At 39.0% G+C, this 72,089-nt stretch overlaps 1 pseudogene; it reads left to right on the plus strand.

Annotated features, from left to right (window-relative positions):
* Positions 1–13,684: 13,684 nt before the first annotated feature.
* LOC148108676 (large ribosomal subunit protein eL8-like) lies at positions 13,685–51,445 on the plus strand (annotated as a pseudogene).
* The last annotated feature ends 20,644 nt before the right edge of the window (positions 51,446–72,089 follow it).

The raw sequence follows: 72,089 nt of genomic DNA on the forward strand, positions 1-72,089 counted from the left end.
AGAGAAGTGATGTAACCATGGAAAATGGAGAAAAACCAGTCTCCACTTGAGTTTCAAAAGTCTAGGATGTTCAAATGTGAAAAAAAAAAGAAAAAGAAAAAAAAAGATTTATGATATAGACAACTCTAGAGAGAAAACATCATGAGCCAGAACAAGGCTCACCCCAACCCTGAGACCAACCCAGGATCTCCTTGGCTAGAAGGCAAAGGGAAAACTAGAAATAAAGTGGTGGGGGAGAAGTGGTGAGCTCTGGGATAACGAAGAACCTGAGAAAATCATTGGACCAGAACCTAGTTTCTTTTTTTTTTTTTTAAAGATTTTATTTATTTATTCGACAGAGATAGAGACAGCCAGCGAGAGAGGGAACACAAGCGGGGGAGTGGGAGAGGAAGAAGCAGGCTCATAACGGAGGAGCCTGATGTGGGGCTCGATCCCATAATGCCGGGACCACGCCCTGAGCCGAAGGCAGATGCTTAACCGCTGTGCCACCCAGGCGCCCCCAGAACCTAGTTTCTACCTACAGGTCAGCCACTTCTGTTTGAGCAAAGTAACCGTACATCACCTAGACTCAAACAAATAGCACTTTTCTAAGGGACATTTTCCTTGATTTTCACAAAGAATTCTGGGAAACCCACTCTATGTCAGGCTAGAAAAATCTGTTGATGTCTCACCAAACCCTAGTATATGATTTTGTTTCCTAATAAACAATTATGGTTGTTCTTTTTCTTATTCCTTGTCATTGCAGCAGTTAAGGACTAGTACAATGGGAGCAAGCATGCAAGAATAGGAATAATATACTTGTTCTTTGACCCTGAGAAAAAATAGTGATTAATGGAAATAAATTTCTCTCTATTCATATAATTTACACATACTGCTGTGATTGCATCAAAACATTTATTAGTATAGATAGAAACACAAAGGATAGTAAACAACAGCAAAATTATGGATAGAAATATGGTCATTCTTACGCTTGGAGGCTTTTGTGGGCTGGAGTATGTTTTTGGTAGAATCCAACAGCAATGTTTATAAGTCTGTCTCTTCTCATCCACCCTGCTTGGGGACACCCGCTAGCAGATACTTAGACTTGCTGTTATCGTTTGCACATCATCAGCATTAAGAAGGTGAGCTTGTTGGGGCGCCTGGGTGGCTCAGTCGTTAAGTGTCTGCCTTCAGCTCAGGGCATGATCCAGCGTTCTGGGATCGAGCCCCGCATCAGGTTCCATGCTCCACTGGGAGCCTGTTTCTTCCTCTCCCACTCCCCCTGCTTGTGTTCCCTCTCTCACTGGCTGCCTCTCTCTCTCTGTCAAATAAATAAATAAAATCTTAAAAAAAAAAGAAAAAGAAGGTGAGCTTGTTGACTCTAGCAAGTGCTAGCTATTAGCATACTCACTGGGGCCTGGACTGCCTCCACATGCAACTTATTACTTCTGAGTCTTTACAAATGGGTGACTCCAGTGCGGCTCAGGTGTTCTGAGGACTTGGCCTAGACTGCTGGCAATCTTTCTAAAAATTAAGGCATCCCTTGGTGAGCTAATAGAGACCTAGAACGTAATGATCTATGATTTAAGCCTTCAGGTGCAGTGACGATGAGCCAATATTTATATTATGGAAACTTTTTTTTAATGCTAAGTAAATATAAAGGAACAGGTAGGGTTACATGATTGCGTGGGTGGTCCTACTTTATCTCTGATTGGTGAGGTAAGAGTTGTCCTCTGCTTTGAAGAGCAGATGACATAAAATAAACAAAGAAGCCTCAGCAGAATAGACTTCAAACATGGGAAAGCGAAGTAAGCTGACTCAAGGGAAAAGTAAACTCGTTTGTCTCTAAGGTGAGAGTGTCCAATCAAACTCACACCTCATGAGAAGGGTAAGTAGAGGACCAATCAATTCAATGGGAGTCTTTCACTAATTGCTAGTAAAGATATTGCCCAGTGCAGTTTAGTTACAATGTTTAGTCATTAAGATAATGTGGGAAAGCAGATTCCATTTTTATTCCTCTTTCTGCAGCTTATGTAGTTTTACAGCACTTACACTTGACCATAGGAATTAATTAAACACCTTGACCCGTGCTGCTTCCAAAAACCCACCCAGGAAAGGAGAAAATTCTTCCATTGGAATCCATTCAAAGACTGCAATATTTCCTGCTTGAACCAAATAGAACTCAATATTTGTCCTAATATATATCCTCTTAGGAAAACAATTTACCTTCAGGTCTATTACTTATTTGAAGCTTATTTGCCAAGCACAGAAAGCCTACTAAGACATAGCCTACTGTTCACGTACACTTGCAGTAAAGAAAATAGAAATGTTTAAATTTGTGGAGGAAACATAAATGAATCCTTTGTATCTCACGAGATTTTACCTTGTGATTTAAAAAGAAGTGGGAAGTGGAAACAATATTCCTAGAGCGTCATAAAGGCGTACTTGGTGTACCCCAATAGGATAATGGCTCAAAACTATCTGAACACAATCGTGAGCTTTACATGAACTTTCAAGGGATTTTCTTAGATTTTATGAATGTTTTTCTTTCCATTTGAAAATAGCATGAGTAATTAATCTTTGAGCCTTTCTAGGAGAATTTTGGTTTCCAAAATGATTGCTCACTACCTTACCTGGTGACTTATCTTTGATCTTGTAGTGAAGGTCTTTAGAGAGGATCTTTATGTGCCCCATGGGGATGTGAACAAGCCAAAGAAATTGAAAGAGGAGTACTATCTGGATATGTTGAAACAGAATAATTAATTCTAGAGGTAGAGTTAAAAGCAATTAGGAAGAACGAATCCTTCTCATTAACCTCCAGAATAATTTGTTAGATGAGGATTAAAGTAGTATCTATAGGGTCATTGCATAAATTAGGGGAGATAATATATACAAGTTGCATGGGAAATGGGGCAATTCTTCATTGCACAGAACTGTTTCATGCATTGCAAGACTTCTAACATCCTTGGCTTCTTCACCCGTGAAATGCCAGTAAAACCTCTAGAATCATTGTGACAATCAAAGTTGTCCATGCACATTTCCAAAATTACTTTGGCAGGGGTGGGGGTATCAGTCATTTAGCCCTAAAAGCACTGAACTAATTGAATTTTAAAGAGCCTTCTAGATCTGTACATGTGTGAAACCATAACTTCGCAGCTCTGGCTTTCTCTTGTTTCTAATCAATGGTATATGATTAATCTCCCAATGGGTTTGACAAGATCATTTCAAATATTTTCCATTCAGTTTTTTCATTCACTGACAGTACTGTGCACTGAGCAATACACATTGAGGGCACAAGACACTGAAAACATCAGGGGGACTAGGAATCACAATTGCAAGTAACTGTTCTTGGGGGAGTTGAGGGATACCAGAAATCTTGGGTAACTGAGTCTTAGCTATTTTTGTTTTTGTCATTAAGTTGAGGAACTATGACCCAAGTAGAAAATGCTGCATAATTGGAAAATGACATGCTGGAAACTCTGGTTCAGGAGTTAGGAAATCCCCACTGTCAGTTTCTTTGGGCTACCACACTGGGGCTGAAGTGGGCCTAGCTGAAGGAGCCAGACCCCAGAGCCTTATCAGTCTGCAAGTGTGCCCATGTATATATGACAATGGGACCATATGGCACTCATCGGTTTATGGAATAACATCAGTGAAGACTGCTTGTCATAATGTAGTTAAAAGCAATGATTGTTTCCCTGAGTTTGTTTTCTACTCAATTTTAATTCCTGACTCAAAACTACTGTGAATGAATCAGAAAAGCAGAAAAGACGGAAGGCAGCAACCAGTAGGAATCACACCATGAACAACCGGAATCCTCCAAAACGTCCATACAACTTTCAAATGGTGGTTGCAGCACCCGGGACCTGGCATTTTCCCAAGGACATCAAGTGCTTAGATTTTTAACCTATGTGCATATCCGAGAGAAATGACCTGTCTCATGTAATTCTGGTTTGACTTCTGTTTCAATGTCATATTTCAGCTTTTACAGCTGAGTCTGTGACTGCTTTTGCTCCAACAATGCTGTTTCCTGCCCATTTCCCAAGAGCTCACATTGCAGGGCACAGAGAAAGCCAGACAATTTGTTATTGACCCATCACTACCATTTCCATGCTGGGCCAGTGACCCAGAGTCCCTCTGGAAGTGGGAAGAGGAGACAAGAGGCATGAGGAGCAGCTCTAAGGGCACAGACAAGGGAGGGGGGCTTCACAGGTCTCCATTTCCGAAGTGAGAAAAATTTCTGAGTTGGGAAACAAGACTTTACTCTTATGATTTTTTTTCCCTGCCAAATATCTTAAAGGTCACATAGCTATTAGTATAAGAATGTTTTTAACCACACAAGTTTCAGTAAAATCAAAATCAAGCGCTATGAAGGAAACCAGGGTTTTTTTGTTTTTTGTTTTTTTGTTTTTTTTGAAGACCGGGTTAACAAATAAGGAAAATCGCAGCCTAGAGGGCTGGATGACTTGAGGTTCTGAATGGCATGACAGCACCAGGGAAACCGCAGACTGGGTTTTCTACCCCAAAATGTGGAAACATACTTATTTTCATCTTTTTCCTATTTCAAAGACTAGACCAGGATATTGGTGTCAAAACCCTATTTTCATACTGCTCACCAAACCAGTAACACCCCAAAATGGCAAAACACGAAGGGACTTGCTCCTGGCGGTACAGGGACTTCAGGTGTGACTGGAGGAGGAGCTGTTTCCGGATTCTGCTGACAAGGAGGGCTACGTGTTTGCTTTCTGCTCCTCATTAGAGACAGTCAGTGGGAAAGAGGTAGTCTTTGAAGAGATGACAGGAAACGGCTTCTCAGAAGTGAAATGAGAGGCCATATTTAGATTTATTAGATGGGAGTGGGAGGGGAGACAGGAAGGCAGTCTGGTAGAAGATTTGAGACTAACTGAAGGAGGGCTAGCGGTGCTTGGCTGGATGGTGGAAGGCAGGGGCAGGACAACGTGATTGGATGAAATAGGCACTCACAATTGATTTTACCATTACCATTTTTCGTTTTAGTGGAGTGTTTTATTCCCAGCCTATTGGTAGGCACAAAGTAGCTTCTTAATTTACACTTGCTGCTTGGATGATTAATTAGAGTAGTTGCAGGGGTAATAACGGTAGCAAAAATTTATTTTGTGCTTACTGTGTGTGCATATACTTACCATGTGCCAGAAGTGGTACTAAACCCTTCCCATGTAACTCTTCACGTGTAGGTCTATGAGAGGAGTGTTATTACTATTCCATTTTTCACAGATGAGGAAACTGAGGCCCAAGATCCCTCAGCTAGGAAGTGGCAGAGCCAGGGCTCAAGCGTTGGGAGCCTGGATCCAGAAATCACGCTCTCCAGTAGGACACACTGCCCACACCGCAGGAGAGAAAGGGAAGCTAGTCAGGAGGAGGATTCTGGCACCTGCTGAGGGCTTGTGTCTGGGCAGCAAATCCTGGAAATATGCTTAACAAAGATGAAGTGGGTCTCCCTTGCATTGCAGAGAAGCCCTTAGCCCAGACAGCAGCTGGGAGCAGAGGGGGTCTACAGGGCCAGAGCCAGAGAAGTAGGCCCAGTAGCTTTTTATTCTCTCTCTCTCTCTCTTTTTTTTTTAGATTCTATTTATTTATTTGTCAGAGAGAGAGAGAGAGAGCGTGCGTGAGAGCGGCAGGCAGAGGGAAAAGCAGGCTTCTTGCTCAGCAAGGAGCCTGATCAGGGACTCGATCCCAAGACCTTGGGATCATGACCTGAGCTGAAGGTGGACACTTAACCGACTGAGCCACCCAGGCGTCCCAGCAATATCCGTTTATTCTGCCATGATGTGACCTCTGCATAACCTGCCCCACCTGCTCCTGCAATCCTGGGGCCCGCAGCTCCTTGTCACAGCCTCTGAAGCGACAAGAGGAAGCAGCGTGGATAGATGTTGCAGCAGCTCCAGCAACAGGAAGGTGAGTAATGCAATCCATGTGGAAGCAATGATTGCAGGGTCTTAAGCAGGGCTTCATGGGCCTGGACAGAGAGGAAAGGTAAAGCTAGGTGGGAGAGGAAATGCCTTGGGGAGGGGTGCCTGGGTGGCTCAGTCCTTAAGCGTCTGCCTTTGGCTCAGGACGTGATCCCAGCGTTCTGGGATCGAGCCCCACGACAGGCTGCTCCGCTGGGAGCCTGCTTCTTCCTCTCCCACTCCCCCTGCTTGTGTCCCCTCTCTCACTGGCTGTCTCTTTCTGTCAAATAAGTAAATAAAATCTTAAAAAAAATGCCTTGGGGAATTTGCAATGTAGGAAACATGCATCTTGTGCCCACTCACTTCCTCTTTGTGAGTCTCCTTCCTGACACCTCAACCCGCTCTGGACCTCAAAGCCCTTTGTTTATCTAGGATTCCATAGTGCCATAGCTCACTTGGGCCTGCTCTCCTCCATCTACAAGACCTCATGCCTAGCCCGCAGTCTTCTTGTTTTTCCTATCACACCTTTTACTTGCTCTGTAAAGCTCCCACCTGCTGACCCGGTGGGAAGAAGTTTGAGAGGCACATTTTTTCCCTAAGGAGCTGGATTAAATGCAGGTCTTTGAGGGTCTTATCCTAAAGGATGTTAATGTTTTCAAAGAATATTCCTGAGTGTCAATGGCTTTCTAAAATAACCAAATCCTAAGGGAGAGCTTCAGGCCCTATAGCAGGGGGCAGGGGCATTTTTGCACATCCCATAAATTACAAAGCACCAGTGATGGAATCGGTCCGCTCATCTGCAAAGCTGCAAGCTCTCAATGTGAAGTATTTTAAATGAGATGCATGGTCTAAAATGCATTGGATTTTATGCTCTCTGTGCTATTCTGTATTTTTTTATAGTAATTTTTTATTATGTTATGTTAGTCACCATACAGTACATCCCTAGTTTTTGACGTAAGGTTCCATGATTCATTACTTGCGTAGAACACCCAGTGCACCATGCAATATTCTGTATTTTATCTCTCAAATGAATTATCAGGTTTTGGGGGACAGGAACAGTTTCTCATACATTTCTTGTACTATGTAAGGAAGATATTCAACAAACAAATGTCTGTCTGTGTATCAAGTGGGAGTAAGGTAAGCTCTGCAGGAGGATTCATTTTAGGAAAGACAAGCTTGAGAGGGCTATAGCCCAGGGCAGTTCCATCATAAAGATGTAACCCTTTGTGAACTCCAACAAGTTGAATTCAATCAAATCCAAATACTGCCACCATCACCTACAACTAGATTTAACCCTCTAAAAAACTGAACGAGGTTTTCGTCTATTCAACAAAGCTTACTGAGCACCTCCATAACCAAACACTGTTACATGCACTGGGGTTATTGATGCTTGTGAGAGGTGATTCCTGCCCTGAAGGAAATCCCAGTTTAATGGAAAGGCAGACAAGCAAATGTATAATGTAAGTTTCCTACAAAATCACAGATAGTCCAAGTGCTACAGAGTAACATTGTCCTGGGAGAGCTGTATTTTATTTTATTTGAGCTGCATGTTAATAGCAGCCTCTTTAATTCACTAATTATTGAGATCCCATTGTCTCCACGAATCTTTTTCTCTTAAGGAATCTTTTTCCTCCCCATCACTAGAAGGGGGGGTTGCTGATAAGACCCTGTGTGATTCAGTTTCTGGTAAAAGATAATAAAGACCTGCCAGAGTGACAGAGATGCCATATAGTCGTATGACAAAAATAGTTGTTCAAGTTCTCTTTTATGAACTTGCCTCTTCCTAACCAATTCTTCCTTGTAAAATAGTAATTTATCACTAACCTCATCTTCCTAATACAGTTCTGGAAAAAAAAAAGGTTTGATGTTAATCAGAGTATTATCTTTTTCAGCACATACCTCAGGACCACTTGAAAGAACTTCACTCTCGGGGCATCTCGGTGGCACAGTTGGTTAAACATCTTACTCTTGGTTTTGTCCTGGGTCATGATCTCAGGGTCATGAGCTCAAGCCCCGCATCAGGCTCAGGGTGGAGTCTGCTTGAGGTTCTCTCTCTCTCCCTCTCCCTCTGTCCCTCCAGCTCTTGTTCTCTCTCTCTCTCTCTCAAATAGATAGGTAAATAAATCTTAAAAAAAGTAAAAGAACTTTACTCTTAAATTCAATTTCTGCCACCATAATCCTGCAAGTAGATTTTGACTTCTCTGGAAATGAACTAGGTTTTTACATATTCAACAAAAATTTCTAGAGCATCTCCATAAGGAGCATTGCAGCATGCACTGGTGATACGGATACTTCTAAAAGACCATCTGTGCCCTGAAAGAACTCCTAAGCTAATGTCAAGGCAGGCAAGTAAACATAATTGCAAGATCACAGGGACATCTGTTGGAGATGCCAGGGGAAGATGGGCCACTGGAAGAGTCAATGAGGTGAGACAGAAGAGGAAGAAACTTCCAGGTACAGGACAATAGATTTTGTTTTCCTGTCTTCCTGAAATCTGGCATATCCCACATTTGGGATAATGAAAGAGCATTTTTATGGCATTCAAGATGAGGATAGAGATGGAGATTCTTGTAGTAGGATAACTTTCAAGAGAGTACACCAAAGAAGAAGTGGTTATAGACTGAATGTTTGTGTTCCTCCAAAATTCATATGTGGAAATCCTAACCTGCATGTGATGGTATTTGGAGGTAGGGCCACTGGGCAGTGACTAATTATAAGTGTGGAGCCCTCCTGACTGGATTAGAACCTTCATAAAAAAGACCCAAGAGTTCCCTAACACCTTCTGCCATGTGAGATTATAGCAAAAGGACGGCTGTCTCTGAACCAGGAAGCGGGTTCTCACCAGATACTGAATCTGCTGGTGCTTGATCTTGGTCTTCCCAGCCTCCAGAACTGTGAGAAAGAAATTTCTGTTGTTTATATGCCACTCAGTCTATGTAGTTTGCTATATCAGTTCAAACAGACCAAGACAGACACGATTTTGGCAGTATGGAAAGTCTGGTTGTACTACTGAAGCCCCTTCAAAGACTCTCCTCATTCCCCATTTGGGAAGGAACAGGAGGGAATTGAATAACAGGGAGGGCTCAGAGGGAAGAGAAGAGAGCATTCAAAAAGAGGAGGATAGACTGCAGGAGGGGCAGCCATGTAAAGTGCCTTTAAAAGTTGAGATTGAAGAAGCCCATCTTGTAAATTGTGGAGGATGCTAAGTATATTGGAAGCTAATGACTCAATAGGAAGTTTTGCTTACTTTTTTACAGCTCATGTGGTGGGTGTTTAATGAGAAAGTATTACATCTCCATTCTGCTGCTGCTGGGGTTACGCAGCCAGAGAGAGCAGCATGTACAAAGGTAAAAAGGAAAAGAGAAAAATGATGTGTTTCTGGCTTCTCAGTACATCCTTTATCCCTCAAGCTATGATCCCTGAAAGGCTCTGGGAACTGCCCCCTCCATCTTCTTTCTTACCCTGTGTACCATCCTTCCTCATCTCCTCAAAGCCTTTCTCTGTGCCCTATGGAACCTGAGGTGTATCCTCAAAAACATCCTCTATATCTTCAGCTTCTTCTATGAGTGTTTCTTGCTTTCTACCTGAAACCTGTCTTCCTGCTGATAATACCTCTTCTGTGAAACTGTCTCAAAGGTGACTGTTTTCTCTCTCACAGCCGTCTTACCTCTGAGCCTGGAGGAGGGGTTGCTAGGGATCCTCTTTGTTTCTCACTGCCTCATTTCCTTAACTTCCTCTCTTCTGATGTTCTTGTCTGTCATACTACCTCAGTCACTTACTCCCTAGTCATAACTTAGACCTTGTCCTTGAAAGCAGTTGGGACGTTTTCCTAATAAGGTCAAACATTCTGTTTTCTGACCTTTGTGTATTCTGTGTCGATGACTCTAGATTTATTTCTCTAGGCTCATGTTTCTTATGAGTCCTAGATTCAATAGTTGATAGTTTACTTAACTTCTCTACTTAGATGTCTCACAGACATTTCAGATTTGCAGTGTCCAAAACAGAATCCTTGAACTGCCCCCCCTCCCCTATCTATTACTCTTTGTATCACCCTCATTTGAGCAAGGGGCACCATTCTCTGTTCATCTAGACACAAATCTAGCCATCATTCTCAATGTGTCCTTTTTACTAAATACTATTATCCTGTCCATTAGCAAGTCTGGCTCTTTCTACGCACAAAATGCATTCTTAAATCTGTCCACTTCTCTCTGTCTTCATGACTACCCTCTAGTCTAAGTCACCATCATCTTTTCCCTGGACTTTGGCCCCAATTGCCCCTCCCTCCACACCCACTTTCTTCTCACCCAGTCTTCCCACTCCCCCGGTCTAACACTTAAATTTCCGTTGCACTTAAAGTCGAAATTCTTTATCATGGTTACATGGTCTTCAAGCCTCTGACCCTCTCTCTGCCTCTCAGCATCTGCTATTGCCCTCTTTTTTGTTCACTGGGCCCCAGACACCAGCCTCCTTTCATTTACTTCTGTACATCATGCCTTCCTACAGCATGAAATCTGTGTTTGAGTTTGATATTTCTCTGTCTGGAAATCTTGTCCTTCTCTCTGTTCCAAAGATAGCTTCTTGTTATCCTTCAGGTTTTCTTTTGTACATCAGCCTTTCTGATTTGCCCTCCTAGATCACACTCCCTAAAAACAAGCCACCCAAAGTACTCTCTTTTACTTCCATTTCTCTATTTCCTTCTTGGCATGTCTCATTTCTCTGGTTGATTATTAAACCACATTGTTATGTTGTGACTTTCTGTTCCACACGAAGTGCAGTCTCAGGATTTTATGGATCCTGTTGTCTGCCTGTGATATTTACTTAATCTAATAGATTACTTAACAGGACTCTTGGGACAATCTGCTCCGGATTCTGTTTTAAAGATAACGAAGTCTAAATCTCTGCTGAGCTTCTTCATTTCAGTATTGCTAGGATGCCACACAAATCTCTGTTTATCTCTTATATTCTGACTGATGTTGATGGAGTTATTAGCTTCAGCAATCTTCATTCTGAACTCTTGCCGGTTAAAATTATATTGTTCTCTTCTTCCTGCAGCTAAGAAGTAGATTAAGTTACTTGACAATGGGAGGGGTTCTGTTTTACACATGTGTGCTCTTTCTTTTACTGAAAATTTAGAATGTGAGCTTGTATTTTTCTGAGTTATCTGGTACCATTATCCTAATTCAGTTCCACTGGTACACATGGAAGAAAGATATTTGGGCTTTTGGTTTTGACCAACCTCTACATCTAGCATCTTGCCCTTTCAGAACAAAAGTGAATGTATTCATGACAACTGATAAAGCATTGAAAAGACACGATGAAAGACATCAGAAGATGTGAGATTTTGACAAATTTCTTACAGTAAGAAGTAAATAGAATCATAATGAGATAAAACAGTGCTAAGTAGGCACAGCCCAGAACACATGAAAGGCCACAGTGTAGGTGGTAGAAGTTCACCCCTAGCACATACAAAGAACAGGAATGGGAAGTAGATGAGAAATCAGAAAATACAATTGAAGGCTGTGAAGGGAATACAGCACGTATCAGCCTCCATCCATTACGAATGCAGTTGAAGGGTTTATCCCTTTGTTGAATCTGGGGAATACTCTTTCAAAAAATCTGTGTGAGAGGGTATGGTATGCTAGTATGAGAGATGACATGTGGGGGTGGTAGAGCATTCAGGTCAGCTCCCAACCTATGCACCGAAATTAAAGGCAGTTGTGGGACACTCCTGCCCTCATACAAAGCACATGGAATTGGCAAATTCTAGGGAAAAGATGGATGAGTAGATAATGTGTTGGCATCTATAGAGGAACACATGCCAGCTACTTAGAGTAATCAACCTGTTCCCTCAAGTGTACATTTGAAAATACACAAAGAAGTGCCAGTTATTTCAGGAAATCAGGAGTACAAATAAAGACCAAGGTAATCAAACAGAAAAACTGACTCTAGGGACCAGAAAAGAGCTTTATACAGTTTAAATGAGTGCCCTCAGAACAATTTGAGAAGGTATTATATTTATAAAATTTTCAAAGTTTACAAAATTGTATTTATAAAATTTAATACATTTAAATGCTAAAATTAAAAATAAAATCAAAGAAATGCCAGAAGAAAACTTTGAGGAAATCTCTTATAAAACAAAAAGATGAAGAAGATGGAAAAGATGAAATTCAGTTAAAAAAACTTGAAGGGCAATCTAGGAAGTCCACTATAAATTTAACAGGACTTCCGGAAAAGTGAAAAGAGAAATTAGAGAGAAAACAATCATCAGAGAGACAATATAAGAAAGTTGCCTATATCTAATCAATAATATGGCTTTGCATTAAAATAACCCACTGAGTTGCCAGCATTTTGAATTTTAGGAATTCTACATCCAGGACACACATGAAATTCCAGGAAACCTGAGGTAAAAGATAGGTTGCATCATCTTCCAGAGATTAAAAAAAAAAAAAAAAAGTCACTACAGAGGAATGAGAATCAGATTGGCATGAGACTGCTCACCAACTAGCAGACATGAAGTTCTGAAAAATAATTTTTAAGTATGGAATTATGTGCCTAGTCAAACAATGAATGAATGTGGAGACAGAGCAATGATATTCTGGAATATACTAGATTTCAGAAAGTTTACTTTCTATACATCTTTTCTGAAGAACATTATTTGAGATGGACCCTGGCAAAGCAAAACAGAAATCCAGGGAAAACTGTAGGGATGGGATCCAATAAACTGGGGATTTAATCAAGAGTGCCATGAAAAAAATAAAATTCCAGAATCACAGTTACAGAGATAAATTAGTTCATATATGAAATAGTTATAGGCTACCAGAGAACGACTTTGGGAAGTGAATTTTCTATAACAGTAAAATTAAGAAACTAGAGTAAAAATAGAGATCATTAGAAATCCCAACACAAATCAAATCGTAATATGAAAAAAAAATCATTGCCTAATGTAAAGAAAATCAAACAGAGTAATTATAGAGCTGTAAGAAATGAGAACAAATTTGTGCATGATCCATCAAGCCGCTCATTTTTAGTGACATAGGGTTACATCTCTTTTTCTTTGGGTTCGATCCCATTATTTGTTGACTAATAGTTGACTATAATAACTATAATATTTTGAACATGAATTGGAATCAACCTGTGGACAAACCTCTGAAAAACTCACTTCTTTATAACAGATTGTAAACATTATAAGCCTTGACAATGTGAAAAGTAGAGTTACAGTTAACAGGTTGGATACTGAAGTGAAGTAAGGCAAGTAAATTATCTTATTTTACAAATGGGAATCAAATGTTGGGTCAAGAAATATCTATACTGTTACAAATAAGAATATGACCGTTAAAGAAGTAAAAAGAAGCATTGCTAAGAAAAACTGGGAGGAAGAAGCAAAGGTAGGTAAACATCTTTATCTCTCATATAAAGGAGTCCAAACACCTGTTTAAAGTCGGTCAATGAGATAACTCAAAATAACGCGCATTTATTTAGAATTATAAAAAAAATTAGAACAACTAAAAAAGCAAATAATTAAAATGGTTTTCTTTGGGGAGTGAAACTAGGTAGAAACTAGGGGAACAAGGAAAGGATGACTTTAGCTTCACGCTTTGTATCGTTGGATCTTTTACTTCCATATGAACATACTACTTTAAAACACATTAAAAATTAGACTAGAAAATCATTTCCAAGAAAAGGAGTGAGTTTAACGGTAATACACTAAATTAGAAATTTTAAAACATTCCTTTAGGTCAGCACAGTGTGTTTGTTCTAGTACGGCAGATGGTTTTCTAATGCGGGTGGTGTGTGGGGCAGCAAGGTTAGTGTTTCGTGTACGTCGTGCCGGGGGTTGTGCACATCTAATCCGGTACGTGCGTGTTCTCCCCGCCGGGGGACAGCGGCGGACCGGGAAGCTTGCGCACCACCTGGCCCGGCGCCATCTTGCGAGCGCCTGTGAAGGCTCCGTGTTCGTCACCGTCCGGCAGCCGCGGCCTCCCTTCCACTCCCGCGCACAGATTTCTTCTCATTATGTTCAAAGGTAAGGCTTTTGTGTTTACCTCGGTATTTCTTTATTACACATTTTACATTGAAAAAATGGTATTGCACTTTTATTAGGATTGTTATTATTTCTCGCGGCGCTTTGGTTTCGAGGTGGCATGGTTCTAAGTGGTCTCCACCTCCATCTTTCCTCCGCAAATACGGTAGTTTTTGGAGTGTGATTTGAGGTTTCTATGATATCACTTACATTGAATTATAGTAGAAAAATCCGAATTTCTTTCTAAACGCTTTTTTATTATGAAAACTTTCACACATGTACGGAAGGAGACACACTAGTATATTGAACACTTAAGAACTCGTTATCCGAGTCAAACAATAATCAGCTCCTAGCCAATCTTGTTTCATCTATAGTCTTTTATCTTCTCTCTCACAATATTTTGATTTAATCCCAGAAACTTTATCATTTTATTTGTAAATATGTATCTCTAAAATGTAAGGAGTCTTTCTGTAACATAACCATAATTCCATTGTGATACCTAAAAAGATTAAAATAATTTCTTCAGCCAGTCAATACCTGTATTTGTAATATGTATATATATTTGACATAAATTAACATAAAATTATTACTGTCCTAGTATTAGAAAACAAACTATATTTGAATTGAAACTTTAAGTTGTGACTCCTCTTTCACGTCCAAATTGAGCTATTATTTCTATTAAGTCTAACTCAGAAGGGCATCTTCTTACTCTGAAGATTCTGGGCAAGAAAATGTTTCTTATTCTATCAAGATAGCAACTTATGCCAAGGGTAGCTCAGAGGCTGGTATAGTCAGTGATAACTGTGGCTCCAGTGGCCACACTTCCCAGAGACCTTGGGAGAGTGGAGGTGAGCCTCCAAAGGGCAGTTTGCTTCTCAGCAGTTTCACCATTCCAGACTTCTGTGATACTTCAAATTTTCCAAAAGGGATGACCGCCTTCAAGAATAGTTGGATTTCTCTGCCAGGTAAAAACATCCTTGCTCCTCTCACTTTTGTAAAAAACTTAGTTTTCAATTTTTCATTTTTTCCTCACATCACCTCACTGGTCTCATCATTTTCTCAATCCAAAAATAAATAAATTAATTAATAAAGACAAAACACCAGGCAGATGTGATGCCCCAATATTTCCTTGTTCTCCTTAGCACTTCAGTACCCTGATGTTTTGTTTGTGGGATTGATTTTACTTTGACTCTAGTTTGAAATAAGCAAATACATATAGATATATTTTCTCTCTCTCTCTCATATGCATAATATCTGACATCTATCTAACATCTGTTTATCTGTTGGCAGAGTTCTGGTTTTAAATTACAGACACATCATTTCCTAACCATGTTAAGTTTGGGAAAGTTATCTAATCTCCTTCTCATTTGTCAAATTGAATAGGGTTGCTGGGAAGATTACACGAGTTAACATGTAAAGTGTTTCATACAGTGACTAGAATATTGTATGTATTCAAGGGAAGTTCCTGATATTATTAATTATTTGCCCAATAAAAGTAGTGTACTTTAATAGCTGCTTAAAACTTTAAAAGTTGTCAGTATTGATTTTTCTTCATGTTAAACTACCAATCATGGAGTAGTTTCATGATTTACTTATTTTAGCTTCTATCAGTGGATGTTGCCTATGATAATTATTATTGTGATGTTCTAACGATGCTTTCTTAATTTCCCCTATTCTTTCTATGTTTATTAATTGTTTATTAATTAAATTTATTTCTACAGAAGAGTTGTCCCTTCTCCCCCATTTATTTACTAATTTAAATTATATATTAATATCAGTATAGATTCATGGATGCTTAGTTTATTGTTTGGGTTACAATCTAATAGTATCATCATTTATTTTGTTATTTTTCTAACTTTGGTCATTAGGAGCTGTTGTCTCCTGCTGTGCCCTTTCAATATGTTTTGTTGTTGTTTTTTTTTGTTTGTTTGTTCTGTTTTGTTTTGCCACTTTCTTACTTTCTGGCAACACAAGATGCTCCAGTATCCTTTATATTTTCCCTACCCCAGCACTGGAGACAGCCAGGAAAACACCATCTTGAAGAATGATATTTAGAAACCAAGGTCTGGGTGCTAGGTATGCTAAGTATCACTGTTTCTAGTTGCTTTCAGTGAATGGAAGTAGGAAATATAAGTAGGTACACTTACTCATGCGTGTACATACATATATATTTCTGTTTCTCTCTCTGCATACATAAAAATAATACTATGCGTTATATTCTTGCCTTGACACTTATTTCTTTTTTCTCCAACAGTGAGAAATCTTCCTTCCATTATCTGCAGTGTGTTTGTGTTTTTGTTCACCTAATATACAAATAAAGTAGTTTTAGAATTGCAAATCTATACTCTTGGAAGAAACAAATTTGTCAGTTGGAGTACAGTGTTTAAATTATTTTTGTTTTGAGTCTTACAGTATCTAGCAGTACACTGTTTTCCAAAGTTACGTCAGCAACTTTTTACTCCATTCTCCTTCATTGTGATTATGTTATTCATTTGTAATACTCACAGTCTGCATTGCATCTTTCCCACATCCTCACTGATTGGTTTTAGTTTATGGAAAGCAAAATTTACTCAGTGATGTACAGTTCAGTGGATTTTTGCCAAATTCATAGAGTTATATATCCTTCACCACATTTCCATTCTATTCCATTAGCCCTCCAATTCCCTGTTCTGTTCCTTTGTAGTCAACCCCTCACAGTGCCTGGTGTCTACTTATTTGTTTCCCATCCATGTAATTCCAGAGCATTATACAAATGGAATTATATGAAGCCTTTTCATCCTGGCTTCTTTCACTTAGTAAAATGCATGTAAGATTTATTCATGTTGTTATGAACAGTTCATTGTTTTTTTATTGCTAAATGGCATTTCATTGAATGCGTGTACCACACAGTTTATCCATTCATCAGTAAAGAACCTCTGGATTATTTCCAGTTTTGGGTGCTTATGAATAAAGCTGGTATAAATATTTACATGCAGATTTTGTGGGAACATAAGTTTTAATTTTTTCTGAATAGATACCTAAAAGTGGATTGTTGGATGAAACGATTGGTGTGTGTTTAATTTTTTTTTAAAGATTTTATTTATTTTTTTGAGGGAGAGAGTGAGCACGAGCAGGGGGAGGGGCAGAGGGAGAAGCAGACTCCTTGATGAGCAGGGAGCCCAACTTGGGGCTCATCTGAGGACCCTGGGATCATGACCTGAACTGAAGGCAGATGCTTAACTGACTGAACCACCCAGGTGCCCCAGTGTGTGTTTAAATTTATAAGAAACTGGCTGTACTTTTCATTCTCATGAGCAATGTATGAAAGTTCTACAATGTACCGTTTTGTCTTTTCTGTGAATACCCATTGGTCTTCAGGAAGAAAGAGCCTTCCAGAGGGTTCACAGTTCTTCAACTTCTGGGACTCCCAGGGGCTTCACACTGTTCCACTACCCCTCATTTGACCTTCACCAGTTTGTCAATTATTCTGCTTCAACTCTTCTTCCATTTGAGAAGAAGAATATAAAAAATGAAGACAAGAATGAGAAAGCACATGGAAAAACAAACATCAAATTAAAAGTAGTGATTATATTTGCTAGAAAGGAAGAAGTGCAAGTGGAGATGGAAATGAGAAAAGCTTCATTATATTGCTAATGTTCCATTTCTTGAGTTGGGTGATTGATATAATTATTATATTATCCTTAATACCCTCAGGCATGTTTAAAATCACATGAAATTAAATAATAAACAAATACAGCAAAATAAAACTAAATTGTAAACCCCAAGTAGAAACCAATTTAAAGTAGATTCATGGGATATTTTTTCTAGCTTATGTATGTCTATATTACTTTAATTTAAATATTCACATATTATTTTTGCACTTAGAAAACACAAATATGTTTTTTAAAAAGTACGAACCCTAGACTTACTTTTGTAACCCTTGGGCTTCCCAGGTTTCACACATTTCAGTGACTTCGTTGATAAGAGAGGTGTCATAAAAGCCTCCCTTGTTTATAAAAAGATCAGGGGAAATCAATTATCACTATGATAAAGAGTTGAAATTGGGGCAGAGTTTGGGGCTAGACTGATGTGGAAATTTTCCAGAATGTCACAAATCTTAGGTTTACTTGAATCGTCCCCTATACGAAAGCAACATGTTTTGGAATCGGAGATACCACAAAGAAAAATCTGGTCTTCCTTTCTCACTGCATGAAGTTAAATTTTCTTAACTTCCATTTCCTTAGCTTTTAAGTGGTAATAATAAAAACTCCCCTGTACAATTATTTTGAAGTTTATGGATATCTGACATGTGACCCAGTTGTGCCCCTTGCTCACAGAGTTCCAACCATAGCTGCCTTCTCTTTATTTCTCCAGCGCCCAGCTTTTTTCTGCCTTAGGACCTTTACACAAAAGTTTTCTTGGCATGCAGTGCTTTTTCTCCTGATCCTCCCATGGCTGCCTCCTTTTTACCATTCAGGTCTCAGTTTACATGACATTCCCTTAGAGAGACCTTGCCTGACTGTCCAGTCTAAAGTAGCTTCCACGTCATTCTCTGTTAAACTCTGCATAGCACTTACTACTGTGATATTTTCTCATTTATTGAGTTCTTCATCATCTGCTACGCACCCTACCCCATCTCGACCATCTTGCATTCAGAAGAACACCTAGCACAAAATAAAGAGTGAGTGAATATTTGTGGAAAGAAAGAAAGAATAAATAGTGGTCATTCTTTTGTTACCGAGTTCTTAATATTGGTTGGTTCCTACAAGATGCCTTAAGATCGAGGAATAGAAGTTATTCCTTATTCTTTCCCTCTGTTAGTCCCACATTCTTTAAAAAATTGTTTTGATCAAAGTTTTTTTCTAAAGAATATAGAACATTGAGTTTTTTGAGGAGAAGAAACACTGAATGATGTAGTTTGAGGCAGGCAACATAAGAGATGATCTTTCTAGACCCCAGAGGATAAGAACCACAGAATTCTCCTTCTCTCATATAAATCAAAAGTGAAGGAGGAGAGGAAGAGGTAAATAGAAAACAAGCTAAGGAGCAGAATTTTTATCACTGATTCAGTGTAGTGGGTAAAGGATTGAGAGAATCTGAAGAGGTCTTGAGGTTTCTGATTTAGGCCACTGGATGGATGGTGGTGCTCTTTGTTAGGATAAGAGTATGGGAACAGGAAGAAAAGGAGAACCAAGGGCTGGAGAAGTAGGAAGAACCAGCTGTGGTTCTCCAGGATGCAGGTGGATATATCAAGTGCTTAGGGTCTGGACTGGACTGATAGATCTGGGATTTCTTATCCTCCTGGTGATGGCTGAGGTGAGAGTAGCTGAGATCACTAGGTGGTGTGTGTAGAGAACAGGGACAAGGACTGAACCTTCAGTTACAGGTAGCATTGAAGGACAGAACGACAAGGGGGCTAAAAAGAGGTGGCCAGGGTGTCAGGAGCAACAACAGAACAGCATCAGAGAAGCCAAAGGAAGAAAGTGAGGCGTGGTCAACAATGTCAAATACCGAAAGGGGGCAGGTTCTAAGACTGGAAACAAGTCCACTGATTTGCCAATTTGTGGTCACTGGTGACTTTTGGCAGTCACAATTTGAGAGGTGTTGGGGCGGGGGTGGTACAGAACTTAGTTAGCAGTGGGCTGAGCAGGGAGGTGAGAAAGAAGAGACAGATCTAGTTTGTCTGGTTCTTTAAGCTGTGGTAATCCGGCGCAGTGCTGTGGTAGTGCTGGGAAAGCGCTGCTTTTTGGCAAGCACATTACTTACATTGGCTCATTTTAGGCATGATCAACTAGGATCTTTCTCTCTCTTTTTAAACCTAGGTAAGCCAGTGTCTTTCTGTCCTAAATGTGTATAATCATTTTTTAAGAAATCTAAATGGAGATCTTTAACATCCAAAAAGCACCTTGTTAGTTTAAGTCAAATTTTCTAAACTCATTCTGAAACCTGATTTCATCACTATTGGCTTTATAGTCCTGCCTCGACCCTGCTTTCTGAGCTTCCCCAACTTCCCCTAGGGAACTGGAGATGAAGGTGCTCCTGTTACTGTAACTTCTGGGCATGGAAAACAAAAATGAGCTCATTTTTATTCCAGGAAAACAAAATGAAACAAATTTTAACAAGTGTTACATTTAGTTACTCAAGGAGAAAAATATACCCAGGAGTAAACAGAAACATTTTTATAGATACCTCAGCCAATTGTGTGAAATTAGTGGTAGTGAATTTTGGTGGGACCTGGAACGCTGGTTACAGTGAGGCAGAATGTGGGCAGAAGATGCTTCCTCCGGCAGACTGTTCCTGCACCACTCTTGTCTTTTTGCAGACACGGGCTCCGTGTCTGTACCGGAAGAACCCTGAACCCAGAGCTGGGGAGGTGTGGACGGTGCACCCACGCCCCCTGGCCTCTGGCACGCTGCCAGTGCATGTTAGCAGGAGTTTATTTGGGAACCTGCAGCCTGTGGACATCAGATGAATGGCCAACATGCTTGGGTGTATGCTGACTCATTTTAGAACAACTGATTTAGAGAGCTGCTGGGGTGTGGGTGTTAGGGTACTGTGGTTGATTTTCCAGCATGCTACCAAAAAAGCAGTTGATGGAAGTGGCAAGTGATGTAGCCAAAGCACAGTTAGGGTACTGTTTAGAGTCTTACCTAGTAGTGCTTTCCTTTCTAAGTCTGTCTTTTGGGATGCCCCAGTAATTAGCACCTGAATTTCAGCAACATTTTAGAAATACTGAAATATGAATAGTAAAATTTTTGAGCACTTACCAGATGCCAGGCTTGTTTCTAAATGTTTCATGTGCATTAAATAATTTGCTCCTTACAACCACCCTCAGAAGCAGACACAATTGTCAGGTCCATTTTGCAGTCAGAGCAGCTGAGGCTTGGGGATAAGAAATAACTATCCTCAGGATACTACGGAATCCATGGTGGAGCATGACATTGAAACCCAGGTCTGATTTAAGTCTTTGTTTTTAACTATGAAATGCTAATGAGAGGTTATTTTCATTTAAATAGAAACCAGCGGGCTGTGCTTAATATTCTGCAAGTGCAATTTCTATATCTCTTCCTGATTTTTTGCACATACATGTACACAAAATAGAAGATGAGTGTTTGTCCATTTACTCTGAAAATGTACACTAAATTGTGATTAAATTAGGTGCATGAAGAAGGGACTATAATCTTTTTACATGTGATGAATAGATGAGTCCCTTTATTTTTTCAGGTGGTTAATTCCTGCTCAAGGATGTTCTGTAGGTCACCTCTTGCTCTGGAGGGAGAAGCAGGTGGGCTTCCTTGGGTGGGGCTGGGCCTTGCCTCTGGGGAGGCCCAGGGATTCCTTAAGACAGGAGTCTTTCAGAGAATCCTGGCTCCATAGAGAGAGAACAGTTAGCAAGAAGAGACAGCTGAGGGTGAGCAAATTACTCCATTGGCATAATTTAGTATTTCAGACATGACATTTAATTGTCTGTAAAGTCTTTTGTTGATTCTGTCTCAGAGTTACGGGAATCTTTTTTCGATGGGCCTAGTGCCCTTGTGCAATCTGAGGTGGGGGAGCAGTTAGGGGCAGAGGGCTTTTACCCACATGTCTGAGGCATCAGTATGATTCCAAAGTAGAGACATCTTTTTAATTAAACAATTTTTTTTAACTGCTTAAATTATTAAAGTGTGAACAACTACCCTCTTTTTGAACCAAATGCTGGAGATTAGCGCCACCTGCCTAAACTGTTCTCCCACTACACTGAGAACTCTCTATGAGGAATCTTGCTCCCGACCTACTTCCTCTAGGTCCCTGGTCCTTCCTTCTCCAATCACCAACACGTAGGGCTGGGCAGCTCTGGTCACCCTGTCATCTCTTGGGGATCATCTTCACACTCTCCCCTTGACCCCTGTTCTCCCATTTGCCAACCTGTATGAACTGTGGGGCAGGCCCTTCCATAATTCCCTGTAACACAACTGAGACCAAACACATAAGTAGTAAAATTTAAATAACCGCTTTTCTAACTGTGGCTTTTCTTAGAGCCCTCAAAATTGCTTAGCTTCCAGTTGGCCACCACCTAACAGAGACCAGTTCCTCCCCATCACCCCACCTATAGGAAGGTCCCAAGCAATGGAAACCCTGCAAAATTCCCCTAGGCCCCAGAGACAGGAAGCAGAGTTTCCCACATTCTGTGTAAAGTCACCATGATACTCTGTGTACTGGAATTAATGTCTCTCCATAGTGAGTATCCAACTGGGAGTATCCATTTCCTTAAAGGAAAAACCTACCCCTGTTTGGTGTAGGTTTAACCTTCAGCTCCCCCAAATCATCAGAACACCTGACCCACACATTTGTGCTTCCCAGCTTATGGGCTTTTCTTAAAGTGTCAGTAGGTCTCTGCACACTACCCTGGGTCACAGGGTCCTAAACCCCACCAGTGTCCTTTTCATGGTCTTTCCTTGAGCAGGACAGAAAGGAGGTTCAAGCTCACACTTCCTCTTGTAGGTTTCTTTCTCCCAATATGGGCTCCTACAAAGAACTCAAACATCAACACATCACATTCTGCAGGGAGGCCCAAATAGGACATAAGTTTAATAGGACCGACGGCATGCTTACTGAGAAGGAAACATTTCTCGCTCTGAAACATAATTTGCAGGAATAAGGAGTTGTTAAAAGACACTCCCAGGTGACATTATATGGTACACTGTCTCATTTTGAATGGTGACCAGCACACAGAGGTACTCAGTAAATATGGAGTGAATAAAGGTAGTGTTGACATTAGGGATATGTCACTGCATTTGGGTCTTCCCCAAGCAAGGTGGGTGGATGTGTGCTTCCTATCTGCATAACAGTAGAGCCTCTCTCAAATATTTTTTTCTCTTGCTTTTCCCAGAACAAAGGGACTGTCTGACACAAAAATGAATTAAAATTTCTAGTCTGGAAGACAGAAGTTTGCTAATTTTAAAATGGTTATTTCCCTCATTTATTTCAGAATCCACATTTACTAATATTTTTGTTATTTTAATGTAGTTGAAGTGAAAAGAATACCAGATGTGGAATTGTTTGATCTGGATTTGGATCCAGTACTTCATTAGCTTTGTGATGCTGGACAAATTATACCGTCCCTGAAGTTCAGCCTCTTCATCTTAAAATGGGAATAGTTATATCATGAAAACTAAATAATAATATGTTATTATTTGGGAAGAATAAAGTGATATACATATGTAAATTATTGTTGTTATTGTTGTAATTACTCAAGCTGTCACTCATTTCAGGACTTCCAGCTTCATCATATTTTGAGACAAATTGCTCCAGGAAGAATGTAATGGAAGGCTAAAAGTTTCTGTTTCCACTTTTTAGCTTACATGTCTTATTATTTTTTTTTCCCCAAGATGTTATTTATTTACTTGTCAGAGAGAGAGAGTGTGTGCGCGTGCGCACACGCAAGTGAACACAAGCTGGGGGAGCAGCAGGCAGTGGGAGAAGCAGGCTTCCTGCTGAGCAAGGAGCCTGATGTGGGACTCGAGCCTAAGAACTGGGATCATGACCTGAGCTGAAGGCAGACACTTCGGACTGAGCCACCCAGGCGTCCCAAGTGTCTTACCATTCTTTATCCCAAAGACATTAGCAAAGCTAGTTGATGCTCCTTTTCCTCAATTGAATAACTATTTATTGAGCAGTTACTATAGACTAGATACTAATCTAGGTGTTGGGGGAAAATATGAAGATAATATATAGATTGTTCCTGACCTTGTGGGGTTATAATCTATCTGGGAAGGCAGATTTTGACCATGTAATTCCATAATTAACTAAGTGCAATTGAGGGTCGTGTTCTGAAAGGAAAGAATTGAGAACAGTGTCCTCTGGTGGCTAGTCTGACCAGGCATCTGCTGCGGTGGGTCTCCCTCATTTCTGGCCTTGCCAGTGCCTTCTGTGGCAATACTTGGGAGTCTTTGGTCACATCAGCCCCTTGCATCAGTAGCTCTCAGGAACTCCTCCCAGGGCCAGTTAGCCCCCATTGAGTCTGTCTCTATTTAGAATGGCTTCTGGGTTCTTTGCAACTTGGACAACTCCATGTTTCCTATGCTGCTCAGGGTAAACTTGCTTCTGCAGCTATGTGTCTGCAGAAAGTTTTAAGGAACTTGCTCAAAGCCCTCTTCAGTTGCACTGGGGGTGTCTGCCAGTGCAGTCCTCTGTAGTGTCGTGGGATAGGGATCAGGTTCTTGACTTCTTTCTCTGCTCAGGGTGAGCCATCAGACTCCAGAGGTCAGGAGTGTAGAGCCTAGGGCTTACGCCTCAAACTGTAATATGATCCAGGGTTATGAAATGTTCTATTGACTGACATGTAGAAATGTATTCATGCCAGTCAGGGATGATGTGGGTTTATTTGCAAGAGTACTGGACTAGTTATCAGCAGACTGACCTTATCACCAATCAGCTCTGTGACCTGGAGCAAGACTTCAGTTCTGTGGTTCTCAAGTGTGACACCTGTAAAATGAATATATTCATCACTTAATTGATGTTTGTTAAATTGTATGGTGAGACTGGATTAGACATTTATATATATACATATTTTTTGTAATCTAAATTATTTCAACCTTGGATTTTTTTATCCTTAGAATATATATTATTTAGTGACTGGAAGAACAAAACGACGTATGTGCCTCATGGTGCATGTTATAAATTGAATATTTATGCCCCCCCCCTTCATAAGTTGAAGCTCTTACCCCCAGTGTGATGGTATTTGGAGATGAGGTCTTTGGGAGCTAATTATGACTGGATGAGGTCATGAGGATAGAACCCTGGTCTGATGGTTTTAGTGCTCTTATAAAAAGAAATACCAGGGATCGATCTCTCTCTCTCTCTCTTTCTCTGTCTCTCTTTCTCTTTCTCTCTCTCTGTGCATGCACAAAGAAGAGGTCATGTGAGCACATGGCAAGATGGCTGCCATCCACAAACTAAGAGAAAAGGATTCAGAATGAAGCCAGCTTTGCTAGCACCTTGATCTTGGACTCCCCAGCCTTCAGAACTGGAGAAATAAATTTCTGTTGTTTAAGCCTTCCAGGGCTCTGATAGCAGCCCAAGTGAACTAATACAGTGTATAACAACATCTTCAAATATTGATTATAAAATAACTAACCAGACGATCATAAAGTCATTTTTTTCTCACCCAAACGTAGGCAACATCATGATAGAGTTATAAATATCTTAAATATTCTAGTCCTGCTTTCTCTTTCAAGAATTCACAGTGACATCAGCCTCCAGGGTGGAAATGCTGAATTCTGCCTAACAGAATCTAATTAAAAAATGATAACATAATCAACAATGCACTTGGTAGGCTTTAACACTGGTATATTTTTTTTCACTATTCTGCTTTCTACTTTTTAAAATCATGGTGGGGATCATGAATGCCATTCACAAGCAAAATTTCATAGTTCCTTTTAGAATGTCAGTGAAGAAAAAAATTTACGGTTTGATCTCCTGAATTCTTTTCTCTTTCTTTGGCCTAGTAAGTTTCATTTTAGCAAGGGAGAAGCAGTAAGAGAGAGATGTCTAATAAAACTTTTGGAGCTCCAGAAAGTGATGAAAAAGACTATAAATCTTAATTGCATGGGCTTCTCAAATTAGACCAGAGGTAAAATGATGTGCTTTGAGTTGTTCCATAAAAAAAGTTTTCTAGTTTACATTGAATATTTGTTGGGAATGTAGTTAAAATAATTCATGTAAACTATCGTTTCTTACTAATGGGTGGCTAGGCTATTCAGAGAGAAAGATGAATGAAAACAGAAATTCATAGATGTCAGTGATACATAATATATTGTTTTCTTTACTTTTCTACCCCATGATTTGCGTTTTCTTCAGTTATGAGTTTGGCTTTATACATATTTCTTTTTCTTTTCTTTTTTTTTTTTTTGAAGATTTTTTTTTTTTTTAATTTGACAGAGAGACAGCCAGCGAGAGAGGGAACACAAACAGGGGGAGTGGGAGAGGAAGAAGCAGGCTCCCAGCGGAGGAGCCTGATGTGGGGCTCGATCCCAGGACCCTGGGATCAGGCCCTGAGCTGAAGGCAGACGCTTAACAACTGCGCTACCCAGGCACCCCTCTTTTTCTTTTCTAAGTCTTGATTTGTGATGTAAACATTCACCTTATATTAACAAAGGAAAATTTTTCTCAGTTTTATTTTGAGATTTTCATTGCCTGGATTTTTTGTATATAAAGGAAGAAAATGAGAACTTTAAGACCTTACTGCTGATAAGAGTTAAAAATTTTTGGATATGTAAGTTAGTTATGGCTAGTGGTGGAAGCGAACTTATTTCAGATAATCATAGATTCTGAAACTATACTTGATATTTTTATAGACGTGACTGTTTCCTCCCCAAGAATTGAATATTAAACTGCGAACAGAATTCTAATCTCATATCAGATGATCAGGTACAGAGGAAGAACTATTCCAGTGCTTGCTTTCTGAGTCAAAAAATCAATGGATAGTAAGGAGGACACATATTGCATGGTGCACTGGGTGTTATACGCAACTAATGAATCATCGAACTTTACATCGGAAACCGGGGATGTACTGTATGGTGACTAACATAATATAATAAAAAATCATTAAAAAAAAATCAAACAGCAGGAAACCTCCCACCCATTCTAATTTATCACAGTTTTACTACTGTATTATAACAAGGCCTTATCACCCATACCTTATTTATATTTTCATGTATATACAAATCTAAAGTTACAGATTTGGGGGTGGTTTTCAATCTGGAAACATCTTAATCTCTTTTCCTTCCGAGAGCTCTGGACGGATCAACACATTTATAATGTAGCATCAGTTATTTTTAACAAAGGAAATATTTTTCACTTTTATTGTGAGATTTCTATAAATGTGTTTTTGCCCATATCGGCATCTAACTTCTTTTTTATTATGATCTAAATTCTTTCTCTTTTTATTCTTTTTTTTTCAGTTTCCTCTAATTACATCTTTACATGACATATCACATCAAATGCATGAGCGTCAAGCTGATTTGCCAGAACAGAGAGGTTGCATTTCATTCAGAGCCACATTTATCAGAAGGAATATCAGCTCAAGCTTTGACCATCTGGTTGTTAATGTAGCTTTTGAAAAGATTTCAAATCCTTACAATTCCAATATTTTCCCCTTTCACTCCATTCAGTTGACTTGATTTCTCCTCTCCTATTCTCTGCCTTCTTTTTCATCAACTTTCTACTCTCCTTTAGTTGCCTCTTTGCATCAGAAGCAATCTTTTAGGAAATCCCTACTACTTTCCCTGAGGTGGGACCCTGAAGTGAAGATTGGGTTAGCTTCTGAAGCCAGATGAAATCTACTCATGCTCATTTTGATCTGAGTGGGAGCTTTGGACTCTCATTGGAGCTGGTATTGAGACATTTAATAAATATTTATATGCCAGTATATAATAAATACTATATGCCAGGCATACAGTAGGAACCAAACAGACAAATTGTCATATTCTCTTGGGCCTGTGTTCTGATAAGGGAGCCAGATGATAAACAAGTGTGTAATGTGTACTGTAACGGGAGGTAGCGATGAGAGCTGGGAGGAACAGTCAAGTAGGATCGGTTATTGGAGAGGCAGAGTCTACCTGAGGAGATGACCTTTGAGGCTGAGTGATTGGGAAGGGATCATTCAAATATGTGGGGAAGAAGTGTTCTGAATAAGAACAGCAAATGCAAGGTCTCTGAGTAAGGGTGAGCCAAGAGTGTTTGAGAACCAGCTCTGAGGCCAGTGTTAGAGGAGGGAAGGGGGAACACTGTAGCTGAGAAAATAAGCAGGCTTAGAAAAATAACAAGAAACATTATGTATTACAACGTAAGAATTCATTTGGGACAACACAGATGAGAATGCTACCAGATATTCAAAAAGGGAAGCATACTGTGGTCTGGGCATCAGTAAGGAAGGCTTCCTGGCAGAGGATGGCCTTGAGCTGTTCTCCTTCATTCATTTACTCATTTTGTATTTGTTGAGTGCCAAATAGGTGCCAGGTTCCGTGGTAGGTAATAGAGATATGATGAGCAAAACAGACCAAACCTTTTGTCCACGAGCTTTCTACCTAGTAGGGGAGAGAGAGGTAAAGCAAAGAATTACACAAGGAAATATATAATTACAGACTATGAAGAATGCTGCACAAGTACAATGTAGCACATGTACAGGAAGAGTCTAAGACCTAATGTAGCCTGGAGCATGGCGGGTCATGGGGAAGGTGATGCTCAGAAAGTGACCACGTGACTAGGAGCTGGCCAGGCAGGGGTGTGCAAGAGCCATGTGGGGAGAGGCAGCAGACAGTGGGGAGGCCCAGGTAGAATGAGTCAAACCTGTTTGGAAAACTGAAATGCAGTGGTGTGGATGAGCACAGCAAGGGGAGGTGGGGTTGGACTTCCCCAAATGGGGCTACATCAGATCATGTGGAGTTTTGGATTTTAAATTTTATTCTAAAAACAGTGGGAAGCAATGAAAGTGAGGGAGCATCATAATCAGATTGATGGTTTGAGATGCTCATGTTCCAGGCTCTATAGCAAAAAGTCCTGGACGAGGTCAAAAGAGGAAGTGGGGAACTAATTGAGAGGTCATTGCAAGAGTTCAAGTTAGGATGATGCTGGTTTAGTCTGGAGTGGTGACAGTGGAGATCAAGAGGAAGAGGTTTGTTTTTGAAATATTTTCATAAGGCAAATCTCAGGTAACATGGAGAAGTTTCATTTATGTGGTGAAAACTTAAAAATACAAAGAGAACAAAAGCCCCAAATTCTAGTGTTTTAACAATAAAATGTACTTCAGCCAGAAATCCAGGCATTGTCACTGCAGATTTTGCATGTCCTCAATAATTGTTTTATTTTTGTGAAATCTTTGAATTTGATTTGCTGCTTTCATGCAGATTGCAAGATAGCAATGCACTTATTTGTTCAACAAATGGAACAGTTACAAGTGCTGGGAACACAGTGATGAGTGAATATGTCAGATCTCTTTTTTCGAAGAGCTTGTATTCTGGTAAAACTTACCTTTTTGTGTATTCTTTTAAGAAATACATATTTTGACCAAAAGAATATAAGAGTGGTATGTTTCTTAAATACCTCAATTTGATACAGGAAGGTATAAAATAATTTTTGAATTCCTATGAGAAGGACTCCAAACTCTATTAAAAAAATTTAAAAAGTTGGAGCACCTGGATGGCTCGGGTAAGCGTCTGCCTTTGGCTCAGGTCATGCATGATCTCGGGGTCCTGATATCTATCGAGCCCTGCGTGGGGGGGGGGGGTCCCTGCTCAGCAGGGAGTCTGCTTTTCCCTCTCCCTCTGCCTCTCCCCTCCCCCTGGCTTGTGCTTTCTCTTTCTCTTTCTCTCTCTGTCTCAAATGGATAAATAAAATCTTAAAAAAAATTTTTTTAAAATGTAGAATTTAAATTTTAAAAATTTAAAAGTAAATAAATTAATATGCAAATAACTTACTGGGAAAACATTTTCCATGAAACTAATGAAGAAACAATATTATTGTAGAAAGATCTTGCATAAATCATTAAAGTAGAATCTCCCAACAGAAAAGCTGACTAAAGACAAAAAATACAGTTAAAATAAATAATATAAATGTCTTCCAAATAGAAAAAATTGACCTTGGTAATAATAAAAGAAATCAACCAGGTGGTATTTTCTCCTTTAACACTAGCAAAGATTTCTCCTTTCTGAATCATGATAATAAGTGGTAGGTGGGAGTGGCTGAACCAGTGTGATTTGGGGTAACTTTTCTGGAAAGCAGTTTGGCAATATGCATGATAGGCTTAAAATGTTAAATCCTTTTTCTTAATTCCACGTTTAGGTATATAACCTAAAATAGTCAACAATATTGACAAAGCTTTCTATAAATATAAGTGGGTAAAGCATTCAAGATAGAGCACAGATACTGAGCTTGGGAGGTCAGAAAACTGACATTGTGATCTGAATTGTAATTAGGTTTTTCAGAACTTCTGGAGATTTCATTTTGATCAACTGTGAATGGATTGGACAGCCTCAGGAAAAAGCCACACCATCCAAGTTGGAATCGCCATTTCCTGTTTGGGCAAAAATGTTATACTGATTTAGTCTCAAAATAGGACTGTAGAACTTAGGGCTTCCTTACTCTCCTGCCTTCAAAGAGCTGCACCAAGCTTCTTTTAGTCAGTGATTGGGTCAGAGCCTAAACATACCTGCTAGAAGCTCTCTGCTGCCATCTCCAGTCCTCTCCTCTCTCTGAGTCCTACCTTCCACCTCCATTCCAGATTTTAGAATCCCAACACACACACACACACACACACACACACACACGCCCACAAGGGGGAGTGGTGGTAGAAATAAAACTGGATTTGGAATCAATATTAATTGGTAATGCTTGTATAGTGTATATGTCAGGCACTGGGTATATTATGTATATTATACATACATATTATTTACACATTTTTATGTATTAACTAATCCAGTCCTAACAATAACAAAATAATAGTATCATGAGGTAGAAGCTATTATGATCCCCATTTTACAGATGAGGAAACTGAGGCACAGTGACTTAACCGAGTCATACAGCTAGTGTGTGGCAGAGCTGGGATATTTAGGTAGCAATCTGGATCCAGAATCCTGCTTTTTAAATCACTAGATCATTCTGCCTATTTAACCAAATGACTAAAAGTTCATGTCCTGACTCTCACTTAACCAGCTAGCAGTTAGGAAAGATGCCAAGTATCTCAGAGCCTGGTTATCTACTGTGAAAAGGGTATCTGTTAACACCAGCTGCTCTGATGCATTGCAATGATGGAATGAGATGAGCTATATGAAGTTCCTGACATGTAATAAGTATTCAAGTATTTAGGACATTATTATTCAAAAGTACTTTATAATTTTATGTAATTTCATACATTGACTTTGCCTTAATATTTAACTACCCATTGACAATGGATTACAAAGACAAAATTGTACCCTCCTGAAACTTTCTTGGGCCCATTTCCTGTGTGGCAGCATTTGATGGTTATGTAGCTCACCAAAGAGTTCTGATCCCTGCCTCATCATCAAGGTGTCCGGACCACCTGTATGATTCAGACACCTATGACTCTAGACCAGGTCTCTGCAAGCTGTGGAGTCTACAGCAGTGAGTTGGACAAAAACTGTCGGCAGTTCCCTTTCACTATAGTGAAGTGGCAGCTAAGGTTGGGTACAAAAGAACTCATCAGTATGTTCTATACTGTGGGTCTCGAGATGCAGAATTTAGAAATGGGCTTGCCTGACTGTCTGATCCCGTGAGCTGGCTTCTAAGGAATGGCTGTGGTACAGAGTTTTATGTCAGTCGCAAGATTGCAGTTACAAGCACATTTTAATTTACTTTCTCACTTACGTGGTCACCATTTGCTCATTTTGATCCTGCAGAGTAAGGGTTCTAAGAAAAAGAGAATAGTTTCCTTATATACCCCCGGAGTAGAAGTGGAAATGAAAATGTTTTTGAGTAAGTCTATCTGTACAGTGTTTAACAAGTTTCTGTGTATCTTCATGCAAAATGTACATCTGCTTGTTTTCTTCAGTTTCCTCCTTTTTTTAAAGGTATGAATTAACTGTATTTAACCTCTTCCCCAGTCTCCCACTTCTTGTGTTTTATAGCTGTGTAGATCTGAGTACATTTGGAACCAGCTGCACATCTGGCTCTCCCGTTGGCTGAGATTTTGAACAGGTTACTTATCTCTGTGAGCCTTACCTATACACTGAAAATAATAATGCCTAGGTCATGGGTTTGATAAAAGGATTAATGGGATATGTATAATGCATTTTGCAAAATGATTAATTTTTAGTAGGTAATTTACAGGGCTAGGGAGCATAGCAGTATATAAAAGAGGAAACATTACGTAGGGATGAAAAACAGACTAGAACAAAGGAAAGGAGGAGAAAGTATAGGAAAAAACCAAATAGTAAACAGATAAAAGAGAAACATTTTATTGTGGAAAAAAGATACAAGTTCAGAGTTCAAAATAAGATTTTGTCATTTGCCACGCACTGCATAGTCAGAAGTAGAAACTAGATTACTACCACACCTGAGACCAAAATCACAGTCTTTCTTTTTACATACATCAAATATCTCAGGTATTTCCTCCTTCCAGGAATCTTGCCTTGATGTCATCATGGGAGGAAAACCCTTAAGAAAGGCAAGTAGAAGAGCAGAGACCTTTGATACTTACCCAGGGAGAAGGTAGACATGTTAGTCAATTTTAGTAGGTCATTTCAATATTGAAAGAGGTTATAGTGTTTGTCCAGTAAGGATCTGTCTTTGTTAGGAACTAATTTTCTTTCTTTAATTATTGTCATACAGTGTCATATTATTATGAAGGGGTATATTTCTTCATCATAGTGAAATAGATGGGTAGGTACTACCTTACGGAAGTACTGAAAAAAAAAAAAAGACAATATCTGCTCTCTATCCAGCATGTACTCATTGGGTAGCTGTTCAGATATTGTGGATACACAGGCAAATGAAATACGGCTCTTGACATGGGAAGATTTTTAAGTTAATTTAATAATGGTTCTTATCACCAATTCCCAAACTTGATGGCTTAAAACAATAGCAACTAATGGGGCACCTGGGTGGCTCAGTCGTTAAGCGTCTGCCTTCAGCTCAGGGTGTAATCCCAGAGTCCTGGGATCGAGCCCCACATAGAGCCCCACATCGAGCCCCACATCAGACTCCGCTGGGAGCCTGCTTCTTCATCTCACACCCCCCTGCTTCTGTTCCGTCTCTCGCTGGCTGTCTCTCTCTCTGTCAAATAAATAAATAAAAAATCTTTAAAAAAATAGCAACTATTATTTTTTGTAATTCTGTAGGTGACTTGGTGGTTCTTCTGATGTTTGTTGATTTCTCTTACGTGGTTATAGTGAAATGGTGGTGACTGTGACTGGAGTTATCTGGAGGCTTATTTGGGATGCTGGGATGAATGGGCTTTTCTCCTTTTACATATAATCTCAAGACTTCTTCCTCTTCACATGGACCTGTTCAGTGTCCATCTATCAGGTAACTGATCTTAATACATGGTGGCAAAAATCAGTATTCAAGGGGAGAACGTGGAAGCTGCCAGTCCTCTTTGAAGCTAAGTCCAGCATCGACACAAAATCTTTTCCCCTGCATTCTGTTTGTTACTGTGAATCAGAAGGAGAGATATTGCGAAATTCACTCTCTCAAAAAACAGAAAACTTCCATTAATTTGTAACATTTGCTAATTTTCCTAGTGTAAATAGTTCCACCTTGGCTGATTTCAAGCTAAGGTAACATTGATGAACACAGAATTTGGAAGAGAGGAGCACCGTTGATTCTTTTTTTTTTCTTTCTTTTTAAAAATTATTTATTTATTTATTTATTTATTTATTTATTTATTTATTTATTTAATTTATGTTTTTAACTTAAATTCAATTAGCCAAGGTATAGTACATCATTAGCACGGGGTGTTATATTGAACTAATGCATCATTGAACACAGTTGATTCTTGAGAACTCATGCAGGCTGGCTACAGCATATCACTGGTATACACCAACCAAGGCTCATTGTGGGAGAGAACTACACAAAGACAAGAATGCCAGAATTTGAGGTTCATTGAGGGCCATGTTGGAATACTACCATAGAAGCAAATAGTCTAATGGGAAGGACGATTCATAAATAGGTAATTACATTATTAGCATTCAGAAGAATATGGTAAAAGAGCATATTAAATGTACACTTAAGGAACACAGAAAAAGTTAAGTGTCTGTGCCCGGGTATGTCAGTGAAGATCTGTTCCCCCTAGAGGTGATGATGAAACTGAGTCTTGAAGAATAAGTAGAAAGGAGTTCACCAGACATAAAAGGAGAAGACATCCAGTTAAAAGGGACATTTACAAGTCTAAGAATTGTTACGGTAAAATTACTTAGTGAATGGCAAAAATGTCTTTTTTTTCCTATGTGATTGTAGTGAGTATATCTTGGCTATTGAAGTATTCTGTCCCGTTGTTCATATTCACCAAACCCTAACATTTTGATGTCTAAATTATGTCTCCTCCCAAATTTTCATATGCAAAAGTTGCACAGAATTCTTTGTCGGACCATGTGGCTCAACTTTTGAAAAGAAATTTGGTCCCTATTAGAAGTTCCTTAGAGGGCAGGAACAGAAAGAAAGGCTAAAAATGTCTTAGTAGTTAGATTATGAGGGTTCTTGAATGCAGTTTAGTAAGTCTGGAATTTATCCTGTAGGAAATGTGAATCCCTCTATTTCCAAAAAAGTGGTTGCTTGAATGTATTCATTTTCTATGGCTGCTGTAAAAAATTTTGATATTATTTTTTTTAAAGATTTTATTTTTAAGTAATCTCTATACCTAGTGTGGGGCTTGAACTTACAACCTCAAGATCGAGTTGCATACTTTTATCAGCTGAGGCACCCCTAAAAATTTTGATGTTTTTAGGGCTCCCGGGTGGCTCAGTTAAGTGTCTAACTCTTGATTTTGGCTCAGGTAGTGACCTCAAGGGTTGTGAGATCCACCTCCACGTTGGGCTCTGTGCTGAGAGTGGAACCTGCTTGATTCTCTCTCCCTCTCTCTCTGCCCCTCCTCAAACTGGTTCACGTGTGTTCACTCTCAAATAAATCTTAAAATTTTTTTTTGATATTCTTAATGGCTTAAGACAGAACAAATTTTTTATTTCACCGTTATGGAGGTCAGAAGTCCAAAACCTGTCTCACTAGGCTAAAATCAAGGTGTCACCAGGGCTGCATTTCCTCTGGAGGTTCTAGGGAAGAATCTGTTTTCTTGCCCTTTTCGGCATCTAGAATCCACCTGCATTCCTTGGTTCATGATCACTATAACTTCTTGCTTTTATCACATCTCCCACTATAAACTTGGATCCTGACTCTTTCTTACCAAGACCCTTGTGATTACAATGTGTGCTTGCAGATAACACAGGATAATCTCCCCATCTCAACGTCTTTAACTCACGTCACATCTACAAAGTCTCTTTTTCCTTATAAAGTAACATTTACAGGGGGGCCTAGGTGACTCAATCAGTTAAGCATCCAACTCTTGATTTTGTCTCAGGTCATGATCTCAGGGTTGTGAGATCTAGCCCCACAGCTGGCTCTGTTCTGAGCATAGAGCCTACTTAAGATTCTCTCCCAGGGGTGTCTGGGTAGGCTCAGTCAGTTAAGTGTCTGCCTTTGGGTCAGGTCATAATCTTGGGGTCCTGAAATAGAGCCCTGTATCAGGCTCCTTGCCCAGTGGGGAGTCTGCTTCTCCCTCTCTCCCTACTCCCTCCCTTGTTTTTGCTCTCTCTCTCAAATAAATAAAGAAAATCTTAAAAAAAAAATATTCTTTCTCCCCCTGCCCCTCCCCCCCACTCATGCTTGCATGCTCCCTTTCTCTCTCTCTCTCCCTCCCTCCCTCCCTCCCTTCCTCCCTCCCCCTAACATTTACAGGCATTAGGGATTAGAATGTGGACAACTTTGGGGACACCATTATTCAACCTACTATACACAATAATATTTATGTTTTAGAAATACTACTCTTGATCACATGCAGAGTTGACATAGGAAGTGTGACACAGAAGTTCAGGAAAATAAGTTATGGGCTGTTGCAATAGTCCATAAAAAGCCTTGATACAAGATGTATCAGTGGGGAGAGAAAGGGACATTACAAATTTCAAAGAGGTCTAGGAGTTGGGACTAACAAAGTGACCAGTAAGGACTAAGGAGTAAAGGGGAGAAAAAATATTGACTCCAATTTTTGGCTTCAGTTAGGTGACTGTGATGTAATTAAACTACAGAGAATGTGTAAGAAGTGGTCTAGGGGACAATTCATTTAGTTTGGGCCATGTTGTTTGAGTAGCTCTTGGAATAATGTGGTGGTGAGACCAAATAAATAAATAAATAAATAAATAAATAAATAAATAGATGGAATGTACAGCACAGGGGATACAGTTAGTAATATCATATTACCAATAATGTGGTGGTGAGACCAAATAAATAAATAAATAAATAAATAAATAAATAAATAAATAAATAGATGGAATGTACAGCACAGGGGATACAGTTAGTAATATCATATTACCTTTGTGTGGCGATGGATGGTAACTATAGACTTATTTTGGTGATCAGTTCATAATGTATATAAACGTCAGATCACTGGTGGTGGAACCAGGCTTTGACCCCCAGTTAGTCTCTGAATCCTGAGCAGTGCTCTTAGCCACTCCACCACAGGACCCCCCCATCCAAAAGTTTTGTTTATAATATTAGGCTGAGAACAGATATAATAACATGCAGCTACATCTCTCACTGAGCTTGGACCACAGTGGAGTGACCACAGTTTGATCCCACTATCAATGTGAACCATTCTTCCCTAGATCCATAGATGTTTAGAACTGTAGGGTTATTATATTAATAATGATGATCACTTTTTTGTGGTATATTACTCTTTTAATATGCTGCTGAATAGTTTCCAACATTCACTATTATAGCAATTTTTTTCTGCATAACGACCATAAGTAATATTGCCGCTAGTTGTTTTTTTTTTTTTTTTTTTGGTCTGTAGCATTTTTGTTAGATTTGGTTTCACTTTGCTGATTTTACAGAAATAATTTAGAAGCTTTTCTTCCCTCATCTGTGCTCTGGAACAGTTTAAATAATATTCTAGTTACCTTTTTCATAAAATTATGATGGAATTTACCTATAAAACTATATGTTCCTAGTTTCCAGTCATTATTTCTTTGAATAAGCTTTCTGCCTCTTTCTCTTTTCCTTCTGGGATATGTAATGGGACACGAGACTGGAGAACTACATAGGGGGTCAGACCATCGTGAATCCCTGAGGAACCACTGGAAGATTTTGAGTAAATTCTAGACAAGATCAAGTAAATCAGTGAACACTCTCACAGCCAAGCTGATCAATGGCAGGGTGAGGGGTGTGACTGGAAACAAGTCAACAAATTAGAACTCCATCATTATATCTCAGTCAGAAATAATGAGGGCTTGTATTAAGTCTATGACAGCACAGATGGAGAGATAAAGATATTTAACATGTACAAATGATTGTAGGCTGATAGGCGTAGAATTTGGGTGGAGAAAAGGACTATCTATAGTAACTCCTGGTTCAAAACTGGGACACTTACTTGGATTGAGCTGGATACTGGACTGTGGTGCTATTGATTGGAATATAGGACCTAAGAGGAGGAGCAAGTTTGAAGGAAAATATGATGAGTTCTATGATGCCCTGTTATGGCTAACAGGCAGATGAAAATCAAGGCTGGAATCTGAAGTTGAGAATCGGGGCACCTGAGTGGCTCAGTCAGTTAAGCGTCTGACTCTTGATTTCAGCTCAGGTCATGATCTCAGGGTGGTGAGATTGAGCTCTATATCGGGCTCTGTGCTGGGTATGCAGCCTGCTTAAGATTCTCTATCCCTCTCCCTTGCTCCTCCCCCCCCCCAAAGTAAATAAATAAAGCTGGGACTCTTGTGTATGGGTAATGGCCAAAGTCATGGAGTGGTATGAAGCTACCAAGGGAAAGTATACAGCTGTATTGTCCAATATGGGAGCCACTAGTCACATGTAATTATTTAAATTTAACCTTGGATTAGTTCAAGTGAAACAAAAAATTTGGTTTCTCTGTTGTACTAGCCACACTTCAAGTGCTCAAAGACTGTATGTGGCTTGTGGCTACTGTATTAGACAAGCATAGATTATAGAAGATTTTCATCTTCAGAGAAAGTCCCATTGGACAGCACTGGTATACAGAGTGAGAAGAGCAGAGGTGTGAAATATATCAGGACCCTGATATTACTGGTATCTGTGTGGTCACTGAAAGAGCTCAATAAAAACAGGCTGAGGAGGTGCGTCCATCCACTGAATGCTTTCGAATGAGCTTGGCACTACCTGCTATCTCTGATCTCCAAGCTGTCCTATAGGAGTGGCAGTACTAATTATTTTTATTAAGGCTTATTAAGGTTAATTTTCTCAAGATTCCAAGAGCTGGATTTGTAACCCAAATGTCTGTAATGTTCCAAATCCAGTGATTTTTCATTTGCTCCAGGCTGCCTAGCCTAGGCAAGCACAGAGACAATGGTGCTGAGAAAAAACAGAAGGGAATTTTATGAATGTGAATGACACATGGCACCACAGGTTCAAGTCAAGGTCAGGTCAGAAAATTATGAGTAAAGTCAGGTTATTCAAAAATTTTGTTGAGAACAATTTTAGTGTAGTGTAGGGGCTGAAGCCCTTTCAGAATGTACTGAGTATAACTGTACCCATGTAGAGCATAGGCCAGTTGAGCCTGTCCTTTTAAGAAGTTAGATTTGGAGATTCTTCTTGATACAAAAGATCGTTTACTGAAAGATATTTCAAGTTTTTCTAAATTACATATTAAATCCTTAAGACTGTGTCTCTCATCTTTGGAATAGTCAGAAGACACTGAAGCTTTTGATATACTCCTTATTGCTTAGTTTTCAGCTTTTAACCTTGGTCTGGTCACTAACCTTTCCAGAGTCCCCTCCCCCCCAATCTGTGAATGAATTTGGAGATATGTACCTTGCTTACCTAATAGGGATGTTTGGGCATCAAATGAAATGATATATTTGATAGTGAACTGTGAAGTGATATGTAATATAATATGCTATCCCCAACCTATCAGGCAAAAGTAATGTTTAAACTCCACAGATTTACCCACAAAGTTTTATGCATCTAGTGCACATTTTCATTTAAAGGTATTATATATATATATATCTGGAGAAGAATAGAAAAATGTACGAGCACGTGTTGAATTTCCCCAGCCCAGCCTTCCAGCTTGACACTTGATTTTTGAAACCAATAATCATGGGTTCCTGTGGCCAGTTGTGATTTAATCTTTATGCCCTGGCTAACTCCATCAAAACTGAGAGAAAGGGAAGAGACATTTCCCCTCTCTAAGATGTTTAAGAGAAAAGAAAAATGATTCAAGCTTCCTATCGAAGAAAACTCAGAGTATATAAGATAGGTATTTCTAATTGTTTTGTTAACTAGATGAATACTTATATCTAGAACCTAATAAGTTTGTGGAAAAACTTACCATTCGTTCCTGAAGAAGCAAATCCCATTGATTACCTTTTGGAGAGCTCCTCAAAATCTGTTTGCTTTTGAGCTTTGCTGATGACTGGAGGTCAGAGTGTTCCTAGGAACCATTGTGGTTCAGTTAAAGTGAGTATAAGCACCGGAAGATGTGTTTTTGTCACTAGACCATGGAAAACCTAAAAGGTCTTCTTGTGCTTCTCTGGATCTGGACTCAGCAGCTGAAAATATTTTCTGCCCAACAAAAGTACTGCTAGGTTCCTTAATTCCCAGGGTTTGAACACTTAAGTCCCACCACATCTATCCCAGCTATGTCTGAAATAACTACAAGGAGAATCTATAATATTTTTGGTCAGAATAAATCAGAGGAGTGTAAATTATTTGTCAATAAAGTAGTTCTCAGTATACTCTGGAACTTTTCTAATTAGCCTCGAGGCATATTGAACTCACAAGAAGTTACTGGAAATGTCAGTTATTAAATAGACATTTTCCGTAATTGAATGTTAGTGTCACACAGTTCAGACCACAGGCCCTGGCAGCCCAGAGAAAGGGTTGCTTGTAGCAAACTGTGCACTGACAGGAAACAAACTTCTCAGTGGGTCCCACCACAGTGCTTTGGCCTTAACTTGCAGGAGGGAAGAATTATCAACCACCACCCCAGCTGTTGCCACTGAGTTGCTGTCACTGAAATAATCTGATGGTCAGGTAAACTATGAAGAAAACCAAAGTCCTGGTGGGATTTTAAAAAATGCATTATTTTATTTTATTTTATTTTATTTTATTTTATTTTATTTTTTTGCTTGAGGTTTATCATGTTACTGATAAATGGTCAAAGAAAGGTGCAGAGGAAAATCCCTAACCCCAGTGGTGGGTTAAGCCATTGACTTGGACTCTGTTTACTGATATTTTAGCAGAAATGATATGAAACTCGTCTGTTTTTCAAATGTGTTTTTTAAAACTGAGATAAAATTGTTATATAAATTATATAATTTCAGGTGTATAACATAATTTGATATCTGTGTACACTATAAAGTAGTCCCTACCACAAGTCTAGTTACCATCCACTGCCATGTAATTGAACCTTTTCACTCATTTTGCCCACCTACTACCCCAATCCCCTTCCCCTGTGGTAACCATCAATCTGTTTTCTGTGTCTGTGAGTTTGTTTCTATATTGTATTATTTGTTTGTTTAGATTCCACATGTAAGTGAGAACATACAATATTTGTCTTTCTCCATCTGACTTATTTCACTTAGCATAATAAACTCAAAGTCCATTCATGTCACAAATGGCAAGATTTCATTCTTTTTAAAGAATGATAGTATTCCATTGCATATATATACCACATCCTCTTTATCCATTCATCTGTTGAGGGACATTTAGGTTGTTTTCATATCTTGGCTGTTGTAAACCATACTGCAATAAATGGAGGACTGCATATACCTTTTGGAATTAGTGTTTTTGTATTCTTTGGATAAATACCCAGAAGTAAAATAGCTGGATCATATGGTAGATCTGTATGAGGAATCTGAATACCATTTTCCATAGAGGTTGCACCAATTTACGTTCCCACCAGGAGTGTGTGAGGGTTCTCTTTTCCCCACAGTCTCTCCAACACTTGTTATTTCTTGTCTTTTTGATAATAGCCATTCTAACAGGTGTGAGGTGATATCTTATTATGGTTTAGATTTGCTTTTCCGTGATAATGAGTGAAGATGAACATCTTCTCATTTGCCTATTGGCCACCTGTATGTATTCTTTGGGAAAATCTCTGTTCAGATCCTCTGCCCATTTTTAAATTGTGTTGTTTGTTTGTTTTTAAGATTTTGTTTATTTATTTGAGAGAGGGAGAGAGAGAGTGCGCATAAGCGGGAGGAAGGGGCAAAGGGAGAGGGAGAAGCAGACTCCCTGCTGAGCAGGGAGCCTAACGCAGGGCTCAATCCCAGGGCCCCGAGATTGTGAACTGAGCTGAAGGCAGACGCTTAACCAACTGAGCCACCTCCAGGTGCTCCTGGGTTATTTGTTTTTTAAATTTTTGAGTTGCATAAGTTCTTTATATATTTTGGATATTAACCGCTTATCGATATATGATTTGCAAATATCTTCTCCCAATTAGTAGGTTGCCTTTTCATTTTGATGGTGGTTTCCTTTATTGTGCAGAAACTTTTTAGTTTGGTGTAGCCCTATTTATTTTTGCTTTTGTTTCCTTGCCTTTGGAGTCAGATCCACAAACATGTCACTAGGACCACTGTCAAGGAGGTACTGCCCATGTTTTCTTGTAGGAAATTTATAGTTTCAGGTCTTACATTCAGATCTTGAGTTAATTTTTGTGTATGGTGTAAGATAATGGTCTTGTTTTATTCTTTTGCATGTGGCTGTCCTGTTGCCCCAGCACCATTCATATGTGGTTTTAAGTTACCAACTAAGGGCCAAGAATCCTTACCTAATTGAGTTTAGTCTGCTGACTTACAGACAAATAGAAATTGCCATCATCTATGCCCAAGATAGAATGCCATCATTGTATAATGCTGCTGAAATTCTTGATCAACTACTATACATCCCTAGTCCTAGTGGTGAGACTGATGTATGAAGTTACGCTTAATTAGCCCTTGTGACATTGGGGTTTCTTCCCTTCTCTTGAGCGCTCATCCTCTTCTCTGTGCCCATAGCCCCATCTCTGGCTTCCTCAAGATCCTCTACAGATCATTCCTCTGACCCTCTATATGTACTCAGTCTCCTCCATCTTAAATACAGAGAAAAAGCAAATGAACAAATGATCCTCCTACAAGTTTTTGCTCACCTCTGTTAATAGTATCTATCTTAAATGTCAAACCCAGTGACATCATTGTCTAACGAGAAGAATGTTTCTACTTTGCTAACCAGACACTGCATCTACTATACTAGTGTATCCCTCTATCAGAGATGAGCCCTGCATGCTTTCGTAGTCTTTAAGTAATAAGTTTACTTGACCTCATATTAAGTGAGCCCAGAGGGCACACTTAAGCTTCTTCCTTGATCCTAGTCTGTCTTATCTCCCTGCCAAGTGGTTCAAGGTCACTTCTATGATTGTTGATCTACCATAAAGCCCATGGGGACCAGCTCTTACAAGTCCTCTTTCCCTAGGGCTTGGGTTTTGCATCTGGTGGGAATTCCTAGTACAAAGGAACAGATTTCCTGGGGCATACCACTGTCAGACTGACTATCACATGTCACACATTATGTAATTTCATATGATGTGTCATGTCATATATCCTATCATTAAAATAGAGAGCTAACTACTATGTGTCTAAAGTTATTATTAAAAAGAAAATAGTTTTGGGGCTTCACTGATGAATTTTTTTTCTTAGTCACACGGTAAGCAAGGGAATAACAAGCTTTAGCACTCAAAGAAGCTGCAGTCTTTTATCTACCCTTGCTGGGATTGAGCTCTTGCCACTTTAAAGAAAAAATGGTACTCCAGTTTCCTTTTTGGGAGCCCTACTCTGAACCCAATTCTTTTTGGAAGGAAGCTTGGCCTGGCCATTACCAGCCCTCAACACTGGATAAAGCACTCTTTTAAGTCAAGCAGACCCTAGAACAGCAATGTCACTACTTACCTGGCTCTTAGCATAGTGATTGCCAGGTAACTCCTGCGTTCTGGTGACCAATGGGTTACTCTTGGCTTCCTTTGCATGTTGAAGTCAGCTTGGACGGCATCTGCATTTGTCATGCATGTGCCTTTGTAATTATGCTTTGGTATGCTGGTTGCCTGTATATCAGGGGTTATTCATAAGCTTAGTCTCCAAAACCTAGGCCTACGTCTTTCTAGTTTCCTCGCCTCACCACTAGCCCAGAGGGGGACACACCATCTAGAGTATGACCATTTCCTCTTCCAGATTCTGTTCCAAATTTAAAAATGTGTGGAAAGAAAAAAAATGTAGAAAGACACTTTAATAAGCAAAAAAGGTTAATATAGGCATGATGACGATTATTCACTTAGAGAAGACATGCTATTATCTGTTAATTTTGAATTAGTCAATAATAACATTAATTCAATAATAGCAATTAATGCTAGTAAGTTACAAGTGCCACATAACTTACATGCACTGTCTCATTTATTGTTTAGAACATCCTATGCCATGAGTATCCATGTTTTCCTTGTTTTATAGAAGAGGAGCGCAAAGAACTAAGTCACTCTGTCTAAGCCATAAGTCAGTAAGTAATGGAGTCAAGACTTGATTTTAATTTTGTTTAGATTATATTATGTAAATGAGCTCTTCACTTCTACACTATAATTCCACTGTAAATAAACAAATGAAGTAGAGTCCTAGCAAGTCGTGATGATGCCTGGGTAAGCAAAGCCAGTTAAATCCCAGCCTGTGAAGTTTGCATTTGATCCCATAGGCAATAGATAGTTAACACAGATTTTTGAGCCTGGGGTTAATGTGGTAAAATTCACTTTATATTAGCTGGATATTGATGGCCAGGAAAGACACGCAGATGAGTAAGAGATATGAAGACCATCTGAAAGTCTATTACAAAAAGAGACATAAAGCCTGAGCCTGTCTGTATGAGAAAATTACAAACCTTCATATTGAAAAATATTAAAAACACCTAAATAAATGGAGATGTATACTGTGTTTTTAAACATTTATAGACAAGAAGACTTACCATTTTTAAGATATCAGTCTTTTCCAAATTAATCTATTAATCTATAAAATTTTTCTTCCATAAAAAATTTTACCAATAAAATTTTAATTGATATCTCACAGATTTTTTTCTAATGGATCTTGATAAATGGATTCTAAAATGAATATGGCAAATTAGGGCCAAGAGAAACCACAGCACTGCTGAAGAACAATAACTAGGTGGGTTATAAGAGATCATGACTTATATAATAATTAAGCCAGCGTAGTATTTGTGCATGGTAAAACAAAATGACCAATGGCAGTGAAGAGAGGCCAGCCACAAAACAAATGATATACAGAAACTTGGTATTACAGAGTTGGCATTTCAGATCATTGGGGGATGGTGCTCAAGAAATGGTGCTGGGACAATTGCTTATAAAAGAAATTGGATTCCTAGTTCACAAAATACATATTTTTTTTTCTTGTATGAATTAAGAGCTTAAATATGAAAAACAATGATTTAAAATGTTAGGAGAAAATATAGATAGGAGAAACTTTTCTCACTATTATGTATGGGAGAATTTCTTAAATTAAAATTTAAGTTTCTAAAATAAAACATGAAATATTAAAAAACAGAATGATATATGTAACTACATTAAAATTAAGAACTTCTGTTCTTTGGAGAGCCCATAAGAAGGTAAAAGGATAGATTATAACTTGGGGAGAAGCTGCTAGCTACAGTATTACCAACAATGCAATAGTTTCTCAAATATATACAGCACAAAAATTGGTGAGGAAATAACTACTCAGTAAATGAGCACAATAAGAAAGTAGGTATTTGACAGAAGTGGTGAATAAACCTATAAAAAAAGAGGGTGCTTAACTTCATCAGTAATCTGAAAAGGCAAGTTAGAAGTATAATGAGATATTTCACATCTAATTTGACAAAAATTAAGTCTAATGGTACTGTTAGAATATTAACACTTTATTAGAGGAAGCAGCATTATCACTTTGAAAAGCAATTAGGCATTGTTTCGTAAAGATATATATATTCTGTGATCAGGAATTACACTCATAGGCATACATCTTAGAGAAGTGCTTCATAGGTTTTAATCTTCATACAAATCATCTGGTGATCTTGATAAAATACATATTTGCATTCAGAATTCAAAAAAATATTAAGTTTTAAAAATCCATAATTACGCATTTTAGAGAAACTGCAAGATATTTATTTCATTCATTCATTGAACAAATACTTATTGAGTTGAACACTTACCATGTGCCAGACAATTTTACAGCATTAAGGATACAACAACCAAAAGATAGAAGGAAAAGCAAAACCCTCCCTTCCTGGATCTTATATTCTAGTGTGTGTGTATGGTGGGGGAGGGGGCATTAGACACAAAATAAATAAATAAAATAAAATATATAGTATGTCTGAGGTGATAAATGCTACGTAAACTTTTAGCAAAGAAGGGAGGTAGGCAATGTTGGAGGGGTAGTCATTGTAATTTTAAATTTAGTTATCAGGTAAAGTGTCCCTGAAAGCCTGAAAATTAAGCAAAGGCCTGGAAGAGGTGAGAGAGTGAGTCATGTGATTATCTGAGAGACAAATGCATGTGTAAAGGCCCCAAGGCAAAAATATGCTTTGTGTGCTGGATGAATAGCGAGAAAGTTATTGTGGCTAGATTCAAATGATTAAGAGGAAAAGAAATAAAGAGATAAAATCTTAGATGTAGAGGGGGACAGATCATGTAAGAATTGTGTAGACCACTGAAATGACTTTGTCTTTTACTCAGAGACAAAGGAAAAGCCATTGGAGGCTTTTAAATAGATAAATGATATTATCTGATTCAGAGATAACAGGATAACAATATCCTTCTTGTTACTATGTTGAGAAAAGATCAATTGAAGGAAGGTCAAGTTTAAGCAGTGAGAGCAACTAGTAAGCTATTGTGATAAGCCAAGCAAAACATGATAGTAGTTTGGAGCAGTGTGGGTGGCAAGAAGTGATTGAATTTTGTATAAATTTTGAACGTAGAGCTGATGGACTTTCTGAAGAATTGAATGTGGGGTCTAAGGAAAATGATTATTTTTTGTCTTAAGATAATGGAAAAGTAGTGTTGCCATTTAGTGAGATGGGGAAGACTGCTGAAGAACATGTTTGGGGAAAGGGTTGAAAACCATGTGCTCAGATTTAAGCATTTTTATGTTTGAGATGTTTCCAGAGGAGGTATTTAGTAGACAGTTGAGTATGCCAGTGTATAGCTAGAGAGAAGTCTGAATCGGAGATAAATTTTGGGGTCATCATCATGTAAGTGCCATTTATAGACATGAAACTGGCTGAGAGATCCATGAGAAGGGGTAACAGGAGAAGGGGCCTGAGCCCTGAGCATTCCAATGTTTAAAGGAAATATCTTAAAAGCAAATAGAAAAGACAAGTCACCTACAAATGATCAACAATTGAACTTAAAGATGACTTTTCAAGAGCAACAATGGAAGCCAGGAGAAATGGAGTAGTATCTTTAAAGTGATGCTAGAAAGAAAGCAAAATTATATTTTTAGAATGAGGATAAAATAAAGACATTTTCAAGAAAAGCTGAGAGTTTACCCACCAATAGACCACTCTTTTTTTTTTTTTTTTTTTTTTAAAGATTGTACTTATTTATTTGTCAGAGAGAGAGAGCAAGAGAGCTAGCATAAGCAGGGAGAGAAGCAGGCAGAGGGAGAAGCTGTTTCCCCACTTAGCAGGGAGACCAATGTGGGACTTGATCCCAGGGTTCTGAGATCATGACCTCAGCTGAAGGCAGACGCTCAGCTGCCTGAGCCACCCAGGTGTCCGAGTAGACCACTCTTAAATAAATGTCTAAAGGATACATTTCAGGACCTAAGGAAGTGTTTCTTAGAACATCTCAAATGAAAGAACAATAGAATGGCAGGGGAATAAAGAAAGACCCCAGTGTAGTTGACAGATGTCTCAACAATGATACTTTAGACACCAACCCCTTTAGATGAAATTGGAAATTTTTTGTTGGTTTATTTTTGTTTTTTAAAGGTTTTGTTTGTTTGTCAGAGAGAGAGAATGCACACAAGCGTGGCGGGGGCGGGGGGGGGGGGAGGACAGCAGGCGGAGGGAGAAGCAGGCTCCCCGCTGAGCAAGGAGCCTGGTGCAGGACTTTGGGATCATGACCTGAGCCAAAGGCAGATGCTTAACTGACTGAGCCACACAGGCATCCCAGAAATTGGAAACTGTTTGCCAGGTGTATCAGAATTGCTCATTTCTAGGGGCTAAGCTTCTGAGAATGTAGGTTTCTAATTGATCTTGAAATTAATCCTCTCTTACTGTCTACAGCATGATTAGCAAAATGTTTATGCTGCTTCTAGGTGTTATTACTCATTAGCGTTACTTAAATAAGAAAATATAATTTACAGTTTTTTCCTAATAAATTGATGGGAAATTTAAAACTAATTTTTTTACGTTAAAATGTTAACCAATAACTTAAGCTCTCATCAAATCACTGCCTTCAGGGAAAGCATTTCATATAATAAACTGTATGTCTATTCCAAGGGGAAATTTGGAAAATTCCTATAAGGCAATAAATAAGAAAAGGCAAGTAAAGACCCATACATAAATATCTACACGGATTAGATAAGTACCATTTCAGGAATGTAGTATTTTGGGTAACCACTTAAATAGACCATACATGGCATGTTAAGATCTTGAAAAAAATTGCTGATGAATTAATAACTTGTATTATTTTTGTCAAAAGGAAAAAATTACTAGTGAAATTCCTTACATTAACTAGAAGAGAGGAAGAAAACCATTTAGTCAATATTAAACAAGTGTTTGTTAAACTTCAACATTGATCCAATTTTTCTAAGTAAAAACTTCTTAGCAAACTAGAAACAGAAAAAAATTCTTAGTACGCTAAAACTCTACAATTATCATAAGCTTAAGGACACCACATTCAACTCATCTATATTATAGTGAGAAACAAACTCAAGATACCTGGCATCATAGTTACTGGTTAATATTGTACTAGAGGACCTATGTAATGTCATACCAATGTAAAAATAGGTAAGAGACATCATTGTTACCAAGAAAGATACAAGACATTATTATTTAGATAATATGTTTGATAGTGTATATAGAAACTCCTAGGGAACCAATGAAAACATTATTAGAACAAACTGGAGAGATTAAAAAGGAGTATGGAGCAACATATAAAAATCACCAGCTTTTTAAAATTCCAGCAATGACCAATTAAAAATGTATTAGGAAGAATATTTATAATTACCAAAAAAAAATACAAAATATCTAGGAATAAACCCAATAAAGAAATATGCAAGATATTTATGGAAAAACTAATAAAATTTATTGAGGAAGACCTGATGTATTAAAAAATATATACAACGTCTGAGCATGGGAAAAGGTATCACTTCTACCCCAATGACATGGTGAATTCAATATGGAAACATAAATGCCCAAAAATCACCAAGGAAATTTAAAAACAAGCAAAATGAGAACAAGAAAAGGAGATTATACCCTAACAGCAATCAAAATATATAGTGAATCTATGGTAATAAAAATAGTATGGTATTTAAGTAGGAAAAAACCCCAAAAGATCAATAGAACAGGATTCAGAGTCCAGTAATGAGCCTGTGTATATATAGGACAGTTGACTATCGATTTTAGAAAATACAATAAAATTATATCAACACCTAATTCCATTCATTAAAAAAATCCAGGTGAATTAAATAATGCTGAAAATTATAAAATATTAAAAGAAAATATAGGAAGATATGTTTATGACTTTGTGGTAGAGTGGTCCTCTTAAATATGTAAATTCATTAAGAATAAAATATAATTTTTAGTACATTACCAAACTTCTGAATAATACAAAAGACCACACCAGAAAACCCCATAAGAAACAATGATAGGTAGAAAAAGTATTTTCAATACACCATAAACAAATGAACAATATTCAGAATTTATAAAGAGCCAATGATAATATATAAGGAAAAGACAATCCAACTGAAAGAATATGAAATAATTCACAGAGGAGGAGTTACAAGTGGACCATAAACATATAAGATGACTCTACTTCTGGTAATCAAGGAAATGTAACCGAGAATGATGACATTCACTTACCACATTGGAACATTTTTTAAGTTTTTGATAAGTTATCTATTTTTTTTCACAATGTAATCTAATAGAGTTAAAAAACAATGGAATAAATCTATGCATATCGATACAACAGCTTTTCAAGAAAACTGTTGCTTAAGAAAACTAATGATAAGCACATTATGTTAACGTTATGTAAAACTTGCTCTCATGCACATGTACGGTTACATAGACGTACACTATCTTAGCTGTAGCAGCAGAGTCTGAGATGGTGATTCTTCTTCAAGTAATTCATGGAGAAAGTGCTCCCAGAAGTGGAGTGAGAGAAGCAGGGTAGGACACAGGGAGAAAGTGACTGTGGTCCTGAGCAGAGACCAGCTGTCTGATTTTGCAGGGATTTATATCCCTCTGTCTCTTATTGACCAAATGTGGCCTGCCGCCATCCCAAGGGATATGGGGAGTAGTCACAGCATCTGTTTGGCCACAGCAATTCTCCACAGAAAGGGGAAGTACTATCAGCTCCAGCAGCAGCAGAAAAGGGGATCTTGGCAGGGCAGCAAGATCCCCTTTTAACACACATGCAAGCAAGAGACTCAAGGAATTCACACAAAAGTGGTCAAATGATTACTTCTAGTGATAGGCCTGAGGTTGAGGAGTGTTGTGAGGGTGGGCTTTAGTTTTATATTTGTTTTTTTAATAATCACAATATGTTATATTATGCAGTCAGAAAATAAGCTTTTAAAAAAAAGAAGCATTTTACTTTCTCACCTAGGAAACGACTCCATTATCCCACCCTTTCAAGCCTTCCTTGACTTTTTTATACTTAGTACAAATAGAATTTATTTGAAGGAACCACACTAAGATTCCAGTGAACTTTTTTAATATGGCATTTCATAAGTCAAGACAATTACAGAATTAGTTTTTTTTAGGCAGATGTCATTTCAGTTTTCTATTTAATAATGTGATCATTCACAGACCAGTTTGTGAATTATGAGAAACATATGCATATATTTAATGAAACAGAAATCTAGTGAATATACAATTTCATTCTTCTAATACTCAGTGACTTTGAGCAGAGTTTCTTATGTTGAATGTCTTGATGAAGATAGCAAACAACTACTTATTAATCAGTGTCCTTTTCTGTTAAAATGAGAAGGGAATCTGATACTCATACTCTACCTTTTAATATAGATGTTATGAAAACCCATTGCCTTGCTCTCTTACTTGTTTAACCTGCTCATCAGAGTAAACAAGAAGGGACTTCAGCCTTTAAACAGGTCCCTCTTGCTTCTCTACTTAATCATTACGTATGATCTCATCCAGATACCATGATTCGGCTGAGTCCCAGACATATAACTTCACTTTGACCTTTTTCAAGAATTCTGTATTCAACTGCTAGGTTGAATTTTCATCTTGGACATCTTTAGTTAGCATCTCAAACTAAAGAAAACTCCAGATTCCCCCTCCACCCTCAATTCCTACACACCTATTCCTCATCCATCAGTAAAAGACATCATCATTTATTCATTTGCTTAAGCCACAAATCTGAGTAATCCTTGATTTCCTTCTTTCATCATTCCCCCATGCCTGATTCATCAGAAAATCATCTTGATGATACCCTTAAAACTTCTCTTCAATCTGTATTTCTCCATCTCTGTTAATGCTCCCTTCATCCAAGGAACATAATCTTTCTTAAAGACTATTACATGTATACCCATGTCCTGTTCCATTATTACAATAATCTAACTACTCTCTGTATTTCACTTTTTGCTTTCCCTTTCACATAATAGCTAGAGCAGTCTTTTAAAAATGTAAATCAGCTCTTTTCTCCAGCCATCGAAGATGCCAAAGGAAAGAAGGTAGCCCTGGCTCCTTTTGTTGTGAAGAAGCAGGAGACCAAGAAGGTGGTCAGTCTCCTGTTTGAGAAAAGGCCCAAGAATTCTGGCATCAGACAGGACATCCAGCCCAAAAGGGACCTCACCCACTTTATCAAATAGCCCCGCTACATCATCTGCAGTGATAGAGGGCTTATTCTCTATAAATGTCTAAATGGGTGATGGGCTCTTGGTGTGATGAACACTGGTTGTTATATGTAAGTGATGAATTACTAAATTCTACATCTGAAACCAATTTTGCCATATTTGTTAACTAACTAGAATTTAAGTAAAAAAATTGAAATAAAATAAAAGTGCCTCCCGTGATTAACCAGCTTACCCAGGCCTTAGACGCTATACAGCTATTCAGCTGCTTAAGCTGGCCCACAAATACAGATGAGGGACAAGGCAAGAGAAGAAGCAGAGATTGTTGGCCCGGACTGAAAAGAAAGCTGCTGGCAAAGGGATGTCCCTCCCTCAGAGGCCGCCTGTCCTTTGGGCTGGGGTTAATAACCGTCACCACCATGGTGGAAACCAAGAAAGCTCAGCTGGTAGTGACTGCACATGCTGTAGATCCCATTGAGCTGGTTGTCTGCCTGCTTGCCCCATTTCATTGAATGGGAGTTCCCTACTCCATTACCAAGGGAAAGGCCAGGCTGGGGTGTCTAGTCCACAGGAAGGCTTGCACTACTATTGCCTTCACACAGGTGAACTCAGAAGAAAAAGGAGCTCTGGCTAAGCAGGGGAAGCTATCAGGACCAGTTATAATGATGGATATAATGACATCTGCAGTCACTGGGGAGGAAAAGTCCATGGCTTGTATTGCCAAGTTGGAAAAGACAAAGGCTAAAGAACTGGCTACCAAACTGGGCTAAGTATATGCTGTTTTGTATTTTCTGTACATAAAAATAATAAGTTCTCTTAAAAGAAAAGTAAATCAGATCACGTAATTTTCCTGGGTAAAACCCTGTGCTGCATTTAGAATAAAATCCACATGCCAACCGTGTGTTCCCCAACCCTGAGAAGTCTTCCCTGCTGTTCTCCCGCCTCTTCTCATATCATATTCCTCTCTCAGTATGCCTTGGCCACGCAGGGCCTCTGCTGGTTCCTTTGTACATGCCAACCCAGCTCAACAGGTCCACATCTAGATATCACCTTCTCAGAGGTCTCTGACCACCTAATTCAATATAGTCGCTCAGTTCCTCTTTCATTACCCTCTTTTAATTCTATCATATTTGTCACCTCTTGTGTTTTTCTTGTTTATTTACTGTCTCATCTCATTCAAATTTAAGCCCTACAAGAGTAGAGAGGTTGTACAGTCCATATGCTCAACCTGTGTGTGGAATGGATTCTGACACACAGTAGGCTCCTAATACACATTAGTTGAATAAATGGATGAATAAATGCTTGCAAGCATAGGCACTTCTGTAAAGGAATTGTGGGAGATACATGGTAGCTATAACAATGTTCCCCATCATGTATGGAGCTTCCAATCTGCTTGGGGACCCAAATAGTACAGACCTGCATGAGTAAGCAGTATGCTGTGTGGTAATGACAATAAGTGAGATGGGTTCAGAGAAGACTGTGGGAAATGCAAGAGACCTAAGCTCGGGGCCTCTGTTCCAGTATTTGCTTACTGCTCCAGTATGCAAATCATTTAACTGAATGTATAGAATTTCCATTCCCATCAGTGTGGTTGCAGGAGGAGTTGAATGGTGCTAAAACTGTCCAGTGATAGTTTGCTAGATAGGTGAACAGCCTGTCTGGACAACTTTTTCCAATGCCTTCTCATTTGAGTATGCTTTCAACAGAAATATTTTGAGTAGGTTTTAAGCCTTACCCAAATTGGGTAAATAATTGAGCAAACTTCTGCTCTTGCTAAACAAGATGCAGGTTTGGGGTGACCTTAAAGATTTTTCATAGTAATTCTTAGGCAATGAGGTAGGAGGCACAGTAAAAACCTGATGGCACCGGCATACCAAAGAACACTTGACTATCCCCCCTCTTTTTTTTTCACTTAAAATTAGCTTTTTGGGGCCCTTAATTGATGATACTACTTTGGCTTTTTGAAGGGTAGCCTAATTCTTTTTAGACTCTCTTATTACTCATTGGTTCATGTGGAACTTGCTCTCATGTACCATGGAGTTCTTCATGTTTTATACAGTAGAGATAACAGTGAACACAATTAAATGCATACTTGTAAAGGCTAAAAACAATTGTCTTAACTTTATAGACTCCTGTTGCAAAATAAGGAAATAAGGTTTAAAGAGTCTGCCTGAGAGAAACAAATAAGCAAGGAAGACACTGGAAGGGGAAGCTCAGCGTTTCTTTAACTTCTCTTTTCTTCTGGAGTAATCCTAACATAGTGAAGGCTTCAAGAATTTACTGCCTTTGCTTTTCAAATAAATGACTTGGGTGTGAAAAGCAGCACATCCGCCCTGTGGTTGAGCTTTTTTTTTCGGTGAGTGGCTTAGCTCTGAAATTCTCTGTAGTGGTGGGCTGGTGGCACTCCCCTGGCCTCTCTTGGAGATTCCTCTCTTCGTTCAGTTACTTTCAGTTTACTGACAGACCCCAGGATGGCCCAAGGACGATCTGCTGGTCTCATTTTCTGACTTCAGACTGCAGTGATCACATCTTCAAAAGTAGAATTCTATGTTTAGGAAAGCATACCCATGCCCTATTCTATCAGGAAAGCAAGATCCCAGTTTATTGCATTTAAAACTTGTTACAATGAAACCTCCAATAATAGAACCCGCCAAACCCAAATCTTTAACCGGTGTACCACCCCTCCCCCCCCAAATTCAACTTAGGGGAAAAAAGCAGAATAGCAACTGTTTCAGGAATATATTTACTTTTAAAATGTTCTATTATGATACATAGCCATACAACATAATTGTTAATTTTAAAAATGTGACTCCAAATTTAGTTCTTTTTATTTGTAATAAAGTGATATTATTAACCATTTCCTCCCATCCTTCAGGGTTCTAAATAGGGGAATATACACTCAAGGATCATACTAGGATGAAAGTCAAAGTATTACTTTATTAATTTAAGCAAAAACCCTGTAATGCCTAAAGTGGAATAGCTTCTCATAAACAAGTGAGGTCCTCAAAAACTGGTGTTTAATATATACTTTCTTTCCTACAAATTGATGAAAATAGGGCTGTAGTGCCAACTCCCTGATTTACCCATCTGCCTATAAGAATTGAAAAGATGGCGGCCTCTTCCCATTTCTACTTCTAATCAGGGAAGGCCCCGAACAGGTGTGCAGAAACTTGAAGAGGACTTACGGCCCCTGGGCAGAAAAAGGGCCTCCACGAAATGGACAGTGACCTTACTTCTCCAGTAAAATATGCAGCAATAAACATTAGGCCCAGCTGATTAGAGCAGGGAGGGCAGGATTCCTGGGGGTGGCAGTGAGAGGTCTCACGTACAAAACTTCACCAGGTGCAGAAGGAGGAGTCAGGTCACCATACATGAAGGCACAAGTTGTACACTCCATCACTTTAAAGTGTGGAGGGTTCCATTTACAGAGAATATGATGCCACTGTGTCCCTGAGGGTTGTACAGCAATAGACCTATACAAGAAACTAGTTGTTTTACCTTGGCCAAGTCATTTAATCCCAATTAGCTTCAATTGCCTTGCTTAGAGATTACTATTTTCCTACCCAGCTGTCATTCTCCCTTACTTCCTTAGTGATAGATCCCTATGCTGATGGGGATAGATTTGTGTCCAGATTAAGAAAAAAAAATTCAAAGTACATTTCCTAGCTTTCCTTGCAGATAGGAGTGGCCAATGGGAAATCTTTAAATGAAAGTAGCTCAGCTAGGATATATACCCTTTCTTCTTCCTCTTACCCAGAGCAAGATTGTAATAACTGGAACTCCTGAAACATAAGGTTGCCATGAGGTCACCTTCAGGATGGAAACCACCCACTGTAAATGATGAAGTAGAAAAAGAGGAGTCTGGGTTCCTGATATCAATGGAACCACCAGTTCGGCCTTGCCTTCGCAGGTGTCCCATTCACATGGGATGAAACGCAGTCCTATTTTGATTAAGTTACTGTTGGTTGAGTTTTCTCTCACGAATGTGAGAGAATCATACATATCAATCATAATTGATAAGTACTTTATCTGTAATAATACTTGTGTGGGTGCAGAGAAATAAGAAAGAAAATACCTGGAAACATTTTGTTGAACAATAAAATGCCATGTTGATGTAATAGCCTTGTGAGAACCTAGGGTCAAGCACTGTTGCTTTGGGCCACCCGTGACAAAGATTAACACAGAACTGTTCTGTGGGTCATTCTCTTCCTGCCCCCAGTCGGCCCCAGAACATGGTGTAACTTCCTGAGGGCTTGGGATGGTCATGCTCTGAAAACAGCTCTGCCGGAGCTGATAGTGTTTTCTGCACCTGAGGCAGAGTCTGCCGTGAGACCATTGGCAGGAGCTGAGAGAGAGCAAGTATAGGAGTAGGCAGGTCCTGAGAGCTGAGGATTCCTTCCCTGAGGGTTCCCTGGAGTAAGAGAGCTAGGGTAGCTGACAGGAAGTGTCCTGAAGCTGTGCTGATGAGACTAGAGCCATAAATACTTCTGTACATGACCTAGAGGATCCTTAGACATTTAGATACAGTAAGTCGGTCATCTGAGAAGTGATATGCCACACTAATCCCAAGTGAGAAAAGGAGAAAGACTTATCTCTTCCTGGAGATGCCACGGAAGCCTCACTCATCCTTGGTTCTAGATGTTAGCCAAGAAGTCCATCTGCCCTTGTAACAAAAGAAAGAGGGTATATCTGTATGGTGGAATGTTGGTCCCCCAAATATTGCCCAGGACGGGAGATCAGGGTGCCTTGGAGACAGTTACAGGAATCTCTTCTGCAATATCCTCAACAAGCTGACATCTAACCTGTCTGCATACCAACAGGCTAAGAGATAAAGTAGTAGGAGAATTTACTACTCCTTTCAAGAGACCACTCTGCTTTTGAATTTCTTTCCTTTTGGAAAAATGTTTCTCCTTATAGTAAGCCCCAAAGAGCTTCTCTGGAGCTTCTACTCTTGGGGTTCAGCTCTGTTTTTGAAGACAACAAGGAAAGTCTAGTCCTACCCATCTGCGAGCTTACCCTTAAAATATCTGCAAACAGCTCTCACGTCTTCCTGCAAGTCTTCTCTTAAGGAAATGTCAAGTAAAGGAAATAAAAATACAAGAAATGCAAAACCTAGATTCTAAAATCAGTTTGGGGGTAAAATATGAGCTTCATCTTCCTAATGGCTGTGTGACTTAATTTATCTAACTTTTCTGAGCCTATTCTGCCTTCTAAAAATGAAAGTAATGATTTCCAACTCCTGGAATTACAACAATGATGATATTGAAAGAGACTGTGGACTCTGGGAAACAAACTGAGGGCTTCAGAGGGGAGGGGTGTGGGGGGTTGGGATAGGCCGGTGATGGGTATTAAGGAGGGCACATATTGCATGGTGCACTGGGTGTTATACACAAGTAATGAATCATGGAACATTGCATCAAAAACTGGGGATGTACTGTATGGTGACTAATGTAACAAAATAAAAATTGTTATAAAAAAAAGAGAAAATAGTAGCTAACCCTTAATAGCTATAGACTATAGCTGAGGCATATATATTGTTTCACTTACTCCTAACAAGAGCCCCATGAAGTGGGGACCATTGTTAACCCCATTTTTCAGATGAAGAAATTGAGGCAGAGATGTTTAGCAAGTTACTGATGGCCACCCAGCTGCACTTAACCACTAACCTATACAGCCTTCATGTAAGATTGAGTCCCTATCAAAGGAGAGTCAGGACTGATCCTTCTAAGCTTCAGAGATCAGATAAAATGAAGCATTCTAAGGAGGTAAGGTCATAGAAAATAAATGAGCTAATGACTATTAGTGGTGCTACAGACCTGGGCATATTAATACATGTGACTTCATCTTGCCTTTCTTTTCCTCTAGCTTAAGAAGCCACAATTCTCTGAGTCAGCTCAAAGGGTGATACAAATTAATTTCAGTAACATTGAGGGGGGAGATCAGGAAGGTATTTCTTCCCTCAAGGCTCATAATTACTCCTAATTATCCCCAGCTAACTTTATGGAGACCTAGTTACGTACCAAGCTCTGTTCTACATGTTGTTCGCATATGTTAACTAGTTTGCTCATCACCCCAGTCCTAGGAGGTGGGTAATGTCATTATCCTTGCTTGCCATAGGTCCAAGAGGCACATCAACTTTTCCATCTTTGTGAGACCACCATTCACTTGGCTTCCAGAGGTTCCTCACCTGCCCTTCAGCCTCTTCTCACCATGCTGTGAAGGGGGATATAGTTGCTCCAGTGAAAATTTCTTTTCATTTTAAGGGTTTACGCTAATCATAATAGAAAGAAGTTGGAGGATAACAAAAACAATATGGGTCAATTAAAAAGCTTATGAAGGTCTGGCCGACTTCTCCAGGTATGTTCCCCGGGGAAATAGAGTCCGAGAGTATAACAGAAGACTTATTGGACTGTGCTTCTTGATTTGATTCTGGAGGGTGGGGGTCTCGAAAATGTGTCTGGTTAAGGCAGTGTTCATGGAGTTTTCAGGGGCAACAGAAGCTGAACCCTAGGTGCTCCCTGTCTCAAGATGTGACTTTAATTTCTGGAAACCTCCAAATAATACCCACTTCACTGAGTGCCCTTTTCCACAGAGTAATGGTCTTCTTTGGGTATTTCCCTACATTAAGAGAGTTTTTGTATTATTTATTTTTCATAGGCTGCCTAGGAACCCAATTAATTAACATTTATATAATGCTGTTTCTTCAGAACAAAAATTTTGATGTCTAAAGAATCAACTTACAAATGAGTGTTTGGAACTCAAATTTTGAAGTCAAGGCATTTATGTATTGACTCACTGTAGACGTTAAATTTCTAGGGAGAATGATGACCTATTTTCAGTTCATGTATTATGTGAATACCATTATTTTATTCCTTATTTTGTAAAATTACCCAGTTCATTTTAAGATGTCATTCTACAGATGACAATTTTCCATCAAATTAGTTCATAGCTTTAACGTCAAACAAAATTAAAAAAAAAATTTTATTATGTTAGTCACCATACAGTACATCCTTAGTTTTTGATGTAGTGTTTCATGATTCATTATTTGCATATAACACCCAGTGCACCATGCAATATGTGCCCTCCTTAATACCCATCACCGGCCTATCCCAATCCCCCACCCCCCTCCCCTCTGAAGCCCTCAGTTTGTTTCCCAGAGTCCATAGTCTCTCTTGGTTCATTCTCCCTTCTGTTTACCCCCCTTCATTCTTCCCTTCCTTCTCCTACCAATCTCCCTGCTATTTCTTATGTTCCATAAATGAGTAAAACCATATGATAATTGTCTTTCTCTGCTTGACTTATTTCACTTAGCATAATCTCCTCTAGTCCCGTCCATGTTGCTGCAAATGTTGGGTAATCGTTCTTTCTGATGGCTGAGTAATATTCTGTTGTATATATGGACCACATCTTTATCCATTCGTCTGTTGAAGGGCATCTCGGCTCCTTCCACAATTTAGCTATCAAACAAAATTTTTAACATTCTTTTCAGAACTAGACCAACTGGTTTTTAAATTGCTTTGGGAATTAAACAAGAAAAACATTAAGGCATATTTCAAAGAAAATGAAAAATAATGGGAGAAGACAGATCCTAACAGATAATAGATTATGTTATAACAATAATAAACAGTATAATATCAGTGCTAAAGTTATCTGTTTAGTGAAATAGAGTAGAAATTCTAATCAATTTAGTTTACAATAGTAGATGTATGATCAAGTTTAGACTATAAAAAACTTTATTAAATGTTATAAAAAGTAGATAGTAATATGGAAAAAAATTAAGTTAGAGGTATGTTCCAGAATACAACATAGGAGAGTAAAACATTGAATTTTTTTTTTAAAGTAGAAAAAGTAAATTCCCAGGTATGTCAGAGAGATAGATGCTTTTGAGAGAATTAAAGCAATAGAAGAAATGACAGGGAAAAAGATGGACAATTTTGATTAAGTAAAATTGTTTATAAGGTTAAAACCAAAAAAACAGAGGATTTGGTAAAATGGAAAAATGGTAGCCTATAATGGGAAAGAAGAAGGTCCAGGAAGGGTGAGTAAAGTAGGGGCGTTGAAGTCAGACCAATGAGTCCAAATCCTGCCTTTTTTCCGTGTGTAAACATGTTCAAGTTATTTAATTCATCAGTGTCTCAGTTTCTCCTTCTTGGGGCTAGTAGTATCCAGCTTGTAGCAGTGTTGGAGGTGTGAGATGCATGAGTATAGAAAAACCACTTAGAACGCTGTTAGACTTGTAGTGACTGGTTAGTAATTGACAGCTATACCTGTCAGGATCTATGACAGTGTCCCTTTACCTGGGGCAGTTTTGCCTCCCAGGGACATTAGGCAATTTTTGGAGACATATTTGACTGTCACAACTGGGGGGGGGTGGTGCTACTGTCATCTAGTTGATAAGGGACCTACTCAGCATCCTATAATCACAGGACAGATCCACACACACACACACACACACACACACACACACACACACACACAAAATCGGCCCAAAGTGTCCCTAGTGCCACAAATGAGAAACTCTGCGGTATGTGCAAAGCTCACACAACTTAAGAACTGTAGTGATATTCCAGTAGATACATGGAAAAAAGGGCATGGACAATTCACTTAAAAAGAAGTTTGGAAAATAAATATTTAGGAATGCATTCAAATTTGCCAGTAATTAAAAACGATTAACTCAGACAGTGAAGAATTATTTGAAAATTTCAAGAGTTCATATTAAAATCCAAAGTCAGGGATTTACCAGGGAAATGGGTATATTCATACTTTGTTGGTGGCTCTGCAAATGACTGTCAGTCCTTAGGAAATAATTTGGTAGAGAGCCATGAAAATGTGCATGACTTTTAATCCTTTGGTTTCCTTTCTGAAGATTCATTCTAAATTAATTATTCAAAAATGACTTATATGGGCCAATATCTTAGTGCATACTATAATATTTCTTACATTAGCAAAAACTTAAGAGCAATTTAAATGAACATAAAAGGGAAACCGTTAAGCAAATTATATCATATAATGAAATGGATTATTTAATCGCCACTGAATTTATGATCAAATAAAAAATATAACTGTGCAGAAAATGTAATGCTCAAAGTAGTGCTAAGTGAAAATGAGTAAAACATTTTATTCTATAATTATATAAAACAAATAAACATAAAAAGCAAAACTTGTTCAGTGACATTGAATGAATTAAAAAATAAAAATGTGATGAGTGGTATATATGCATTTTTTCCATTTAATTTAATATTTTTCAATGTTTGAAAGTTGTCTAAACAAGTAGAAAAAGCAAGCAAAAATTCACCACACGTGCCTACATTTTATAAGTTAAAGTTAAGTCAGAAGCACAAATGGAGGGTGGTCTTCACATAGCCACAACGCATATGGCCAGTGATCTTCAGCAGTCTGTGGTATTTCTAAGTACACAAATATCAAGAGTTTCTGCTCAGCAGGTGGCCGCTGCAAACTTTGCATTCAGCTTGGGACAGGATCATTTTCATGATGCTTTTTTTTCCATTTCCATTAAAATCTTGGGGGGATCCTTAAGTAAAAGATGTAAACAAGTCACCAGACTTATAAAACACATTTTTAAGGATTAAGAATAAAACAATAATGTGTTTGTGATTGTATGAAGTTGGTCATGGGGAAAATTCTTTTTTCTTAGGGAGTTTTGAATAATGGTCCTTGGAAAAAAATAATTCATAGGTTAAGTAAGCAATTGCTTACTTTTTATATTTCGAAATCAAAGTTTGACAGCAGTTTTCTTCTTTAATTTTATATTTAAGAAGGCATTGTCTTTATTTATATATTTACAAATTTCCTAAGCTTTTGCCATTGGACGAAACAGTATAGATAAGGAAAAAGGCACAAAGTCACTTTGGAATTGGTTCTGAGAAGCTGTAGAAAGGAGAAAGTGCTACTGATACTGTGTTTTGCTCAAGACGGGACATCAGTGCTAAATATCACACCATGTCATCATCTTGCAATCATTTTCCTGCAGATAATTTTTGGGTACAACAACCCACTTGTTACCAGAAAAAAACTACAGAAACACTTTCCACTCTCCAGAAGATGGAATGTTTTTATATATTTGGAGTAGCTGTTGGGTTTTTAATATTCCTCTTTATTAATTTAAACCTGAATGTACATATGACGTCTTCTGGGTAAAAGATAGTTTTCTTACAGTTACCTTGCAGTGATAACAAGTGAGAAAGCTTACCTGTCCCAGCCCTTACCCCTGGGGTAATGTGATGAAAAACCAGGTAAAACAGGTCAAACTTTAGGACACAGTGAGTTGGCTCTACGGATTTTCCTTATTTGTTTATAGGAGTAAAGACAGCTATTCTTCTCCCATCCTGAAAGGAGAGAGAGATAACAAAACCCTTTGCTCCTTCTAGAAGGTATGGAAAGGGTCCTTGGTTCTCACTCTAATCTTCTGGAATATAAATATGTCTTCTAAAGGAGCACAGAAATGTTGGGTGTCTGCATCTTTTATGACCTAGATATGTGTTTAAAGTCTGGGCTTCTTCCTTTTTAAAATGTAATTACCTATGTGGAAAGAGCTCCCATTTTCCCGACCCCCTGTGGCCTTGCCTGGGTATCTAGCCCAGGCTGTATCCATTTGGCCCTCTTGGATTAGAGCAGTTCACTGGACAAATGGCTACAGATCTGATTCTCATGGTACGTGTGGAGCAAATTCCTTCTAGGGGAAGTGAAAATAAACATTCCCTATCTTCTGTATTTCCATGTGTTTGGAGGCTTAGGACTTTTTACAAAAGCACTGAGAAATTCAGGGAAATTTTATTTTCCTATAGTAGAGAATATTTTTCTGAACAGAACACGAAGGCCAGAACCCCCATCCACCCCAAAAATTTTGACAGATTTGACTAGGTGATAAAAAAAAGCTGAGAAACTAATGATGACCTGTAACCCTCCCCCTACATTTACAGCATATATGCTAGGCAAAGAATTACAATCTTCTGACTCTTAGAAAAGCAAACAAAAAAGACCTTTAAAAATTGTGCAAAGGGCACAGATTTTCTTCACAGAAGAATAAAAGTTTATATGCTTAGACTCATTAGTAATCAAGTAGGTGCAAGTAAAACCATGTGATATCATTGTCCACTGACAAATTGGCAAAATGAAAAAAAAAAAAACCCAACAATGCCTAGAGCTAGCAGGGTAGTGGTGAAAAGTCCTTTTCATACTAGATTGGAGTGTAATGCTTCTACAGGACACTTTGGCATTATGCATTCTGGGAGGCAGAATGATAAACCCATAGATGGCCACATCCTAATGCCCAGCACCTGTGAATATGCTGTTAAAGGGAAAAAGGGAATTGTGATTGCAGATGGAATTAAGGTTGCTTATTAGCTGACCTTAAAGGGATGATTCTGGAGTACCCAGGTGGGCCCAATATCATCACAAGGTCCTTAAAAGTGGAAGAGGGAGTCAGGAGAAGAGGTCAGTGATGCAACGTAGGAAGGATTTACCTGTGTTGCTAGTTCTGAAGAAGGAGGAATGAGGTCTCCAGAAACTAGAAAAGGTAAGAAAACAGATTCTTGCCCCAAGCCTCCATAAAGGGACATGATGTTGCTGACACAGTGATGTTATCCCAGTGAGACCTGTGCCAGACTTCCAACTTATAGAACAGTAAGATAATACATTTGTGTTGCTTTAAGCCACTAAATTCATGGTTATTTGTTATAACAGCAATAGGAAACTCATACAGCTAGACTTTGAGAAGCCATTAAAAAGTGTGTGGGCTGAAAGCAGGCTATGAGCCGTGATTAAAGTCTCTTTTCAGCATCCCCACTCGACTCTCCTGTTTCTTGCTTGCCTTGTCATATTCATCTGGAAAAACCAAAGTCCTGCTTCACTCCTTCGCCCCCATAGCTGGACATTGCTGGACAAAAACCCACAACGGTACTGGCTGGATTCACTTTACACCCATGATCATGAAATCTCAAAAGACATTTGAGGGCTGCCCTGCAGCCATACTGCATTTGTCTAGTCCATTATTCTCCCAGTCTCTCAGGTAGCCAGTTTGCTTTTGTCCTCTCTCCAGTTACCTCCAACACCTCCTCCTGGGGTCCCACTCTCAACCAAGAACTTGCTTGTTTTTCACTGGAAAAGCTGAAGCATTGGAAGTGAACTTCCACGTCCCACACCACATCTTCCCACCATTTGCCTCTGTGCTCATATACCCACCCTGTGCTCTGAATCCTTTTCCCTCTTGCTGACTCAGTGGTCTGCTCCAGTCCTTGTCCTATCCTGCTCCTTCATCCACAACTTTTTCCTTAATAATGAATTATTCTTGCTAGCATACAGATATATTTTCACCATCTTAACGTCTTAACTCTACTTCTTTGTTCAGCTGTATCCCCAGTTTTTGCTCACCTTGAGAGTGAAACCTAGCAAAGGAGTTGGCTATACTCACTGTCCCAATTCTTCTCATTCTCTCTTGAACCTGTTCTAGTCGGACATTTCTCCTCACTGCACCACTCCACAGGAGTCACTGATAGATAGGTGCCAGGTTCTCCAAATTCAGTGGTCCTCTGTCCACCCTCATCCTATTTATCTGTCAGCATTTAACATAATCCATCACTCCTTGCTTCTTGAATTTTCTTCACTGCCTTACCAGGCATTATTCCTCATTTTTCCTCCTACATCAGTGACCACCTTTGACTCCTTTGCTTGGACCTCTGTATTTCTCCAATCTCTGAATCTCCATGTATTTGAATCCTTTCCTGAATTAAAATTTTTCATGGGAGTCTAAATTGAATCTCAAATTAACATGTTCAAAACAGATCTATTCTAACTTGCTCCTGGTCTTCCCCATTTGCTCAGTGAAAGATTTGACTCTTACATGCCATGTCCAGTTCCTTAACAAATCCTGAAAGCTCTAATTTCAAAATATACACAGTAGCTGCCCAAACTCTTACTCTAAAAAGCTTTTTAACTGTTCACTGCTGTTTTTCTTGTCCCTAGAATAGAGCCTGGCACACAGTAGATTCTAAAAAGATTTATTGAATGAATAAATAAGTTGAATGAGCCCAATGGTAGGAATATAAGCATATTATCAGGTATGTGCTAAAAATGTGTGAGAAGTTTCATATTAGTGAACTTAATTTAAAATTTAAAATATTTGCCGGACACTATGTATAGTAATTCAAAATTGTAAGCCTCTTATACGTCCATTAATAGGATTTGATTCAGTGAATGGTGATGAACATCTGTAATTTCATCTGCTCAGTAGCTCTGTTCTCATAGGACTTTACCTTTGCTCATTCAGATGGCTGCTGTGGGAGTTGCCATATTCCAGTAGCTAGCTGACACAGCGGTGGAAATTAAGTAATGAACATCTTCCCTGAGATTTTGAACTTTGTGCTCTGAAAATTATATAGTCAGTACAGTTAGAGCAATGTTTCTTGCTATGTGGAAAAATCCATGCTAGAGTGAAAGAGCATGAAGTAGACCCAAGAAAGAAAATGGATCAGGAGAACAGAAGTCCCAATACTGTTGGGATCCCTCGTCCTAATTTTTCCTGAGATTTCATTGCATCCTTGCTCTTTTCTCAATTATTCAACCTTTCCTTAGTTCCCACAATCTGATTAGCTTCCTCTTTTGTTCAAGTCCATTTATATTTGGGTTCTGTCACTTGAAGCCAAAAGCACAAACAACATAGTACAGTGTAGGTATTGGAAAAGATGGTGCATAACAATATTCACAGGTTGTAGGAAAGACTCCATGACAGAATAGAAAAGCAAGTTGTAAATAAAGATGACCCTGTTAACAAAAGAGTGTATATTTCAGAAACTGTATGAATTTAGAAAGGAAGGGAAAGGTATATGTATGTTAAACTGTAGTTATCTTTGGGTGGTGAGATTTCTGAGGACTCCTGGTGGTTTTTTTTGTTTTGTTTTGTTTTTGTTTTTTTTAATATCTCCTGTATTTTTTTGAGTTTTCTACGGTGGACATTGTAACGATCATAAATCTTTTACATACAAAAAAATAAGCAGAACTTCCTCTTACCTAATTTATTATCCTGGTATTTTCACTCAAAATACAGTCTATGTAGGAGAGAAAATGGGGAAATTTAGCAAAAATTTTTCTGGGACTTGACCCATTTACCTCTTGAATGCTTTAGTAAGTTGATACCCATAACACCCCTCCCCCAGCACCACCACTAATTTACTAATGAAAAACTCAATTGAAAGTGCAATTTGAACATATATCTTCTGAAATGTTCTACTTTTTTTACTTATTTCTTTTTGGATTGGAAGTCTACATATAATCATAATTTAAGAGATTATTATTTTTTCATGTTTCAGGTTGGGTATTAAGTACAGGAAAAATCAAGGAACAATTATTCATTGAGCATCTACAATGTGAGAGGCCATGCTAGTTTTGTGGGGAATCTAAAGAAGTATAGTTCTGCCCTCAAAATGCTTAGAGACCACATGGATTATAATACAGAAATACTTAAAAATACAACTACCCATGCCAGACAGTGGATGCCAAATAACCTGTAAACATCAGGCCTTCAGAAGTGGGAAACAGTAGTTCTGGGCAGTAATGGTCAGAAAAGCTTTACAGAAGAAGTTAGATTCAAGCAGGACATAGAAGAAAGAAAGGACATTCCAGGTTGGTGTGTGTGAGTTTGTGAGTGTTTGAGTGTGTAGGGAGCACTTGAGTGAGCACAGATGAGCGTGTGTGAATAGAACAGAACATTTGGGGGGTGGGCAGAGAGTAGATGACTTCAAATGGAGCCAAGGGATTTTGGGTAGTTTGTGGTCAGATTGTAGAAGGCCTTTTATGGAAATATAAATATATTTAATTTTAGCTGTTCAGAATTACAGACAATAGCTTTTAGTTTACATGCCAATCCAATTAGTAGTGGCTATCTGGAATGCTTTGAGAGGCATCATGAGGCAATTCTTGGGGTGGGGGGAAGCACCATCATTGATGAATGGTGTCTGTCCTGGGTGTGAGAAGTAGGAGTAGCATCAGTTGTGATACATTGGACCCTACTGAAGACAGTGGGAAGCCGAGGCTTGGCTTTCTTTTATTCTCGTTCTGCCCAATTCCTTAACATTGATCCATGCTCACAGAGTGAACTTTTAATTCCCATGCAGGTTTGCCCATGCAGCTATAAATATGAAGATAGATTTTGTATTGTTTCTAAGATATATTCATATTCTGTGTAGCTGCAGTATTGTTTCACAGTTGCATGATAAATTAGTAAACCAGCCCCTCTGACCACAAATTCTTGTGGACGGTCAGAAGGTCAATAATAAGCCTTCTGATTATAATTTGACTTTCTATGTAGTTTGATTACAGGTATAGGATGTGCTAATCACGCTAGATGAGTATGTTCACTTATGTGAGTTGTTTTTTTCATTATAAACATGTACATTGGCATTCTGATGTCTTCCTCTGGCTCATGCATGTTTTAGTGAGCATGAGTAAATCTCCTGTGACTAGTCAAGACAGGTCTCCAGTGCCTGGAAGTGAAAGGTCGGATCTAGCCAGACTTCCCTTGGAGGACATAGAGTCTTTGTAATTTCCAGAAGGTTGTCTTTTTCCTACTGATTTTAATTAACTACTCTGGCTCAATTGGTCACCCTTTAAATATTTTTATTATACAATATTTGACATATACAAAAGAATGAAGTAACATAAAAAAATAAACACCCATGACCCTCCTTTCCAACTAAAAAAAATTATTAAAAAAAATAGGTATTAATGCATTACTTGTATCATGTGTTTTTCTTCTCCTGCCTCTCCCTAAGAGGCAATCATTTTTTTGTAAGTTGTAGTTATCATTCTGTTGATAATTTCAGCACATAAATATATAACAATGTGGTTTTGCTTGTTCTGAGCTGTATTAAAATGGTTTCATAATGTTTGTTGCCTTTTAGAACTTGCTTTTCTCATATACTGCCTTTTTAAGATATAGTCATGTTGTCCATGTAGCTCCAGTGTATTTTCGCCACTGTATGATACAACATTTTTTGACTATACCACTTTCTACCTTTCTGTTTTTTATTCTATTGAGGTTTTTTTTTTTTTTATACATTGCAAAAATGCTCCTATAGGAATTCCTATAGGAGCATTTACCACTGTGTCTTCTCTCATGTGCCCTGTGTAAGAGTTTCTCTAAGGTATACATCTGGGAATGGAAATTCTGGGTCATAGGGTATGTGGATATTCACCTTTTATGAGATAATGCAAAATTGTTCTCCAAAGTGGTTGTCACCATTTTATAGTCCCACCACTGTTTATAAAACTTTGTCTTCCTTATGGTTTGGGGGCAGGGAAATGACCTAACAAAATGGCATTTTGAGAAGAGACATCTGACATTTATATGAAGGATGGATTTGTAGGATACTTAAATTGGGAAATCCAGTAAGGAGGCTATTGAAGTAGTACAAATTTGAATTAAGATCCTAATTTAGAGGGTAAGCAATGGGCTTGGTTGACCAATTATTTTGTCATTGTCTTTGGTTATTAAGGTAGGAAAAAAAACATTAAAAATAATTCCAGCATCATTAGCTTGAGACAGAATTCATTATTCAAACAGTAAAAATATACATTGAGAATCAACTACATGTCAAGTGGTATGTTAAGCAACAGGAATATAAAGGTGAGACCTTTTCTTCAATAAAAGGAGAAACATCAAGTTATGATCAGTTACAGTATAGAGTCATCGCCATGATAACGAGGATTAGAACTAGGGGATCTTTGAAGTGCAGAGAAGGGTCACCTAATTCAGTCTGTTGGGAGTCTTCTGGAGGAGGGGATCTTTGAACATAGCAATTTTGAGAAGCAGGAATTATCGAGAAGACACAGCAGAAAAGGTCTGTTTAGGCCAAGAATACAAATTATGGAACGGCAGGGATGAGCCTGTTGCTGCATTTGAGACACTGTAATTATTTCTTTGTGGCCAATGCTTGATCGGCTTATAGGGGAACTTTTACTTGCAGAAAGATTGTAGCCCTAAGCAGGAACCGAATCCTGCTGTGCTGAGTTTGGACTTTATGATAAGGCAGTGGGAGGCCTTCAGAGTTCTAGCTCTGTATTTATACTCAGCTCCCCAGGCGTTTTGCCCATCTTCTACTTTTGACTGTGGCTCATCAGCTTACACTGACAGGTTGTGTCTAGTTACATCCTCTAGTTCCTACTACTGAAGGAATCCTATAAGAGCCTTCCTGGCTGAGGCATTGAGGTCTTTTTACCTCCAGTATCTTACTACCCCTGTCTGGTTTCCAACCCACTTCTTTAACTAGATCATCTGTGTGCCCCTTGAGCCTGCGTGCATTATAACCATACAATTCCTCATCTAAACTGGGCCTCTCTCGAGAGTGAAGCAAGGTGCTATTTTGGTCAACAAGGATAAACCAGGATTGTCTCTGGGTCAAGTGATGACCTATGATCACCCCCAGATTCATCTATAATGCTTTATCTTATCTTTTGTGTGTTTGTGTCCTACAAGCAATTTGCTGAGCTTCTGATCCCCCAACTCTGTCTTAATAGCTACATTTTGGATGTTTCCTCAGTTGGGCAAACTTTCTCATTTAGACTCTTCTTTTTGGATTTGCATTAGATCTTCTTGATGTAATGTCTTTAAAGTGTCTGGGATCTGCCATCACCTGGTCCTGGCTGTCAGACTGGGAGACCAAGCCAGTGAAAGGACCAAACCTGGATTATGAGTGTGCTCTTGAGAATGTAAATGCCCTCACAAAAGTGGGTAATGTGTTTTTTTTTTTTATAACTTCTAAGTCCAGGGCTCCCTACCTGTTACTTCAAATACCTTATCTCATAACAAGGTTATGTTATTATACCCATTTGGATGCTCAGAGAGGTTTAACATAACTTTCCTAAAATCCCACTGCTAATAAGGGTATGAGCCCCAAATTTCTCCCATGCTCATATCTTTCCATTCTAACACCTCCAGGGATTTGTTTTCAAAAGGCAGCTAAGGTGATGTAAGGACATCCAATCCAGCAGGCAAAGATTGAGTCAGGAGAATGTGGTGCCAGGAGATGCCTGGAGCTCTGAGAAATGTCAGAGGTCCTTACAGTGGGGTGGATGGAAGGGCATGGATGAGCCTTGGAGATCCAGGCAGAGATGAATCGTGGTTACCTTAAGCTGCTCTCCCACAAGGCTGAGTTTACAACAGAAATTAATGAACGAGTTTACGAAGGTTTAAGGCAACTTACCTTGAACATGAATAATGTATCATTAATAAGATATAGCTGACTAAAAAGGTGTGCAACCAAAATTTCTCCAGGCTTCATTATTAGAGTGCATTAGAAAAGATACTAATTGTGTAATATTCAAATCCCTCTGGTTAATTGTCCCCAATTTCTGAAACAAAACCTGAAGACCCTGAAAAGTTTCCTCCCCACCAGCTTTACCAGCTTTCTGGGAGCCCTCAGAGAAGGTGTTTAGAGATATATATGCTCACCTGGGACCTGCAGAATTTCTGGCATGCACCTGCCAGTTGTCCTCTTAGGAGATTCTCCATGGTCTCCTGGGTGTCACAGACTCAGTGAGCCTTCCTTCAGGCACCATCATTGAGTCCTGCAGATTGACTTCAAAGTGGACATAGGGATCTACAGGGGCCCTCAGTGAGCTCCAAGTCCCACTTCAACCAAAGCAGTCCACTTTTTTATTTTTATTTTTTAAAGATTTTATTTATTTATTTGACAGAGACAGCCAGCGAGAGAGGGAACACAAGCAGGGGGAGTGGGAGAGGAAGAAGCAGGCTCCCAGCAGAGGAGCCCGATGTGGGGCTCGATCCCGGAACGCCGGGATCACGCCCTGAGCCGAAGGCAGACGCTTTAACGGCTGCGCTACCCAGGCGCCCCCAAAGCAGTCCACTTTTATCCAGTTCATATGGGGTCTCTTTCTATGTTGATTTCACTAAGAAGAATTTGTTGTTGTTTTGTTTTGTTTTTTTTTTTTTTAGAATTTGAACTGCTAACAGGTGTTTGAGGACTCTGTCCCCAAAGCCTCCCTGGTGCCAGGACTCTGCTGATTCCAAGGAAAAATGGGCAAGAGGTCATTTTCCTGCTCAGTGTAGAACTTTGTCACCTGGCAAACAAAGTACTGCTGTTCAGACTCTGAGTATCACAAAATTGCTTATTAAAATAATTTCTGCCATTCTGGTTTCCAGTTCCTTTCTCCAGAGGTATCAGACCTGATCTGTGGGGCCGACTGGGAACAAACACCCTGATTATCTCTTGTCAGAGTCTTCAGTTGCTACTAGTTGTAATTTAGTATGAGCAGAAAAGGAATTTTTTGAATGTAAGATTTCCCAGAAGGCCAGAAACCAGGTTGGGAGGCCCTGGCCAGGACCAGTGCCCAGAATCACACCAAAGAACTGCTATGGTAGAAACAGTTCTGTTGCTTCTGCCAGGCACACACACATTGCTGGTGCTAGGCCTTGGCTGGTATGGGGCCTTGGCCACCCCTCCCTCTGGAAACTGATTTACCTGTTGCCATTCTTACCAGAATGGACCTCAGATGACACTTGTTTCTCTGCAACACATGCTTCTGATTCAAAACCTTCCTCAGGTGTGTGTGATTGTCAGGACCTGTGTCCTGAGACCATGGAGAATCTCACTGGCCTAGCCCAGTGTCCTAGCTGCAAAGGAGGTAGGCAGTTCTCCAAATGTAGGAAGCCTGTTTGATTGCACTGAGAAGCTCAGAAAAAGTGGGCCTTAGCTGAGCTGCCAGCCAACAGCCAGCATCAGCTTGCTGGCTGTGTGAGTAAGCCATTTGGAATGTCTGGATCCTTCTTGTTACCAGACTTGCTTGAGTCACTACTTTTGTCTATACTGATATCTTTATTAGCAAGAAAAAATGGCAGACTAAACGCGTGACCCTGAGTTCAGCCTCCATGTTGCGTGGTTCATAGAAGGCTTCTCCCTGTTTTGTTTTGTTTTTCCCTCATCAGATGGTGTATTTTCCTTGCTAACTAATGTGAATCTGGCACTTTGAGCTTTCACTTTAGTTCTTTTTCCTCTGCTGCCCTCTAGGGGCCCCATTTAGATCTTTTATGTGCCAGGCAAAAATCTTACTGCCTGGTGGGAAGTATTCTAAGCATCTCACATACACCTACTTCTTTATTCCTGACCGTTTTCTGAGGTGGATACTACTTTTAGTCTCCTAAGAAAACAAAGATGCAAGAATCAGGTAACTTGTTCAAAGTCCTGTAATGGTTCAAACTGGCATTTGAACCAAGGCAGTCTTGTTCTATAGTCTATGTGCTGCACTATTCCCCTTCTCTTCTGGTGTGGCCAAGTAGATCTGTTAGGTATCTATGTGAGACTTGTTTATTTCCATAACTTTGCTTTGCAATGTGGGTTTTTACCTCTTGTGTGGATTATGGTACTAGTGGCCTTACTGGTTTCCATGTTGTTAGTCTCTTCCCACCTAATAATCTATTCTCCACACAATAAACTGAAGGATCTTTTTAAAAATGATAAAATGCATTCATTTCTTTTACCTCTTCTTTATACAGGAAAAATAGAAGAACCCGCCTTACCAAGGGGTAGATTAGTCAACTAAGCAAATGGGGTTTAAATCTGCTAACACTCTAAAACCACAATCTAAAATGGAGTCTATTGATGTGTGGTTATAACACTTAATACACAGTGTTTATTTCTGAGTAATTTTAGGATTTATCTTGTTCACCATCACACTTTTCCTGCAAGGAAGAAAGCATGCCTTCTCTCTTTAGGAGCAAAATTCTACAAGTGCTCTGGCGTAGACAGAGTCACACAATAAATGTGGTGTGGTAGAGGGTTGGCACTGTTACTTAGACTAGAACTGTGACTCCTAAAACCTAAATGTTTTTCAAAACTTAAATGAGGAGCATACCGCGGAACCCTTTAAATATAATCTGAAACAGAAGGTTACTATGTAAAACAGATAAAGCTGCTCAACTTGAATAGGGTGCAATAACTGTAGGGGGTAGGTGCTTGGCCATTTGCAAAGACTGGAAGCATAGCAGAGAAGCCTCTTGAGCTCAGCTTCAAAAACTCCTGGAAAGCACGTGTGGTGAAGAGCCATTTTCAGCGATGGAGATGGGGATCAAGAAGTTGCCAACCCTAAACCCATAACAAACCCGTGTACTTCTTTCCAACATCTCAGTTCCTTTCTTTATCTCTTGGCATTCTAGTTTTTTATGTCATGTGAAAGAAAAAGAGAAACGTTGAAATTCACACAAAGTTACACTTAGGACCTCACCTACAGAACTGTGGCACCTCCCAGCCAAGACCTCCAGCTTTGCTCCTTCTGTTTTCCACTCCATGTTGAGCATGAAGAGACTTTACTGAGATTTAAGCTCCCTTGCCTGGCGGGTGGGAATGGGGAGGGGGGATGCCAATGAGGAGGTGGCTTACCAATTTT

Source organism: Ursus americanus, chromosome 17 (genome assembly GCF_024610735.1).
Source record: "Ursus americanus isolate L20-20 chromosome 17, mUrsAme1.1.p, whole genome shotgun sequence".
Lineage (NCBI taxonomy): Eukaryota > Metazoa > Chordata > Mammalia > Carnivora > Ursidae > Ursus > Ursus americanus.